Source organism: Lactuca saligna, chromosome 5 (assembly GCF_052625555.1).
Source record: "Lactuca saligna cultivar CGN05327 chromosome 5, ASM5262555v1, whole genome shotgun sequence".
Classification (NCBI taxonomy): Eukaryota; Viridiplantae; Streptophyta; class Magnoliopsida; order Asterales; family Asteraceae; genus Lactuca; species Lactuca saligna.
Genome location: NC_136421.1, coordinates 128,515,916 through 128,588,004, shown reverse-complemented (window position 1 = coordinate 128,588,004; position 72,089 = coordinate 128,515,916). Strand labels below are relative to the sequence as shown.

Below are 72,089 nucleotides of genomic sequence, written 5' to 3'. Positions count from 1 at the left end.
ATAAATATCTATCATACTTTTTATTTGTTAGTTTTTTGAAATGATTCTATATATTCTTTAATGTGATGACTGATGAGTGATGCTACTACTACAGGAGTAAGGTTGAAAGTGAAGTAGCAAACCAAGATGTACACTTTCCAGTGATGCGTCCCAAACTACCTGGGAGATTTTATTATCTTTTTGGAAACCCAATTGAAACACATGGTATGTGATGTGATGTTATGTTATGTTTATAAGGAAATTACTTACATTTTTTTCCAAATGGTCATTGGTTTGCAGGGAGACAGCAGGAGCTAAGGAATAGGGACAAGGCACATGAGTTGTATGTAGAGGTGAAGTCGGAGGTAGAAAGGTGTCTATCTTATCTAAAAGAGAAAAGACGGAATGATCCTTATCGGAGTATATTATCATGTTTGGTTTACCAGCTCACACATGACCCTGAATCTGAAATCCCAACATTTGAACCCTAAAATTCATTTACTTATCACAATTTATACAAATCATATTCATACGGGACTTGTACTACGTATGGTTTACAAGCTTACTATTTAAAAGAGATGCAAAAACATAATCATGCCCTCATCATAATCATTTATGATTATAACAACATATGTTTTTCTACTAATCATTCATTTTAATATTTTGTTGGTATTTTATTGTCTTTACATGTTATTGTTATGTTTGTAGATATTAATCAAAGAAAAAGGAATGCTAGAATTCTTTAGATTCTGCCTGCTCCTACTCGTTACACAAGCTCGTGAGCGATTTGATTCAAAGAGAAGGAAGGGGTTGTGACCAATTCAAGAAAATAGCTAATATAAGGATGAATTTTGCAAAAAAAAAAATTCATTTGAAGTGGTTTAATCATTGTTGAATATAATTATGTATAAATGTATCAAACTAGTCTTGGGATATTCTTTTATGAATATAAATATATAAATGTATAAACTCAATCTTTGAAAATTTTATTTTATGAATATAATTTCTAATGTGTTCATTTTTTTTTATTTTTTAGCACATTCATGTATGATTAGTAATTTATTTTTATTCATTTATAAATGTTATCTCTAAATTATGATTTATCATTTAGGATTACAAACATATATTTTTATAATTACAAATGTTTTATTCATATATGATTGAAATTATTTTGATGAATAATAAATTAGAAAAAAAAAGGATTTTTTATTTAACAAAAAAAATAATATAAATTATTTTTAATATCCATTAATAAAAGAAATAAAATTATCGGTTCATATTTTATTTTAGGTAGATAATCATTATCACTAAATTTTAGGAAATTAAGATTTGAATTTAATTTGATTTTATTTACAATAAATAAACAATTACTAATATACCCTTATAATATGATTGGTTCAGAAGTGTTCTCGCGTTCTCAACTTTTTAGGTGTTCTCATTTGATCCTTTGTCTCTCTCTCTCTCTCTCTCTCTCTCTCTCTCTCTATATATATATATATATATATATATATATATATATATATATATATATATATATATATATATAGATATATATATATATATATATGTTCAGGTTCATTTGAGATAATTCTAATTTTTTGTGAGACCGTGAGACCAAATCTAAAAATAATTTTAAAATGCAAAATAAATGGAAAAATCCAAAAATTCTTTTTTTAAATATTATTTCTGGAATTTGAATTAACTAAAAAAAATAAAAAATAAAAAATCCCGTTTTTTTTTTTAAATACGTGAAATATTCTAAATAAAATATTACACTGACATACTCTAAAAAATAATTTTAAAATGCAAAATAAATAGAAAAATCTAAAAATTCTTTTTTTAAATATTAATTTCGGAACTTGAATTAACTAATATATATATATATATATATATATATATATATATATATATATATATATATATATATATATTCGAAAAATACGTGAAATATTCTAAATAGAATATTACACGGTACATATTCTAAAAATAATTTTAAAATGCAAAATAAATGGAAAAATCAAAAAATTCTTTTTTTAAATATTATTTTCGAAACTTGAATTAGGTAAAAAAAATTAAAAAATTAAAAAATGCATCTTACGGTCTCACAAAATTAGATCGTCTCACATGAACCTAACCATATATATATATATATATATATATATATATATATATATATATATATATATATATATATATATATATATATATATATATATATATATATATATATATATATATGCATTCTTTTTTCGAAGTAAATTAATATTCCAATATATGCGTTTTATTTTTTTATGCATCAAACTTAAATTTTTTTAAGTTATGGACCAACAAATTAATTTATTTATAAATAAATTTCTATTCAATAAGAATTTGGGCTTACACAACTTCTTAAGTTTAACAAGTTATGGCCTAAGAATTCCAAGGGCCGAAGTAAATACATATATTCCATTAGAAACTAGAATTTACCTCACATTATTAATTACGAAAAATAAAAATAATATCATTAATAAGTATAAAATGTATTTATTATGGAAATTATTAATGTATCTCATATTTAATTATGGTGATAATCTTTATAATTAATGTATTTTATATTTAATTATAATAATATTTGTGATAATTAATGTTTTTTATACGTGCCTTAGACACATGTTAAAAAATCTTTTTTTTATTTTATAACTAAACGAATTTTCGCACGTTGTACAACGAAGATTAAAAATATATTGTTAAAATATTGAAAAATATATATTTAAAATGGTTATGTTATTTACATTAACTTTGAGATAATATTTTTACACTAATTTATATATATATATATATATATATATATATATATATATATATATATATATATATATATATATATAATTTCAATTATTTTGAATAATAATATTTATTGACACCAACCCACATTCCTCATTAATAGAATTAAATATAATTATCTATTTAGTATTATTTTTAACAATTATTATTATTGATTAATTATATTTTTATTTATGCGATCATTTTCTTATTTCAATAATGATGTTCATTTAAAATACAATTTATTTATAACTAAATGTAATTTATAATTTGATGTTATTATCATTTAAAATTGTTATTCATTAAACTTAAACCACTTATTATTAATAATAAGTTAAATAAGATTTTTAAGAAACATTTTATATTATTATTAAAATGTGAAACATACACTAAATAATAAAGTGATAAGATAGACAATTTGCATTTCAAAAGAGACTTTGATGAATAATATGACATATCCATGTAATTTGATTTTATTATTTATAATTATTGCTTATTAATTTTAAAACCACTTTTTATTATTAATAAGTGAAAGAAAATTTTAAAAAACACTTATTATTATAATTAAAATGTTAAACATATACTAAAATTAAAGTGATATGATAAAGAATTTGCATTTTAAAAAAGGCTTACATGGATAATATGACATATCCATGATTTTTAATTAATTATTATTTTGAAGAAACATGAGCATACAAATATGTATACAATAGTTAATTAAATATTATATATATATATATATATATATATATATATATATATATATATATATATATATATATATATATATATATATCACCTTCCATAACATATGATCGATAACATGAATCTAATTTAATTTACATTAAAATTTCAACCACAACATACAATGATATTTTTAAAAAAATACTTAAATAAAGAAAATACAAAAAGAATTAGTATATAACAAACTTACAAATTAAAAACTTCAATATCATAACATGGCACGGAAAATTGTTCAAAGCCCTCAAAACAACACAAAAAACTTTAAACTTGTTCTCTTTGTGAATTTTGTATATGTTGTGTTTGTATGTCTACTAAAAAAGATTGACATTTTTATACTAGAGTATTCATTAATTTTTTATTAATAATTAACATAATCTCCTTATTATATCAACTAGTATTGTAATTGAAACTAATAATTAACATAATCTCCTTATTATATCAACTAGTATTGCAATTGAAACTAATAATTGAACAACGTAATCTCCTTATTATATCTGCTAGTATTACAATGGAAACTAATAATTGAAAAACGTAATGCAAATAACTAATTATAAGTAAACTAAATGAATCATAAATAAACTAAACTGTTTATAAATTTTATTAAACTACTTCTAAAATAAACTAAACGGGTAAATTACACCAATCGTCCCTCGTGCATATGCCAAAAAGCGTGTTTAGTCCCTATTTTGAAAAATTAACTCGGACCGTCCCTGAGTTTGTTTTTTTTTGCACGCTTAGTCCCTATGGACATGAAATGACTATTTTACCCTTATTAATTTCTTTTTTCATTTTCTTTCATTTCTTTATCAATTTAAATTATAAAAAATACATAAAACAAATATCCCCATAAGCATCGCAGGAAATCGCCAACACCCACTTTCTATCACCCTTAAATCATAGTACACCCTTTCCCTTCTCCCCCGTTCTCACCTCCTTTGTAAACCTACATCGAATCAAATTACAATCACCACCTGCTACCACCTTCTATTACCCTCTCCATCTCGGATGACATCGTCTGGGTGACGATGGAGGCCCGGATCGATCTAAACTTCTGTTGAAAATCGATCAAAACATATGTTAGAAATCATCGATCTCAATACCCTATCTGATGGAAATCGATGGCAGCGTACAAATGAAGGAGATTGACAACCTCAATCGGTTTGAAACCCTAATCGATAGCGATGATCGTGTTCGTCAAACCTTATGTTCTTGGAGGTGAAGGAGGTCGGAGACGGATCTACACTCCAACAACCACCCAAAACCCTAGTCGTCGTAGGCTTTCTTCTTCAATTCCTCATTGGCGCTCCTCCTCATTCTTCCTTCTCTGGCAAACAAACCAATCCTTCTTCCTTCTCCTACTCACTCTTTTCCGATCATCGTTAACTCACCAACGGTATACACTTCGACACCCACCCAAAATCATCAACGTGTTGTAGGTCTCCTTTTTCCCTTTCATCGAGTCTGTGTATTTTGTGTTTTTATTTTCTCGAACAGTAATGTAGTGAAATGGTGGGGAAGGTTCGTCGGAGGGTGGTCGGTGACTGTATATATGTGTGTGTTTGTATGTTTCTCTTCGATCGGTAACAGTGAAATGTAAACGAGTTGGGGAAAGTGAAGGGGATAGGGGCATTTATTATTATTTTTTAATTGAAAATGATAATATAGATAATAAATTAATTGAAAAATAAAAAACACAAGGGTATAATGGTCATTTAAATTTTGGCAAGGACTAAGTTTACAATAAAATTGTTTTTCAGGGACTAAGCGTGCAAGAAAAAACAAACTCAGGGACGGTCCGAGTTAATTTTTCAAAATAGGGACTAAACACGCTTTTTGGCATATGCACGAGGGACGATTGATGTAATTTACCCTAAACTAAACTAATCAAGCATAACAAAGTATTTACGCGAGATATAAAACATGAAAACTTACAACATGTAATTATAGCATGTTATTCAAGCCGACATAAACTTTTTCACAATGATTGCGTCTACCGAATAATTTATTTAGTTGTTGGAGTTGCATAATGGTCCACTATTTGGACCATTTTATATTTTTAAAGGATCCTTAATAATTATTTTAACTTTTTTGTTAAAATAAACTAATTATTACAAAATAATTATTTTTTTATTAATTATCATTACATAATATTAAATCCTTCATGATTATTTTATATTTTACTTTAAATAAAATTAAGAGTAAATTACTGAAATCGTCTCTGTGGTTTGGTCAAAATTGCACGTTTGGTCCCTAACTTTTTTTTTGCACTCGGATCGTCCCTATGGTTTGATTTTGTTGGGTTTTTCGTTCATGTGGTTTGATTTTGTTGCATTTTTCGTCCCTTACATACATAAAGTGAGGGACCAAACATGCAATTTTTACCAAATCATAGGGACGAAAAACGCAACAAAATCAAACCATAGGGACGATATGAGTGCAAAAAAAAAAGTTAGAGACCAAACATGTAATTTTTACCAAACCACAGGGACTATTTCAGTAATTTACTCTAAAATTAATTATTACATAATAAAAGGGTTCAATATAAAGATTTGTTTATAGAATAAAAATATATCATTTTTATAAATAAATAAAAAAAAAGTATTAAAATAAAAATATATTTATTTATTTCAAATCTATATAATAAAATATTTTAAATAAAAAAATTAATTATTTTTTGTTTTTAAATAAAAGGGAATAATGAGATTTTTAGTGTGTAGATTTTCGTTTCAGATTTGTGTATGTTTGTGTACATAAATGAAACAATTGTCACTATAGATATATGTACCGTCACTACATTTTCTATTAATAATACTTGGTTTTCATTTAAATATTTAGAGCAAATTTCATATTTGCCCATCAAACTTTTCGTGTTTGTTCTAAAAGGTCCCCAAACTTTTTTTTTGCACATTAAAGAAATATACTTTCATTTAACTGTTTAATTACATCCCTTTACCGATTGTAAAAGGTTTATCCCCTATTTTCGTGACATGGACACCACCGTGGAATATTACTGTTGAAATATTGGTCCCCAAGAATTGCCAAGTCATTGCTAATGGTCCCCTTATAAAATCGTCTACCCCTAAATCCGTCTTCCCCACCACTTTGTTACCCTAATCCGTAACATTCATTCACATCATCGACTTCGTTTTTTTTCCCACCTATAAATTAAGAAGATGGCCTCAGAACAAAGCTTATCTTATGATGGTTTTAGAGCTTCGAAACTAGACTTACCAACTGATTACGAACTTCATGCCATGGAAACCTAAGTGCAGATTAAGGAAATGCGAGATGAGATGCGACAACAGCTTAGCGAGTTTAGGGAGAAGATACGTAACTTGAAAAGGAAAGTGACCATGATGGGTGTTGCTGGAGTTGCTGTGATGTCGTTGATTGGGTTTCGTGTTTGCGTCGAATGCAGTGGATGGGGATTTTGGTGGGTGTAGTTTAGTTCGTAGCTAGCAAGATAGCGATTGGTCTCTTTTGGGTTATCAGGGTTGTCGAAGGTTGTGTCTTTTTGTCTAATTTTGTCATCTGCTAGTATATATATGTATGTATTAGGTTATGTGTTGTTGGTTGTTTTGAACAATGGTGCCCATTGAGGATGTAATGGTCTTTAGAACCAAATTTTTAGGGGGTTTTTGTTAAGACAATAACCTCAGTTGTAATGGATGAATGAAATGAAATGTATTTCCTATTATAACCTTTGTTTTGCTTTGCATATGATGTTATGGTTTGTAATGAAATGTACCAAATGTAAAGGTCGTATGTTGCAAGACTTCAATTTCCGCTTGAAGTACATTGTTATAATGAAATGTACCAAATGTGAAGTTCCTATTATAACCTTATGTGGAAGTACATTGTTATAATTCAAATCCACTGTTATATGGAATTGCATTGGAAGTACAATTATTAAAAAAAAAAAAAAGATTCATGTTATGTTTTAAATTAAAGAAACTAACATTCATGTTACAAACAGAAAACAAACATCCATACATTCATTAATATCATAACTTGGTGTTTTAAAGACACGTTAACATACTAAACAAGACCATAACAACAAGATATTTTTAATTTAAGACCTTGCACCATAACTAACATACTCCAAAAACATCTTTAATCCAAGTCCATTGGTTTGCTTGATGTATCACCTTCACCGTTTTTGCCTGCAACCTGTTTTGCCAACTTTTTCTTTAGTATCCTCTCTGACTTTTTTCTTAATTTCAATGTATCTACTTTTTTACCATTCTTCTTAGTCACACCACTTGTTGACTCACATTCACCTTCTCCCATTTTGAAACCAAATCCACTTCCAGTATCACCTTCACCCTTTCCCTTCCCATTTTCCCTTGACCCTTCCTTTTCTTTAATGCAATAGATTCACCTTCACCTTCAGCCTTCCTCTTTTTCACCTGACTTTTTTGGGGCTTTGACACCGCATCACAGGTTGACTTATTGTGGCTTGATTTCTTACAAACACCACAGAACATCTTTATGCTTGTCTTTGATAATCTGTGTGATCCAGTAACCCCAATACTGTCCCTCTTTCTCTTAATAGTAGGTCTCTCTGGCATCTTCCTTTTCAATGGTGACAAAGGCGATATGTACTCTGTTGGGGGGCCACATTTCACTCCCATTCATGCTTCCAATTGTGTACTTTTAGGTGTTCATATATATGCAAGCACGATATAAAGGATCAACAAATGCGTCTACATCTCTATTTACATAACTAATGGCTGCCACTGAGTGTGCACAACCATACCCATTCATTTTCTAAATCCTACAAATACATGTTTTCTTTTCCAGATCAACTCCATAAGACTCTCCTAAGTTTCTTGTTTCAAATGTATTCAGGCCACTAGGAAGCACTTTCCAGTACCTACAAATAAACAAAGTTAACAAGGGTAATTAAAGTACCTTGACTAGATATTCAATTCAATTATGGTGAATAATATAGTACATTTGTTGGATCTTTAATTCATTTAGGGCAAGCCTTATGTTTGGACGTACATCAAAATGTCCCCATCCACTTCCTTTCTGCCTCAAACTAAACATCCTCTACATCACATATAGTCTAATATCCTCCAACATTGTAATAATTGGCTTCTTCCTAGCCTCCAATATAACATTGTTAAAGCTTTCAGACAACCCATTCTCAACTGCATCACACTGCCTTCCTATTTGAAAAAATGCTCTTGACCATGAGTTTGGATTCCTTCCCATCAGATGCACATAAGCAACAGGGCTAATCATTTGAATCTATTTCATTGTAGAATTGAAAAGAGGTTCAGTTGAGGCCTTTCAAGCCTTCCAAAATAGTTTCTCATATTAAGCCCCATGAAATTTCTTCTTGAAATTGGAAAGAACATGTCTGGCACATTGCCTATGTTCTATCTCTGGAAATAAATCTTTCACGGCTTCAATTATCCCCTGCAATTATATCATCATAATATTCAAAATTATATCACATTTGAAAGAAATTAGGTATGACATTATAAAGTAGAAACATACCTTATGTTGATCTGACATCAATATCCTACCAAACCCACCTTCAAGATGCAGATCTTCTTGCAAGTTTTCTAAGAACCATTTCCAAATGTCTTTATTTTCAACACAAACTACAACCCAAGCTATTGGGTATATATGATTGTTACCATCCCTACCAACAGCACATAATAACTGACCAATACACATTCCTTTTAGAAAACACCCATCGAAGTTTATTATCCCTTTATAGCCACTTCTCCAACCCTCTTTTAGTGCATGAAAACATATATATATATATATATATATTGCTAAAGTAAGTTTTCCCATCTTGCATAGAGTTCACAGACAACTTGACTGTTGACCCTGGATTAGACCTTTTTATCTATTCACCATAGGACCATAATTTTGCATAATTTTCCACTATGGTACCTTCAACAACAGACATTGCATGTTGCTTAGCTCTCCTACATTATCCCATACTGTAACGCCTGTGTTTCTGGGCTTGCCATTTTTAGCAATGTGATAGTCTAGGTTAACCTTTGTAACCCGTTTTGAAATAATAGAAGTGTATTATTTGAGTATTATGTGTTTTGTGCTTAATTGCTTAATTATGTGTTTTGATTAATTAAGGATAAAAACAAACGTCAAAATTGAAGTGTAAAATAAACTCGATATCTTTAGATAATGTTGTAGTAGTTGAAACAAAGGTTTCTGAAGATATAAACAATGCCGAAATCCGAGTTATAACGAGGAAGTTATGACCTGTCGAAGTTTCGCGACAGAACCGGCAACGCTGAATAACGTAAAAAGTGAAATTTACGTTAGAGCGATATTTAGCCTTAGTGATCTAAACGAGAATCGAAGATCTCGTTGTTAGTATCCAAGCGATAAAAAGTTAGGCGAGAACGGACGTCAAACGAAGAAGTTATGAATTTATAACGAAATTTTTTGTCCCGACCTATTAAAAATAAATAATAAAAATAAAGTCAAAATTAGCCGACGGAGTCTAAACGAAAGTTGTAGAGCGTAGTCTCACCTTCGCGTGGATATAAAGAACGTCGAAAACGGAGTTCGTATGAAGGAGATATGAATTTTCGAAGTTTATTAAATAATTAATAATTAAATTTAATTATTAAATACCGGCCTTATCCGAAGACGAGTCACCGGACTCATCCGGAGTACGCCCCGCGTACAGCCAGAGTGTCGACACTTCGGATTACGCATGCAGTGACGTATTTCGGAGCCCTGTACGCCCCGCGTACATGCGTACGCCCCGCGTACTCTGAGGCATCAGCCTCCTATAAATAGGATGCGAGGGGTCTGAGTATTCTTGCTCATTTCTTCTCCTCTTTGTGCCGAAACTCTGCGTTTTTACCCCCGAAGCCCCGGTAATATTCCCGAGTCCCGAAGCAAGTCCCGAGATCCCGAAGATCCCGAGAAGTGCGGTTTCCGAGCCTAAGCTCTGCCCGCGAGAAGTTCGATTTTTGTAGAGATCTTCCAGATCTGCTGAGAATTACGACTTCTACAAGCCGTAGTGTTGTCCGATCATCTTCTGATCAAGTGAGTGTATACTAGCTTTCATAAACACGATAATAATACAAGTATGGTTTGAGTGTATTAAGTTTATTGTTGTTTATATGTGTGAGTGTGTAGTTACTTTCTTCTAACGCATAATTATGAAGTATTTTATACGAAATACGTGTTATGTGTATAGTTTTGTTGTTATGTACGTGAATGTATATTCACTCTCTTTAATCACATAGATCTGATTTGTTTTCTATGAAATACGTGTTATGTAGGTATGCCTCATCTGTTACGTGAAATATGTATTGAATGAAAATGCTATACAGGTTTTAAACTATGTATAAAAATATTTTTTTTATCTACTAATATGTTGGGTAGAACATGGGTAGATAGTTGGTGTGTAATAAACAGATGAGAGGCCTCGATGTTGTTGTTGTTGTTGACCTAGTTATTCAGCGTAGTATGGATAACGACCACAGACTCCTTCTAGACAGTCTCGTGGAACGTTAGCGGGTTCATAACCTGTAGGTGTTGTGAACGATGTGTTCACTGGTGTACTCTATCCCCCTCATGGTTGCCTTAGGATATCTATTGTTGAGGAAACCCCTTATCAGTAATGTCCGTCCCGATGAAAATCCTGTTGGGTTTTTAGCCATAAGAACTTTCCTATGTGCGCATGCAAAACCCTATTGCTTGGATCTAGGCTTTCTAATAAACATGCTTTTGAATCCAATACTTCTAATGGCTAATTAGGTTAAACAACAATATTAAAACAGATCTAGAATCATACCTTTGAATCCCTTGTTGATCTTGTTTGTCTTGGAGCTTCTAGAGTCACAATTGTCACTCCTCTAATGGCTTACAAACACCAATAGCAAGCAAGATGATTTAGGAGAGAGGAGAGGGGATGAATTCGGCCAGAGTATCCTTGCTTAAGGTTGTGTGTCGAACTCCCACATCCATAGGGTCTATTTATACTATCAGACTCCTTAAGGGTTTCACCCTAAACCCTAATTGGATAATCTTCTCTTAAGGCTATCCAAATCCATTCCATAGATATCCCTATGGACGATTTTGAGCTATCCTAAAGCTCTTAGTATCCGTCCAAAGTCCATCCTAATGGATTTACAGTCTAAAGTCTAACTATCAAACAATTGACAGTTTATACCCTCTTATTTAATTAATCTCTTTAAGTCACCAAATTAATACCAATTAATTTATGACTTATATTAATCAAATAGCTAAATATTATTCCTTATAATATTTACTCTCTCTTAACAAATCATCCTTCAAGTTGCTATGGTGAAGGCAACCCAAAAGGACCATGCACCACCGAATATAGTTATAGCCTTAGACACTATTCCAACAAATCCTAGATTACGTCCCTTGAGATAGATGTTGTTTTAGGGACGTAAAGTGAGGATAACGGGAATGGGTAATCGGAATAGTGATTGGTTGGTGAAATTAAATATAATTTATTTATTGTGGGTTGAAAACCCTATATGCTCACCAGGCTCCCAAGCCTAACCCACTCAGTTTTATTTGTATTATAGGAAGTGGCGCAAGGGCGTAAGATGGATGAACCATCAAGTTGTTTTGTTTACAAGTCTATATATGTATATATTTGTTGAATGACTTGTAATGTTATTGTTTATGCTTAATGGTCTGTATCGGAACATGACACCCCGAGTTTTAATTATATAATGAAATTGCATCTCTTGATGAAATGCTTTGATAAATATTATTTTATCATTTTTTGTTTTGGGAACAAATTCCGCAACACTTTTAAATCAAAAGGATTTACTCTGAAATTATTATTAAAAGCATAAATGAAATCGGTCTTTTCTGGCCGTGATTTTGGGGATGTCACAGTTGGTATCAGAGCATTAGTTTAAGCGAACTAGGAATTTGTAGGATTTCTAAACTTAAACTTAGAATGCTAAGTGGAATTTGAGATGTGTGTCTGTTGGATTTTAGAGACAAGCACTAGTTTATTTTAGGAACGTTGCCTAAAATGCTTTTATGTGCTAAATGTTATATGTGGCCATATATGATATTATTTGTTCGGATCTACGGTTTGTAGCCAACCGGATCTGAAGGTATATGTGTTTAGGATTCTAAGCGTATGTATACGATATTAGAACCAGCATGTAATCGATTGGAGTAATAAGGTGAAATTATTCGGTGTGTAGATCAAAAATGGTGAGAACAAGGAGTGGCGTTGGAAACGCAGATGAAAACAGGAATCAACCGCCAGTTATTGAGCAAGCACCTATTGTAGCAGCAGCACCAGAACAGATCACCATGGCTGGAGTGCAAGCCATGATTCGGGCTATGTTAGCCGAACAAAGGGAGGAGATGCGACAAATGTTGCATAATAATAGGGACGAACCTATCATACCTATTGAGGAACCTGAATTGATTCCCAAGCAATCGGAGGAAGGGAACAATAGTCGCATTTTGAGTCAAGTTGGGACTCAAGAAGAATGAAGGAACAATCCGGAAAGGAGAAACAACAACGATGGGCGAATGTACAAGAATTTCTTGGGCGCCAAACCGCCAAGTCTTTCTGCGAGCCCAAAGCCTGTTGAAATAATGGATTGGATCTCCGAAATGAAGATGGTATTTGAAAGTTGTGACTGTAGCAACAAACAAAAGACTGTCTTTGCAGTCAGACAACTGAAGACTGGAGTATTAAGTTGGTGGAAGTTGTTGGCAGATACTATGCCACAAGGGAAAGCCTTGAAAATGTCATGGGAGGAGTTCTTGGAACAGTTAAGGGTGCAATATTGTTCAGAGATAGATCTGATTGATCTGAACAATGAGTTCCAAAACTTGAAGAAGGGGAGGATGAGCGTAGACGACTATGCTATGGCATTCACTGAGAAAATGAAATTATTTCCGTACCTAATGCCAACGGAACTCTCCAAGATTGAGAGGTTTGCTAATGGACTGCCTGGCGACTTTGGCCCGATAGTCAAGATGGCAACTACTCTGAAAACGGTTGTTCGTGCAGCTAAGAATGTGGAGGCCCAGCAGAAGGAAAAGGTATGGAAAGGATAGAAGTTGGTGAAAAGAGGAAGTTCGATGGAACTTCAGAGTCCAATAAGAAAAACAAGTTCTCGAAGTCTGGTTCGAGGGGGAGTGGAGGCGAAGCGAAATGGTGCGACAAATCTAAAAAGAAGCATCATGGAAAGTGTGAAGTAGTGACCACATGCTACAAGTGTGGAAAGCCAGGTCACTATGCCAATGAATGTACCCTCACTAAGAAAGTTTGTTATGGTTGTGGTGAGGAGGGACACATGTCGAGGGACTGCCCGAAGAAGAAGGAGGCAGCTAGACCCAACATTCCGCCAAAGCCAAAGGCGAGAGCATTCCAGATGACACTGGAAGCTGCTAAAGATGAAGTTGATGTCGCTTCAGGTACCTTTCTCGTTAACAATTTGCCTGCCCAAATTTTATTTGATTCTGGAGCCAACTACTCCTTTATATCGCATGAATTTGGTAGAAAACTAGCATTGCCTGTTGATAGACTAGATAATGCTTTATTAGTCGAAGTTGCTAGTGGCAAGTTTGTACCTGTTAGCCATCGTATGAAAAACATCTTAATCGACCTTAATGGGAATAAGTTTCACAAAGAATTATTGCCTATCGAACTTAACGGTTTCGACATCGTTTTGGGAATGGATTGGCTTAGTGTCAATGATGCCGAGATATTGTGCAAGAAGAAAATAGTTAAAGTGAACCCGCCTGGGAAGGAATCGTTTATGGTGTATGGGGACAAACGCCGAGTAAATTCTGGAATCATTTCTCTAATGAAAGCCAGAAAATGTTTGACCAAGGGGTGTAGATCATACTTAGCATTCGTGATCGATGCTAAGAAGGAAAAGAAGGTGATGCAAAATATTCCTGTTATGTGTGATTATCCGGAAGTATTTCCCGAAGATCTTCCTGGATTATCGCCTGATCGACAAGTGGAATTTCGTATTGAATTGTTACCAGGAACCACGCCAATAGCAAAAGCACCTTATCGATTAGCACCGACGGAGATGAAGGAACTGATGATGCAACTTCAGGAGTTATTGGACAAAGGTTTCATTAGACCTAGTTCATCACCCTGGGGAGCTCCGATGTTATTCGTGAAGAAGAAAGATGGAAGCATGAGGATGTGCATTGATTACCGAGAGCTGAATAAGGCAACAATAAAGAATAGATATCCATTGCCGAGGATTGATGACCTATTCGATCAGCTACAAGGTTCAAGTTATTTCTCAAAGATCGACTTGAGGTCAGGATATCATCAGCTGAAAGTAAGAGAGCAGGATATAGAGAAGACTGCGTTCAGAACTAGATATGGACACTATGAGTTCTTGGTTATGTCGTTTGGACTAACCAATGCTCCGGCAGCATTCATGGATTTAAGGAATAGGGTTTGCAATCAGTTCCTTGATAAATTTGTGATAGTGTTCATAGATGACATTCTGATTTACTCGAAAAGCCAGGAGGAGCATGGCAGACACTTGTGAGAAGTTTTAGAAGTCTTGAAGAAGGAGAAGTTGTATGCTAAGTTCTCCAAATGTGATTTTTGGATTCGTGAAGTCCAATTCTTGGGTCACGTGGTCAACCAAGAAGAGATAATGGTTGATCCAGCGAAGATCGAAGTTGTGATGAAGTGGGAACAACCGAAAAGTCCCACGGAGATCCGAAGCTTTTTAGGATTAGCCGGATATTACCGAAGGTTTATCCAAGGCTTTTCTTCGATTGCTACTCCATTGACAGCTTTGACCCACAAAGGAGCTACTTATGCTTGGAGTGAGAAGCATAAGAAGCATTCGAGAAGCTAAAGAAGAAACTATGCGAGGCACCGATACTTTCTCTACCCGATGGAGTTGAAGACTTCGCTGTTTATAGTGATGCGTCTGGGGTTGGATTGGGTTGTGTTTTAACCCAAAGAGAAAAGGTGATAGCATATGCGTCTCGACAACTAAAAGAGCATGAAAAGAACTACCCGACTCATGATTTGGAGTTGGCAGCGGTAGTATTCGCTCTGAACATATGGAGGCATTACCTTTATGGCACGAAGTGCAAACTTTTCACTGATCATAAGAGTCTCCAATATCTCTTCAATCATAAAGAGTTAAATATGAGGCAACGACGCTGGCTAGAGTTACTCAAGGACTACGACTGTGAGATACTTTACCATCCCGGTAAAGCTAATGTTGTTGTTGATGCTCTCTGTCGGAAAGTCAATCTTGAAAGGAAAAGGCCAAGAGCATTGAGAATTGAAGTTGTCTCGACTATTTTGGAAAGTATAAAGAAAGCTCAAAGCGAAGCTTCTGAGAAGAATGATCGGAAGGAGGAACGTTTGGGCAAAACGTTGGTGTTTGGGGTAAACAGTCATGGACTAAAGGTGTTCCAAGATCGGATTTAGATACCTAAGATAGGAGGAGTCAGAGATCTTCTGATGGAAGAAGCTCACAAGACCATGTACTCGATTCATCCCGGTAGCACTAAAATGTATAGGGACCTGAAACCCTACTACTGGTGGACGACGATGAAGCTTGATGTTGCAAGGTATGTGGCCGAGTGTGTGACTTGTGCGAGAGTCAAGACACAACATCAGAAACCGTATGGGAGTTTAGAACCTTTACCTGTGCCTATGGGTAAGTCGGAAGACATTGCTATGGATTTCGTCACTAAACTACCCAGAACGAAGAATGGTCACGACATGATTTGGATGGTTGTCGATCGATTCACTAAGAGTGCGCATTTCATAGCAGCCAGGGAGAAATGGTCTATGGAAAAGCTTGCGAATTCTTATGTGAAGGAAATTGTGAGACTTCACGGTGTTCCGCAAACCATTGTGTCGGATCGTGATAGCCGTTTCACATCACGATTTTGGAAAAGTCTACAAGAGGAATTGGGTACCAAGTTGTGTTTAAGTACAGCTTACCATCCGCAGACTGATGGTTAGAGTGAAAGAACGATACAAACACTTGAAGATATGCTGAGAGCATGTACCATGGAATTCCTAGGTAACTGGGATGAACATTTACCACTGGTAGAATTTTCCTATAACAATAGTTTTCACTCGAGCATTAAAATGGCACCTTACCAAGCTTTGTATGGACAAAAGTGTCGTACGCCGTCTTGTTGGCTTGAGGCTGGGGAAAAACAGTTTATGGGACCGGAGATGGTTCATCGAACTGCTGAAAAGTTGAAAATAATTAGGGAAAGAATGTTAGCGGCTCAGGATCGTCAAAAGAGCTATGCTGACAAAAAGCGAAGACCGATGACTTTTGAAGTTGGGGATTCGGTTTTACTTAAAGTCTCGTCGTGGAAGGGACTTATAAGATTTGGTAAAAGGGGAAAATTGAGTCCAAGGTTTATTGGACCGTTTAAACTTCTTCAGAGGATTGGGAACCAAGCTTACAAGCTCGAACTACCAGAAGAACTGAATGGAATTCATAACACTTTTCATGTGTGTTATTTACAGAAGTTCACTGGGGAAGTTCCCGACATGATTCCACTTTCAGAGTTGAGAATCGATGAGAACAAAAGGTTGATTGAAGAACTAGAGGCAATTGTTGACCGAAAGACTAAGAAGTTGCGATGCAAGATGGTCGAGTTAGTGCTTGTCCGATGGAAACACACGCATGGGCCGAATCTCACCTAGGAGACGGAGAGTGACATAACGGGTCGCTATCCGCATTTGTTTGTTGAGGTGTGATTCCGGGGACGGAATCATTCTACGGTGGGGAGAATTGTAACGCCTGTGTTTCTGGGCTTGCCATTTTTAGCAATGTGATACTCTAGGTTAACCTTTGTAACCCGTTTTGAAATAATAGAAGTGTATTATTTGAGTATTATGTGTTTTGTGCTTAATTGCTTAATTATGTGGTTTGATTAATTAAGGATAAAAACAAACATCAAAATTGAAGTGTAAAATAAACTCGATATCTTTAGATAATGTTGTAGTAGTTGAAACAAGGTTTCCGAAGATATAAACAATGCCGAAATCCAAGTTATAACGAGGAAGTTATGACTTGTCGAAGTTTCGCGACAGAACCGGCAACGCTGAATAACGTAAAAAGTGAAATTTACGTTAGAGCGATATTTAGCCTTAGTGATCTAAACGAGAATCGAAGATCTCGTTGTTAGTATCAAAGCGATAAAAAGTTAGGCGAGAACGGACGTCAAACGAAGAAGTTATGAATTTATAACGAAATTTTCTGTCCCGACCTATTAAAAATAGATAATAAAAATAAAGTCAAAATTAGCCGACGGAGTCTAAACGAAAGTTGTAGAGCGTAGTCTCACCTTCGCGTGGATATAAAGAACGTCGAAAACGGAGTTCGTATGAAGGAGATATGAATTTTCGAAGTTTATTAAATAATTAATAATTAAATTTAATTATTAAATACCGGCCTTATCCGAAGACGAGTCACCGGACTCATCCGGAGTACGCCCAGCGTACTCGAGTACGCCCCGCGTACAGCCAGAGTGTCGACACTTCGGATGACGCATGCAGTGACGCATTTCGGAGCCCTGTACGCCCCGCGTATTCCGAGGCATCAGCCTCCTATAAATAGGATGCGAGGGGTCCGAGTATTCTTGCTCATTTCTTCTCCTCTTTGTGCCGAAGCTCTGCGTTTTAACCCCCGAAGCCCCGGTAATATTCCCGAGTCCCGAAGCAAGTCCCGAGATCCCGAAGATCCCGAGAAGTGCGGTTTCCGAGCCGAAGCTCTGCCCGCGAGAAGTTCGATTTTTGTAGAGATCTTCCAGATCTGCTGAGAATTACGACTTCTGCAAGCCGTAGTGTTGTCCGATCATCTTCTGATCAAGTCAGTGTATACTAGCTTTCATAAACACGATAATAATACAAGTATGGTTTGAGTGTATTAAGTTTATTGTTGTTTATATGTGTGAGTGTGTAGTTACTTTCTTCTAACGCATAATTATGAAGTATTTTATACGAAATACGTGTTATGTGTATAGTTTTGTTGTTATGTACGTGAATGTATATTCACTCTCTTTAATCACATAGATCTGATTTGTTTTCTATGAAATACGTGTTATGTAGGTATGCCTCATCTGTTACGTGAAATATGTATTGAATGAAAATGCTATACAGGTTTTAAACTATGTATAAAAATATATATTTTTATCTACTAATATGTTGGGTAGAACATGGGTAGATAGTTGGTGTGTAATAAACAGATGAGAGGCCTCGATGTTGTTGTTGTTGATGACCTAGTTATTCAGCGGAGTATGGATAACGACCACAGACTCCTTCTAGACAGTCTCGTGGAACGCTAGCGGGTTCATAACCTGTAGGTGTTGTGAACGATGTGTTCACCGATGTACTCTATCCCCCCCATGGTTGCCTTAGGATATCTATTGTTGAGGAAACCCCTTAGCAGTAATGTCCGTCCCGATAAAAATCCGAGATTAGGTCCCTTGAGATTGATGTTGTTTTAGGGAAGTAAAGTGAGGATAACGGGAATGGGTAATCGGGATAGTGATTGGTTGGTGAAATTAAATATAATTTATTTATTGTGGGTTGAAAACCCTATATGCTCACCAGGCTCCCAAGCCTGACCCACTCAGTTTTATTTGTATTATAGGAAGTGGCGCAAGGGCGTAAGATGGATGAACCATCAAGTTGTTTTGTTTACAAGTCTCTCTCTCTCTCTCTCTCTCTCTCTCTCTCTATATATATATATATATATATATATATATATATATATATATATATATATATATATATATATATATATTTTGAATGACTTGTAATGTTATTGTTTATGCTTAATGGTCTGTATCGGAACATGACACCCCGAGTTTTAATTAATGAAATTGCATCTCTTGATGAAATGCTTTGATAAATATTATTTTATCATGTTTTGTTTTGGGAACAAATTCCGCAACACTTTTAAATCAAAAGGATTTACTCTGAAATTATTTTAAAAAGCATAAATGAAATCGGTCTTTTCTGGCCGTGATTTTGGGGATGTCACACATACTAACCTCTATGCCAAATTTAGTCTTTACTTCCTCTTTTAACATCCTAACATTGAATTTTTGATTCTCAAGCACTTCTCGGGGGAAATGACTACCAATCCATTTGTAATTAACAATTGACCCTAATTTAAAATTTCTTGCACAATTGTGGTCAATGATAAGGGACTTGATTTGGAAAGAGTGATCCTCACTCATCCATGATGCCCAAAGCCTAATTGTGCATTAACCATTACTACACTTAACCAATAACCTTTTACTGTAATTTTTTTCAAAGTACAATTGATATCCATTTGCTACAGTATAATTACAAATCATAAATTTTAATTGTTTAGGGTTCGTGAACCTCATACCTAGAATTGACAACTGCTTCTTCCAAGGTATGTTTTCATTAAACATCGGTTTTCCTTTCACATCTGGGACATTATCATCTTTATCATCTTTTGGATCACCTTCTGTGGCCTCCTCATTTCCATTACCCTGACTTACTCCTTCATAGGTTACTCCTTCCATATTGATTTCTTGTGGAATCTTAATTTCAGTATGGTCAATACCTTCTTCCCCTTCGATTGATATGTTTGACTTAACCGAACAATTATCCTCATTTTCATTTTCATATGCCTTCGTTACATGTAGAGTAGTACCAAAATGGTCCATGTAAACAGAAACTTGTACTCCACATTCATAAGCAATGTCTATAAATTCTTTATATTGACGTTCATTTGAAATCAAGGTTAAAACCTTCTGGGATTTGTAAATCGGGTTGACAGTAATAAACTTTCTCACACTTCTCTTGTGTGAATCGTTCAAGAAAACCCACAAACTCATTATATAACATGCCAGCAAAATCGACGTTCTCGAACACATGATGAACACCATCAGAATAGCAAAAAGGTTTGTTGATGAACACACCTTGGAAATAAACTTTGATTGATAGGAATATAGTCATCGATCTTTAGTTACTATGGTGGGACGACAAGGGTTTTCTTCAATGAGTGGGAGGGGATTGTATAACGCAAACAGTTTACTTTATAACAAATTAATACAAGTATAACACACGTGGCCATTTCATTAAATGACGTGTCACCAACATTTTCCCTCGTGACATGTATATTACCTATCAACCCGGTAGAAGGTAACATAAGGGTATTTTAAAATAGAGAAATGAAAGTATATTTCTTTAATATGCAAAAAAAATTAGTTCGGGGATCTTTTAAAATAAACACGAAAAGTTTGATGGGTTGATATGATATTTGCCCAAATATTTAATTTCATTTTATTTTTATTTCTTGGTTTATAAAAATATTAAAATATAGAAAATATTAAAATATATAAAACACGTTGACACGTATTATTATTTGATTATAAAAAAATAAAATATATAATAAATAAAAAGTTGATAGTAATTAAATGATAGGTATGAGTTTAAAAAAATAGCTTTTAGTAATCATAGTTATTGATATTATAAATATAAGGAAATTTATACCTATAAAATCATTAATGAGAGGGTCCCTTAAAAAAATCTAGGATCCAATTAATAGTATCTAAACTTATTCCAAATTTCCGCACTGCAGTTTGATTTGCTAGCTTCCTCAAATAATATGTTCGGACAAAAAATGAAGCGGCAGAACGAGAGCTACTTCCTTCCGCTCTCAACATTTTCCAATTAGGTAATATTCGAAACTTCAAGCTTTGTATTTGTTAGAATTTTATGCAAATCTAGAGAGAATTAGAGTTTAAAATGAGAAATATGCTTGGGTATTAAATTTTATTTAAATGGTGATTTTAAGGAGGGGAAAAACCAAATGTTGCAAAATAGACGCTAGCCTCAATTTATACCAGTTTGTTTCTTGGTTGGACCAGTGTGGACAGCTCCATTCTTCACACAAGACTGGTTTGTACTGGATGGACCGATTTGGAGTAAAAAAAATATTGGCCGGTATGCAAAAATATTGAACCTATTAGGACATGCCTATATGTGCACATCGATAGTGTATAGAATCATCAACATGTTATCGTAATATAGACTTATGAACATACCAACCCAAATTTGACCAAAGAACCCGCCAACCTTTGAATCCGTATAAATAAATTGGTTGATGGGCCGTATATGATTTATGTTACAAACCCATCAACCCATGACCCGCCAACCCGTGACCTGTATAATTAAATAGGTTGTATTTTGATTGGTATACACGCCAACCCAAACACGATACGATTATCAGACCTAATATATTATAATTTATTGTTTTTTTTTTTATTATAATCATAATATTATACAACAGCACAAAAACAAAATTTAGACTCTACATTTAACGGTATCTATTTTATTTTTTCTTGTGTTATAATATATTGATTTTATTCAATGTTATTTATTTAACACATTTTAAATAATAAATTGTTTAAAAAACAACAGACCATATGAAAAAACTATAAAAATTTTCACAAAAAAAGCAAATCCTTTAAACGTGGTTAAATTAATTGCTTTAGAAGAAAATGTTTTAAATGTACTTAAAGATAGGAGAATATTTAGATTAGCAGCATTAGTAGAAAGATAAAAGTGGGAAAACAAAAAAAATTATCTCATTTATCATTTCCTTTCATTTCAACAACTTCCCATTACTTTCTCAAATATTCATCTATCCATACATCACTTCATTCGGACAACACTTAATAAATAATTGAATTAAAAAAATTAAAAATAAAACGAAATCTTAACATATATATACATATCCACGCAAAACTAAAGATAGCAATCAAAAAATTAAACAACTGAACATAACCAATTCTACAAGATAAAATAACAACTATCATACCGAAAAACTACTAGGAGTAAAATAGAAAAACATTTACCAAAATAAAAGACACAAAAAAAAAAAAAAACATCTACTTAAAGATCCATGCTTTGCTTCCAAGGGCAAATATGTCATAAAGATAAAACTTCACCCCAATCTTCAAAAACCCAAATTGAGCAAATCGGTGTTATACATTGGAGCCAGTATCACAACAAAGATCTGCATTCATAAAACAAAAGACTTCTAGTTTATGTCCCTAATAAAGAAATATCCAATGGTGTTTGACTAAAGAAGCAAACCAAAGAGTAAATTACATGAATGGTCCTTATGGTCTGGGGTAATTTGCGCGTTTGGTCTATAACTTATTTTTTTTAACTCGGAAGTCCCTATTGTTTGTTTTTGTTACACCTTGGTCCCTGTCTTACCTATACAAACAGTAGGAACCTTCCGAGTTAAAAGAATAAGTTTGAGACCAAACACATAAATTACCCAAAATCATAGGGACCATTCATGTAATTTACTCCAAAGCCAAAAGGAAACAACCATACAGTCCAGATTACACGCTTAACCCATTAAGTCAAAAAGAAACATCACCTAAGAGTTATTTAAGTTCGTGTTCTCAAATAAGACTAATGGCATAAAAGCCCTTAAGTTTAGCAGAAATGTTCAGTTTTACCCTGTTACATATTTTTTGTTCATTAAAGCCATAAGTTTGTAACTTTTTTTCAATTTTACCCTTTTGCATATTTCTAGTTCATTAAAGCCCTTAAGTTTTGCAGAAATGTTCGGTTTTACCCTCTTTTCTGGTTTATTAAAGCCCTTAAGTTTGATAGTAATGTTCGATTTTACCCCATAAAACTACAAAAAGGGTAAACTTGAAAATAAAGTTGCAAATATAAACTAATTTTGTCATATCATGCATATAAATCCTTAAGAATCACAAAGGCTAATCCCAATATGTTGCATGTGTGTATAAATTTGCATCACTATGACACTATTAATCAATATTGATTACATACCTTTAAAGTTAATAACCACCATATGCAACACCAATTCCACCACCAACACCACCACAATGACCGACCTGATTCGCAGGGAAAACACCTCCCTGCCCCTGCCCCTGCCCCTGCCCGATCCCAGAAGGGGCAGTTCGGTCAGCACCAGAACCAAACCCATTCTTTTCAATCTCCAAAAGTCTAACCTTTGTACTTGATGAAAACCTAATCTTTTCAACTTTCACAACACTCGATTTCACACGTTGCTCATCACCCCAACTCTCTTCCTTCACTTTCAACTTAAAACAATACTCATTATGAAGAACACCACGAACAGTTTCAGTAAACTTATCATTATCTTGCTCTTCATATCTCATATCATGCAAATCTTTAGCAGAATACCCCATAATCTCCTCACCAATTTCTTGAAAAGCAGTCACCCATGTTGACCCAGTATGATCTTGGATTTCTAGTTGCAAAATATATCTGTATTCACATTCATCAACAACCTTATCACATTTCAAACACTTCCATTTCCCATCTCCATTATCCACAACTTTTTTGCTGCATTTTCTTTCACCTGTCATTAATGGACATGCAGTGTAGTAAAAGTTTTCAAGTTTCATATGCCAGATTGTGGCATTGATTGTTATGTAATCAGGTTTTTCAGAAGTCCCGAGTTTTTCATCTTTGATTTGAGAGATAGTTTTGAATGAATCTGGATGTGTGGTGGAATTAGAGAGAGAATTGAGTGACATGGATACAGATGGGGTGTTTTTTCCAACACTTTCAAACCATGTTTTGAGTTTTTTAGCTTCTGGGAAATCAGGGTTTATGCTGAGCTGGCTTGATACTATACTTGTTAATGTTTTTCCATTGAAATCACATGCTCTAGCTGATTTCACAGCAAGGATAGGGAATTCACCTGAATCAGACATTTCTTGAAGTGTTTGACCTTCTTTGTTACAAAAGTCACCCCATAAAGTCAACTCAATGCTTCTTGTAGACATGTCTTTGAGAAAAATTGTTCTTTTTTGAGCTTCCATTCCGTTTTTTCTTGTGATTGATGATATGGGGTTGACATTGGTTACAACACCAATGATATCTAGAACTGTGTTGTTTTCCATTTCTTCAACTTCACTGATTAAACGGAAGTGAAACTGCTGATGTGGAATTGAGGTGTCATCATCAAAGCATTGCTGAGCTGTTGAGGTGTGGTCGAGGGTGATTTCAAAGTCGTTTTTGAGATGATTGAAGGCTTTTTGAGCAGGTTTTAGGGTTCCTTTTGAGAGATAGTAAACTTTTCCTACTTCAATTTGGTTGTAGAAAGTGTCAGCTACTGTATTGAAACAGGTGGCTCGGATTTCTCCTCCATCAGAATCAAGAAGATCAAAGGAGAAAACTTTTCCATCTCCTTTTGCATTGTTGTAGCGTCTGAGTTCACTTTTTGAAGTTACTCTGGCTTTAATTGTCCATCTACCTTGATAGGGATTTAGAGCTGCAATTGGTATGATTCTTGGAGGAGCTTCGTTTTTAGCCATGGGTCCTCTGTTGGCATACATTGGTGGTGGTTGAACTGGCGGCATACGGTTGTTTGCAGCAGGGGGTTGTGGAGGGCCATAAGAAGGTAAGCTTGTATTGGAATGTGGGCGAATAACAGGTCCAGGAGGTGGAGCTTGGTTGGAAAATCGGGTGTCATTGACAGTTGTTGGTGGTTGATTGGAAGAAGATTGTGTAGGTGGTGAAGGTCTTGTCATTGAAGGAGTATCTCCACCAGGGAGTTTTAGAGGGAATGGCTTTGGATCACCAATGGTATCACATTTTTCCATAATCACGTTGAGATTGATGATGATGATAATACTGCACAAAAGAAGTTGAAGAGATATGAGTATAACTGTGAAAGAATTATACAATAGTTGTGAGAGATAGGCAAGAACTTGTATGCACATGGGAAATGCAAAGATGATGCAAATAGAAGGTTTAATCATTAATGTATATCATTTGCTTCAAGAAGAAACCAAATCGTATGATCTGAATTGTGAATCGCTGAGGACTTAATCCATATCGCAAAAGAATGATTGATTGCAGTTTCCTAACAATAAAATCATGAAATTGACATGCAGTATATGACAACTTGGTCAGAGGAACAAGGAAAAGAAAGACACGTTTATCATAAAACCCTAACAATAATTGAAAAAAAAAAAATCTTAAATCCATGGAATCAATTATATTTGCACAAAGTTCTTCGAACACAGATAAATCAGAAATGAGAATAGATGTAACACTTACGGGCGTTCACGGATCGTATTACAAACAAACTCAGTCAACTGAACAATGGAACCCTTCTGCAACTGTTGAGAGATGACTAACTCATTGCGCTGAGTAGCAAGCATCCCTTGCTGATGAAAAGAACCATCAGATAGCTGTACCCTGTATCTATCCCCATTGTTTTCTCCACCACCCCCAGTCGGATTTTGCGTCCGAATCAACCGAATATCCGTCACCTGAAGCACCGGTTTCAGATCCTTAGATTCCCCAGTCGTTAGAATCGATATTGCGCCGGAGGTAAGATTTACCGCCATAATCTTTGATCGGATGAAATGAAGCGTGATTGCAGAGATTTGGGGTTTTGAAAACCCTAAAGAGTGAAGATAAAAGCGAGGGAAAATAGAAATGGAAAACTTTTTAGCGAGCGCCAACAGGTGTTTCAATGTTACATTTTGCTATCTCTATTATCAAATATTACCAAAATAGACCCTCGCACGTGTAATATTTAAACCTATAACACGTGTACTCCAATTTGACCCACGTGGAACTTCGATTAAGTTTTGTTACTCATATGTGGTTTTTTTTTCCATGAAGATAATTAGAAATTTTTCAATATGCTTGAAATTATATTGAAATCTAAATTATATTTTGGTGTGAGATTTTTGAAATCTAATCCATGAAGATAACAAAAATTTTCTCTCTATTTCATGTCAACGGTTTCAAAAATTCAAAATGACTTTCAAATTTTTGCGAATATATTTTGATCAATGAAAAGGGAATATAACTTATCAAGGTAATTAATTTTTCGGTATGTTCTAATCTGAGTAATTATCTTTTTTTGTATATATGTAGGTAACAAACTTTTTGGGAGTGTTCACATATGATCATTATGACCTGTTATAGCAGGTTAAATCCTAAATGTGAACGATTTCAACAAGTTTGTTACCTAGATGTGTACAAAAAAAAAATAGTTACCCAAAAGTAAAAATTAAATTACATGAATGGTCCCTGTAGTTTGGGGGAATTTGTGGTTTTGGTGTCTAAGTTATTTTTTTAAACTTAAATGGTTCCTATTATTTATTTTTGTTGCGCGTTTGGTCCCCATATTACCTAAAAATACTATTGTGCCCTTATTAATTTATTTTTTTAATTAATTTTCTTATCTATGTTTGTTTTTTACATATTTATAAAAATTAATATACCACACATATTTGTATCTCCTCGGATGATCCCTACTATTTATTTTTTAATTAATTTAATTTTTTAACTCGGATGGTCCCTAATATTTAATTTTGTTACGAACTTGGTCTCTGTCTTACCTAAAAAGACTATTGTGCCCTTATTAATTTTTTTTAATTAATTTTCTTGTTTATGTACTTATGCTTTATATGTTTAAGAAAAAATAGTAGATCTCACATATTTATATCTCCTCACCATCCCATCTTTCATCATTCTCAACTTCTATTTATTTTTCATCTTTAGTGATATCGACGTCTTCATCAACACTTCTTTTTTCGGTCCTTCAACTCCATTGAAACAACACCACAACCCACTAAATATGAAGAGATAGTAGGTTATGGTGTTGGTTCTCTAGAGTTGAAGTACCAAAAAAAAGAAGGACGGTGAAGACGTTGATGTTACTAATGATGGAAAAGAAATAGAAGATGGGGAGGATCATAGATGAGATGGTGAATGGTAAGGCTCAAATTAAATTTCTCAAATGTGGTTTCAGGTTTATGGTATTAATTTTTTTATAAAAAATAAATACATAAATAAGAAAATTAATTTAAAAAATTAATAAGGGAAAAATAGTATTTTTAGATAAGACAGAGACCAAACGCGTAACAAAAATAAACAGTAAGGATCATCCAAGTTTTAAAAAAAAATAAAAAAAATAAAAAAATAAAAGAAAATAAATAAATAAACAGTAGAGATCATCCGAGGAGATACAAATATGTGTAGTCTATTAATTTTTTTAAATATGTATAAAATAAATACATAGATAAGAAAATTAATTAAAAAAATAAATTAATAAGGGCACAATAGTATTTTTAGGTAAGACGGGGACCAAACGCGCAACAAAAATAAATATTAGGGACCATTTAAGTTAAAAAAATAAATTAGGGACAAAAACCACAAATTCCCCCAAACCACAGGGACCATTCATGTAATTTAATTTTTAATTTTCATTTTGTTCATATTTGGGTAACTATTTTTTTTGTACACATCTAGGTAACAAACTTGTTGAAAGAGTTCACATCTAGAATTTAACCTGCTATAGCAGGTTATAATGGTCATATGTGAACATTTCCAAAAAGTTTGTTACCTACATATGTATAAAAAAAAGATAGTTACCCAGATGTAAACATACCGAAAAGTTAATTACCTTGATAAGTCATATTCCCCAATGAAAATTGTAAGTTTACACTTTACATTCATTTCTTTTTGTTAAATATCCCAAAGTTCACTTCAAATCTGTTTCTTGAAAAGCCAATCCAAGGTTCTTATCCTTCAAATCAAATTTAAGCCAGATTCGTTGTATTTTTTTTTTTTTGAAGTGGCATATAAGAATTTCATCGTTTATTGACATAAAATTCATTATTTATATGGTGTTATTATATATTATATAATTATATTAAATGAGGATTCCCAATTGAACAGTAACTTAACCTTATTGGACCACTATTATTTTTTTACCTATCACTAGTGGTTTTTTTTTTCCTTTTTTCTTTTCCACGTGTCCTTCTCTTTCTCCACCGACTTCTTAACCCGACACAGTGTACTCCACCATTGATATTCCCCAATAATATCACTCCACCGTATATTGGCTATACATGTCGTTTCCTTCTACATTCCAGGTATCTTCCACTGCCTTCATCTGTATACATTCATCTATATACATCATCCATCCTTTGACATCTGCAAAAGCCCTAAATCGTCGTCTACGTCTACGTCTCCATCTCCAATCTCCTCTGTAAATCATTCGACCACCGTTGAGCCACCAGGTCTGCCATCGACACAACTTAAAGTAATTTTTTTTTGCCTTTTTTGTTAATTCTTACATTTTTTCTACATTTTGGGTCAGATAGGGTTTCTTCGAAGGTCGATTGAACTTCGTTTCTTCATTAATATGATATGAAGATCAACAGAGAACAAGTAGTAGTTCTAGAATAAAAGTGAAATTTGTGTATATCAGTTTGGAGCTCAATCCAAATTTACTTTGAAATTTCTTTGGCATATTTATTTTTCTGTGCGTTATCCAATTTAGGGACTCTCTGATGTCTGCATCGGCCTTTGAACGATTTTTGTGCTAAGCCAAAAATGGAGCCTATGAAGGAAGAACAAAATACCTTAATGAACTACCTTAATGAACTGGATACAATACATAAACTCATATCAATGCTCATTTTGGGAGGGTAATACCTGCATTTGAACAATTTTCTATTTTTTCATATTATTGCATCTGCATAGAAATTTATCAGTAGATGATTTTATAAATCATTTGGATTATGTTGTTAAATATAAAGTATTGTCAGCTGTGTGACCATGAACAAGCATTTCCCCCAAAGTATCATGTTCAAATATTTTAACATAATATTTAAGTGTGTAACTCATTAAATTGTCTTGCATATACTATTTATGTTGCAGGTTATGGATTTTATGTACATTGATCAGGTAGTGGAGGTTCCATACAGTCCATAAAGATTCATATGAGCATGTAATAATGACGAAAATACCCCTATAAATGACGGTGATGGTTCAAGTAGTTGTCAGCAAGGGCAGGGAAATCAAAGGTAAACTGAAACTTAATTACAATTTTAATTGATCTCTATTTAATTTGAATTGATTTTAATTTTTACATTTTGTGGTTGATTTTTTTTATTAATGTATGATTTCACATATGTTGACAATGTTGCACATACTCATATATGTTCTGAAAGAGCTCCAGCTTCAGATGGATGTGCATGAAAGAGAGTTGTAGGAGATGTAAATTTAAATAAACCTTTTCAATTTTACTTGAGACAATATATGGATTTTTTATTATTTTTTAATTTTTCAGGCTTACTTTATAACAAATATGAGACGAATAAAGTTTTGGGGGTTCATGTCACTTATTCTTGTAAGGCTTGGGTATGAAAGGTATATTCTTCATTTTTGGTTTGTTTTCATGGTAAAATTTAAAAAAAAAAAAAAAGGCAAAATTCATCTCAAGGCATGGCGTCAAAGTACTCATAGTCAGGCGATTGCATTCACAACATTTTACGACTATAATTTGGTTTCAAGAAGAGCCCAACAAGCAGGTATGCACATCAGATTATGAGTCTTTCATGAAACACCTCATTATTGACTTTTACTTCTAGCTTTTAAGATTTGGATTTGATGATTAGATTGAAGAACATATTAGCCTGAATATGCATGAAGCTCTATCACTTTTCAAGAACCGATGGTTACTCATTGGATTTGTTTATTGTTTATGGTTGGCCATATGAGGTATTTCACTATATTTATATATATTAAATATGATAAAAAAAAATCTTTACTTGGTCAACCACCTTTCTTTTTTAGGGCCATTTTATATGATTAGCATTTGGAGGGCATTTATGTCTTTTGCCATTGTGAACAAAGAATTAGAAAGTTGGTTATGAGAATATATATGTGTTTCTACAAGTAAGTGTGTGGTGCCAAAAAAGGAAGATCATGAACAATGAAATAGGAAAGGGTAAAACAAAACTTTATTTGTCAACTTTACCTTTTATGTTATACAACACCACATTGGATGTAACTGTATAATATAAAAAATATATAAAAAAAATTAAACCATTGCGTATATAATCCCTGATCAGGTGATGTGTCAATGGTGTCTACCCCAATCATTGATAATGCTGAAAATGTTTTAAAGCCATCTTTTATTGATGTGTAAGCAATTTTCCCATAGTTGATTTTTTGATTTTCTTTCTGATCTTCACTGTAATTGTTTCCTACCAATAGGACCATTTTTGCAACATATTCATAAAGGGATCATTTTTGTCATGTTTTCCTTGTTACAGGGACTATATTTTAAACAGTTTCCTGCTATAAGGATCTTTTATGTAATAATTTTTTGTCAAAGGGACTATTTCTTCTACAATGTTTTCTCTGCCTACATGACCATTTTTAATCAAATTAAGATATACATGTAAGTATGCTACATCTAAACATATTTAATTTTCTTTTACATTCACTGTATATATATTGAATAGATAGTCAAACAAAAAAATTATTCACTTTTAAAAGAAATTGTTTGATAAGACCGGGCAGATCCTAAGACTAGCACTTTTGACTACATAGTTGTTTGTATTTTTATATTTTTTAGCAATTGGTAGTGAACAAGAAAACAGAATAAAACATCAAATCAGGTGTCATCTACAACCCTAATATTTAATTTTTTTTCTTTGGATTTTTTTGTTTCCAACACTTAATTTGTGTATTTTTGTTTATAGTTCCGGTCATCATGGAAGTGATTTAAGGGGAAGCCCACTATATCCTTCACATCCTAAAGGTTTGTAAGTTATGTATCTTTTTTCATGTGTGCATAATATTAGTTGTTAATTGTTATACAACAATTTGTAACTGAATATTGAAAAAATTACAATTTCAGGGAAGTCGAAGGACTCCAGTTCACCGGAAACCACTTTACGCAAAAGTTTCCTAGAGGTTGTTTGTTTTTTCTTTTTCTTCACTAACTCTCTATGGATAAAGTACTAAACAGATAGATGATGTATGTCTGGAATAAGTACTATATAAATGAATTTTTTTTTTACTAATGAGCAATCTGACTAAAAGATTGACCATTTTACCTTTCTATCTGGAAGTGATTGTTGATGGTAGTATTGGAGTGTGTCATTGGGACATTAATCCTCAAAATTTATTGCATCATATCTACCAAACTATTCTACATAGTAATAGTAACTAACAATCTTAATGATCATTAAGCTTTTACAATGAAATACCTTCCAAACCCCGCAAGGCGGGGGGTTCCTTCCCTAGTTTTGTTTTAATCCTGATTTTTTTATGTGTCATTACATTTTTTAAAATGTTTTATATTTTTGACATTTAGCGGTCATTGACAAGTTATGTTGACATGTTATTTTGGTTGACGTGGATACATTTAATTAGTGTGCATTTAGCTTCCGCAAATACATCTCGTTTGCATTTAGGCCAGCATTTTTTTAATCCCTAATTATCATTATTTTTTATGATTTATTTGCAGTCGCCAACAAGTATTTTAAAAAGTAATTGCGTGAAATGAAAAGGGAAAAACTCTAAAGGCAATAGTCGAACTCGCAACTTCTCCCTGAAGATGTTGGAAATAATATCTAAAGTCATCAACTATTGATATATTTCTAATAATAGCAAGGTATTTTGTGTTCGGTGACAACAAAACAAGTTAAGCACTTTAGACAAATATCAAAACACAAACTTCAATAAATTCACAAAACTTCTGAAAAACATAAATCAAAAGAACATGATATTTAACATGGTTTGGTCAAGATGAGCTACGTCCACAGGCGAATGAGAGAGAGAGAGAGTGAGAGGATTTTATTAACTTTCTGGAACAATTACAAGCACTCAAAATTGTATCTCGCTTTGAGCTCTCACATAAATCTAGCAATTTACAATGATAGTGTATAAGTTTACTTATACTTGAGGGATCAAACCTAAAATCCTAATGGGCCAAGCCCATTGGCCCATAGGCCCATAAATGGTGAAAACCAATCATAATCCGTCATGCAACATCTTCTGGAACATTCTTGAGCATTATCTTCTAAGCATACTTGGATCAACATGGCACAACATAGGAATCAATATGGCGCATCATGTACCAAGATGGTCCACGATGGCGCAACAACTTCTTCATGGTGAAAAGATGGCGCAACAGGGATATAAATGGTACAAGAGCATCAAGTATGACGCACAAACATCAATCTTGGAGCAACAACATCACCATGGAGCAACAGGCACATGCATGACACAACAAGGCCATGCATGGCACTACAAGAAGCATCATGGCACAAGAAGAGAACAAAATGTCGCAAGAGCATCCCTCTTAGCCCATCCCTTTATCAAATGGCGCAACAAGGCCCCCTTGTTACTCAGTATCCCTACCAAGTTCTCTAAACCTCTTCCAAGTGCTCCAAACCCCCTTGTATATGATTCGTTCCTTTGTCACATGCTCCACGAACCTCAAGAGCTCCATTGAGTTCCAAGTGCTCCAAAAGCTCCATGTTGGACAAGACTTCATACCCTAACAATCTCCCACTTAAAGGCTTGAACAACTTCATACGTCATTCAAATTTTACCATTCCTCAAAGTACTCCCTCCCTCCCTCCCTCCCTCCCTTTTTCTATACCAATCCTTTCTCTTCAAACTTTTAAAAGGCCAATTGAAGCCATGCAAAGCTTCAACTTCTCAGTGGTAACCACATTGGTGAATATATCAGTTGGATTCTTCGTTTCAAGGATTTTCTTCAAGTTTAGAGTTCATTCATTGATTAACTCTCGAATGAAATGGTACATCATCTAAATGTGTTTTCGTTCTGCTATGAAACACTGGATTCTTTGCTAAGTGAATTGCACTTTGGTTGTCACAATGCAATATACAATCCTCCTGCTGCATTCCAAGTTTTGACAAGAAACTCTTCAACCATATGAGCTCTTTGGCAGCTTCTGCAAGTGCCATGTATTCTGCTTCTATAGTTGAAAGAGCAACACTCTTTTGTAATCTTGACATCTAGTTGATTTTTGTACCTCCAATTATGAACACATAACCCATTGTACTCTTTCCTGAATCTGCACATCCAACTAAGTTAGCATCACCAAATTGTTCTACAACTACTTCTTTTCTTCTTAAACACAAGGAACACTTAGTTGTTCCTTTTAAGTAGTGTAGCAGCCGTATCACTCCTTTCCAATGTTGTTTTCTTGGATTTGACATGAATCTGCTCACAACACCCATTATTAGAAAAGTATCTATATATAAGAAATTTACAACATGTGTCATTGCATGTTTAATAAAACATTATCAGTCTTACTATGACTAAGATCACTAACTCTAATATTATAAGATAGGTTTAAAGAGGTTTCTTTGATTCGTAATGAGAATGATTTTTAAATTTTGATTGCTTACCACCCTCACCACCTCTTTGTGTTTTAAGTGGACTTACTAAAATGTTTTAATAGGATAATGTTCAAGTTAAAAGTATTAACTTAAGGTATTAAAACAAAATACTGTTTTATAAGTAAAAACATAAGTCATATGCTACTCATGAAAAACAAAACATTTTATTTATAATTTGTTCATGGAGCGTGTGCGGTTTGTTGACACATCAATCTGAGAGTAGTTGAAAATGATGTTGCATTCATGAATCTCAAGATTAACTTGAGTCAGGGGATCATGCATTTTTGCATGGTTGATTCACCATCTAATCTACTATAACACCTATTTTCCAGAATGGTTTCGTTTAGGTTATTAAGGAGTCAAAAACTTGGTTTTTCGGGAAAACCAAGCATCATGACGTGCCAAGCCTATATGAAAAATGTGTATCCAAGTTGTGTTCACGATGTGACACATAGGTGGTTATGATGTGAAGTAGGCTGCTGCCTAATCCTATGATCTTTTAGGGTTTCCTTTGTATTTAAGCCTCACTAAGTCGATTTTAGGGTTCATTATCAAGCTCCATCACCATAAAATCTCAAAAACCCCTAATCCTAACCCTAATCCCTCTTGGTGGTTATTGTCCTTTTTGGTGCATTTTGTAGCTTGAGGAAGGAGGAGGAGGAGGAGAATAAGAAGGTATTCTGGTAATGGATCTAGCAAGGAAACCTTATCATCATTATGTTCTCCTTCTGGAACCTTGTAAGTCTCCAAGATTCAACATTTATGCTTCTAGGTTACTAGATCTAAGTCCTTATCCCTTTATCTTCAAGTTTGAGTAAGTTGAAGTGATGACATTCCATAAAGTTGGCAGCTTTATGGATCCTTGAAGCCTTTTGAGTGTATTTTGGTTCAAATTTGAGATTTGGTTGTGAGTTTGGATCATTGCATGAGTTTGAAGTCATTTTCTTAGCCTTTGACCTAGAATGGATTAAGGACATGCATGGGGCATGAATGTCCATAAAGTTCAAATTTTTATGGACCTTTAGAGTCCCCTTAATCTTTTGGAAAATTTGGGGTTAGAGACTCAATGGATTAAGGACTCAAATCATTAAGTGGATGTTTCATATTGAAGTCACGACGTGATGGAGGAAGGGTTACATGACTATTTTATCTTATTGTGCTCACGACAAGACTAAGGGATGTTCACGTCATGATGCTTGTTGAGTGGGTTGTTTGTGTCCAAATTTGTTGAGTTGGAGCAAGTTGAGTTGGTATTGGGCCTAGCGAGTTCTCATGACGTGACCAATGGTTGGTCATGACGAGAGGATCAATGGTTGATGTTATTGGACGTTGACTTGTTGACATGGGTTGAATTTTGGTCAAGATTGTTGGATTTAGTGTGTAGACTAAGGTTGGAACTTATATGTTTCGATAGGAGTATTGTAGCATTTGTTGAGGGGAATTGAGTTGTGGTTTAGCTGATCTCGTGGGTCAGGTGAGTCTTCTCACTATACTATGTAGGATGCTAGTTGTCTTTGTGACTCTTGCATCGTATGTTGGGTGGGGCCTATTTTATATGTTGGTTTGGGCCCATTTTGTATGTTAGTAGGGCTCATCTGTATGTTAGGTGGGGCTTAATATGAAGGGTGGGGACCAATATGAAGGGTAGGGTCTAATATAATGGTTGGGTAACCGTATGGGTATCAGGAAGTTAGGAAGTGACTGTGAGGGTTCCTTGATCATTTTGGATGGACGTTGTCATGACGTGGTGGCATGGTGATCATGACACCCAGGGTTTGGATGGTTCTCTCACTCTCTATCTGTCTGAGGATGATAAGTTGTACTCATATCCAACTTAGTTCTGAGAGCCTTCTGCAGGGAATGCCAAAATCTAGAAGTGAACCTGCTATCTCGATCGGAGAAAATGGATACAGGCACACCGTGCAGTCGAACTATCTCTTGGATGTAGATTCGTGTGAGTCTTTCCATCTTGAAAGTTTCTTTGATTGGCAGGAAGTGAGCAGATTTCGTCAATCGGTCAATTATTACCCAGATGGTGTCTTACCCACTCGGAGATTTGGGTAATTTGGTAATGAAATCCATGGTAATTCTCTCCTACTTCCACTCAGGTATCTCCGGCTGATGAAGCAGACCTGAGGGCTTCTGATATTCGACCTTCACCTTGGCACAAGTCAGACACTTGCCCATGAAGATAGCGATCTCGACTTTCATGTTTGGCCACCAATATAGTCTCTTGAGATCAAGGTACATCTTATCCGATCCTGGGTGAACGAAGTATTTAGTCTTGTGAGCTTCGTTCATGATGACCCCTTTGTAACCACCGAACTTTGGGGTCCATATCCGATCCATGAAATAGTAGACTCCGTCTCCCTTGATCTCTAAGTTCTTTTCCATTCCAACTCAAGGCTTCCTCCACCACGTTCACTGGTTTCAGGGCTTCCAACTGAGCTTCTCTAATTTGTGCATATAAGTGGGAATGGATGGTCATGGTAAGTGCTTTCACACTGCAACCTAAGTACTATTTTCGGCTGAGGGCATCTGCTACCACATTGGCCTTACTGGGATGATAGCTTATTTCACACTCATAATCGCTGAGTAGCTCTACCCATCGCCGTTGTCTCATGTTTAAGTCTTTCTGGTCAAAAATGTGTTGTAGGCTTTTATGGTCAGTGAAGATCGTGCACTTCGTTCCGTAAAGGTAATGTCTCCAAATATTCAATGCGAAGACCACTGCTCCCAACTCCAGGTCGTGAGTTGTATAATTGACTTCGTGTGCTTTCAACTATCTCAAGGCATAAGCAATAACCTTTCCTTGTTGTATAAGCACACAGCCTAAGCCCTGGATGGATGCATCGCAGTACACAACGAAGTCCTCTGTCCCTTTGGGCAAAGATAGGATAGGTAAACTGCACAAGGCTCACTTTAATGTTTGGAAGGTAGTGTCTTACTTTTCACTCCAACAAAAGGGTACACCTTTCTGATTCAGAGTGGTTAGGGGTTTGGCAATTATGGAGAAATTCTGGATGAATCTATGATAATAGCCAGCAAGACCCAAGAATTGATGGATTTCCGTGGGTGTCTTCGGTGCTGACCAATTCTCTATCGCTTTGATTTTGGACAGGTCCACATGTATGCCCTTCTCACTCACCACGTGACCTCGGAAGGTTACTTTTCGAATCCAGAATTCACACTTGGAGAATTTAGCATATAGCTTTTCTGTTCTTAGAGTTTCCAACACTAATCTCAAGTGTTGTTTGTGATCTTCCTCGCTTCTGGAATAGACAAGTATATCGTCTATAAACACGATAACGAACTTGTCCAACAAAAGGACAACACACGTGGTTCATCTGGTCCATGAACACTGCCGGTGCGTTGGTTAGACCGAAGGGCATTACTACAAATTCGTAGTGGCCATATCAAGTTCGGAATGCTGTTTTAGGAACATCACCCTCATGGACTCGTAGCTAATGGTACCCTGATCTGAGGTCTATCTTGGAGAAATAGTTGGTTCCTTGAATTTGGTCGAAGAGGTCGTCGATCTAATGAAGAGGATAACGGTTTGTGATGGTGAGTTTGTTCAGCTCTCGGTAGTCAATGCATATTCGAAAGGATCCATCCTTCTTTTTCACAAATAAGACCGGGGCTCCCCAAGGTGAGGAACTTGGCCTGATGAATCCTTTGCTGAGCAGTTCATTGAGTTGGCTGGATAACTCTTGCATTTCTGCTGGCGCTAGGCGGTATGGGGACTTAGCTACGGGGGTAGCTCCAGGGATCAAGTCGATGCGAAACTCGACTTAACGCTCAGGAGGAATTCCCGAAAGCTCTTCGGGAAAGACATCATGAAAGTTGCAGACTTCGGGGATGCTCTCGAGGGCTTTAACCTCCTATTTCTCATTTACAACATGGGCTAGGAATGCACGACACTCCTTTCACAGAAGCTTTTGGGCTTTGATGCATGAAATAATGCGAAGGTTTGAACTGAGTTTATCACCATAGATAACAAGTGATTCTCCAAAGGGAAGATTGAGACAGATAGATTTTTCGAAACAAAGTATATCAACATGATTGGGGCTCAACCAATCCATGCCAATGATGACATCGAAGCTCTTTATGGAAATTGACATAAGGTCGATGGAAAAGGAATGATCGTTTAGGGTAAGGGTACAGTCGCAGATTATATCGTTAGTGCTCTCTTTCTTACCATTAGCCATTTCGACAGTAAATGTTTCAGTTAAAGATTGAGGTTTATGTTTGAGAAGATATTTGAATGCATGACTGGCAAAACTTCTCTTTGCACCAGAATCAAAAAGAATGCATGCATAAGAGTTGTCGAGGAGGAACGTACCCGTGACAACGGTAGGATCAACAACTGCCTCCTCTTGCCCCATTGCTAGAACTCTCCCAGTGTTGCTAGTTGTTGTTGCTTTGGGGCAATTTCTCTTGTAGTGTCGGACCTTGCCACAACCATAGCAGGCCTGACCGACACCTGCTCCAGATGCCTGATTGGTTGGTTGGGCTGGCGTTCTGCAGTTTTGGGTAATGTGACCCTTCTTGCCACAATTGTTGCAGAGCATATCACGACATGGGCCGGGAATACAGTGATGATAATTGCACTTGCTGCACCAAGGGTGGGTACCAGTATATCCACTAGTAGGTGACTGAGTTGCAGGAGCAGCAGCAGGAGTTGTGGCAGCGTGGACTGCTACGATATGTTCTTTCTTGAAAGACTCCTGCGAAAGCTGGCCCTTTCGCTGCTTCCAGAATTTTCTTTTCTCACCACTTTCTTTCGCTGGTTCGGGAGAAACAGTTACTTTATCCAGATCAACCCTGTAATCCATGAGAGTCTGTGCCAGGAACTTGGCTCTGTCAAAAGTGATCGGTCTGGCAGCCAAGACATTCCTTTGAGTTGGGGGCGTCAATCCCCAAATGTATCTCTCTATCTTCTTCTTTTCCGAGGTGACCATTCCCGGGAAAAGAAGTGCTAGGTCTTCAAACCTAGAAGTGTAGGCAGCAATATCAGAACCCTTCATCTTTAGGTTCCAGAGTTCGTGCTCCAGTTTCTGCATTTCGCCCCGCGGGCAGTACTCAACGAGCATGATCTCTTTCAAGCTCTCCCAATCCATAGCATTTGCTACTGACAGCGTTAGGGATTTGACCCGACTATTCCACCAGGTCAATGCTCTGTTAATGAAAGTGCAGGCGAAAATTTCACATTGTTAGCTTCAGATCAAGAACAAATCTCGAAGATAGACTCAATCTTCTCGAACCATCGAGTCAAGGCAATAACACCTGTAGTGCTGTCGAAAGATGTGGGTTTTGTGTTCATGAAGTCTTTATATGAGCACTTCTTCGGATGCCCTTGACTCCCATCATGATTTTGGGAATGAATACCACTCCTGGAACTACCAAAACCACCAGGATTTATTTTTGACAAAGCGGAAGTCACTGCGGCAGTAACAGCTGCCTGGAACATAGGGGGATCAAATTGGGGAGGTGGTGGTGGTGTTGGATCCATCGAGGAATTTTTGTTCTTTTTGTTGGGTCTTTTCTTTGGAGCCATCTTGTTCTATATCAGGAAGAAGAAGATGATAAGTACTTTTGACTTTAGAACCAAGAGATATGAAAAAAGATGTATCTCTATATGATAAATAAAGTGTTCTACTAAGCGATGAATAGGAAGGAGTTACTAAAGCAAGTAAACTATCGTTAGGAAAGAATGAGTAGCAACACTTGGAATGAATTTCTACAATGTATCCTACTTTGACATAAAATACTCCTATAGTATTTTATGTTGAAGGTTTCGTTCTATCAATTTCTATTGGTAGGAATATTTGGTAAGTTTTAGGCCTGTTGCAGCACCATAGTCACTCCCAAGCACATGTTGGTCATGTCTCAAATGAATATAGTTGATCAGCCTATATTGATCCTAGAAATGATTACATAACTGCCCAGGTTTAACCACAGTGTTTAACATCCAAATACTTCTGTTTGGTTCTTTTCACGATACGGTTTCTGGTATGTAGGTATACTTGTATACTTGGAGTAAAAATACTTATATTTTTAAAGTATACTTTTAGTTCAGAGCACTTCGGCCCCTTAGTGTTTATAGTTATATACCATGTAAGGTTCGGTCTAATTAGTTCACTATAAACAATAGCTCTAATACCAATCGGTCACACCCCCGAACCGTTAGAAAACAACAATGGAAATGTCCGGGGGCGGCGACGTTATACGTAGTATCACAACAATCGTATCATAGCAATCAAAGTAAACACAACAATTGCATTACAATATGAATATTTACATATGTTTGAAAATATAGTTTGTACATAACATTATATAACAAAAGATAAATACGAGACTCCAAAAAGGCTCCGTCTTCTGCAAAAGCTGACTAGGTACCTCTCTATCATTGTCCTGAGAATACAAGCAATTTTGAAAACGTATCAGCATAAAACTGGTGAGTTCATAAGCATGTTTTTGTATTCAAAACTAGCCACTGAGTTTGTATAAATAGTTTCTTTCCATTCTAAGTAAATACCATTTGTATCGAAAACCGTTGTTACCAAGTTCTGAAATATGTACGCATGCTTACCAAGAATATCCAATATTTTCTAACATGTTTGTTGGTTTCTGTATAAAAAGTATGTTCTATTTGAAACCCTGGCTACCACTAATACGTAAATTTAAGTTCTGTTCGAAAACCCTGGAATACCATCCAGTAAGTAGATAGGTAGTTTTATTACTTAAAATAAAACTATGGAAGAAAGAAATCCCGTAAACAAGGGTTAGTTTATAATTATTGTGAGTCGTATAACCATACTAATTTGACCTGTGACCTTCATGACGTTCTTCAGGTGTCGTACGATTACAAAATTTGTCACCATAGGCGTGCCCACCTAACTGTAGCTAAAAATTCAGGTGTGGGATTGTCGGTTCCGAAAAGATCTATTCACAAATTCCACGCTCTCCCTCCAGGAGACTCTGGTTATATTACCGGTGAGGATTTATTGGTACTCCGAGGGGCATAATGAAGATAGTCTCACAATCCTGTATTAACTAGTTTACGTGTTGTTTGGTTGTTCTCGAGTTCAAAATCGTTTGTAACGGTGTAGAGTATAAATAATTATACATAAAATAATTATTTAGCATGATACTCTAGTTTTGTATTCGTAGTAATGGATAAACTAAATCTAACATAGTTTATATGGTTGACTTTGCATGAAGTTCAAATCTGTAAGACTGGTAGTGAAATCCCAAACTATACCTATTATAGTTTGAGTGGTTCGTTACGTTCATGTGTGGTTTTGAAAACTAAGAAATTATGATTAGAAAACATCCCTTATGCTCCGTATATTACAAAAGGGATTATTGTATCTAAACGTTTGATAGTAAACCATTGTAATTGCAATAGTTTTTAAGTTATGAAAACCTTTATGTTTAGCTTATATTCCCCCCGAAACATGAAAAAATCAGAAAAGTGTATGGGTATGAGCTCACAATTTATCGTAGGATCCAAATGTCCATTTGGTTTTGAGTGTCGAGTGTCAACCGATGTTTTGTACGCGAGTGGACCCTATTAACATATATTGCACATATATGTATTAGATTGAGTATTCCATGACAAATCATGATGGAAAACCACCCTAAAGACTTGGAATCACTAGAATTAAGTGTTCTATGCTCCATACTTAGTGATCTTTGCAAGTTTAAGGCCAAATATGAGCATTAGAGTGGGTGTATGGCCATAAAGGCAAGTGTGCAGCCAAACTGTGTGTGCGGCTGCACATAGGGGTGTGTGGCTGTACAGGGGGTGTGTGCAGCCGTATACAGGAGTATGCGGCCGTACACTCCTCATTTGTGCCCGAAATGTTGATTTTTGAGGTATTCAAGTGCTAAAACAAAGTCTACTAGTAAATGGAGGCCAAACTCTTCACCTTGGAGAGTTTTAGTGTGTGTGCAGCCACCTTATGAAGGTGTGCGGCTGCACTCCTTCAAAGGATGAAGAAGACAAAGAACATGCAGAGTTTCAGGCTTAGATTTAGGTGTTTTACCTGAATAACAATCTAGATGATGGATTTCTTCACGTTTTTGAGGCCCTTAGAGTGTTCTTGGATGAGATTTTTAGAGAGAGAAAGTAGTGTGCAGCCAAAGAAGAAAAAGTGAATGAAAGGGGGTCCTCTCCTATATATAGGGTTGAGTGTGTGGCTGGGGGTGTGTGTGCGGCTGGCTGGCCGCACACTCGGGTGTGCGGCCGCACACACCTTCTTTGGTCTGGTTGGCTCGATTTTGTGATGATACACACATTCTAACCCTTCTTAAGATTAAAATCTAGGTTATACTAAGCCTAAAACACTCATATGGACCCACAATTTCGATAAAAGATTATAAATCCGAGTTTAATATTGATTTACGGATCGATTGTACAGGATAAAAGTTTCGGGTTATCACACATACCATTAAGAATATGACCACGACATATGTAATCATCATTTTCCCACTTTTATCTCCTTCTTGTTGCCTCTAAAGGTTCATCTTCAATAGATTTAGGTAAGACTGGCATGGGTGTAATCAGAAGATACACCACTTTTAAAGTGGTAAGGAGAAACTGCATCTTCTTCTGCCGTCTATGAAATTCTTCCCCTTCAAACTTGTTCAATTTGTCAAACTTGCTTGTAATATCGTTCACAGAATCACCACTTTCCATGATCACAAAATACTTTAATCTTTTTTAGAAATTTTGGTATAAAAAGGCTTGGAAATTCTGAGAATTATGTTAAACACTTTCAGATTAAAGTATTTGGATGGTACTCCTAATATTTGATAGGATAAGACTCAGAAAATTGAGAAAACAGAAGAGAGACTGTTCAAGATGTTATGAAGATGAAGTGTACCAACCAAAATATTTTGAATATGATCATATAAACAGAAAAACTTTCTGTCTTAAAACTGCCACATGACAGTTTTACATCCTAAAACTGTCCAAAACGTCAAAAACTTTCTTAAATCTGGGTCTAAAATATGGACCCCGCTCCCAGGGGCGCTACTCCCGGACCCCCGTCTGTTCAGAGGATGGGCCCCTAAATAGTAGTATACTTTCAACAAAGAGAAAATTAAACAAATATGCACTCCGCACCATACCGATTTATTCAATAATTGTCAAAGTGACATTAATCAACAAATTAACCCCATTACACTTAAATAACATTAGTGATATAAAATCACCATAAAAAGATCCATAAGCTAAATACATCATAGTTTAGAAATAGCCAGTTTTCAATTGTAGTTGAATCTGCTCAATAGTTGATCATAAACTAATAAAACACATAGAGATGCATTCATGTATGATTATCAAGTTTGGGCTTGACTAGTCTTCCTCCATATAGTTTGACTATAAAGATTAAATGAGTTTCTAAGGAGAAAACATACACGAATGAAAATCTTTCCAAGATTTAAGCCAACATCTCAAAGTAAGAATCTTCTTTCTTTTAAGATAATTACACATTATGGATTAATTATAAATCAAGAAGACTCTTGTGTTTTCTACAAAGGTAGTAGGAGCACTATAACATTCTTAGTCTTATATGTAGTCAACATACTAATTCTTGGAATAAGGATCAATATAGATAGATCATGGAAACTTAAAGGATTAAGTAAAATTGCATTAATTGTCAATGATATTAAAGAGCTTAAGATAAAGGACTTTCAGAGAGTTATCTTGTTAAATACCACATGACATGATTTTGAGCACTCCTCAAAATCCCAGTACAATGTTTTGAACTAGATTATATGATTTTATTCCATATACTGCTGGAATTGGACTGATCATATATGTCACGATTATGCATGAAGGCCAAATAAAGTGTATGCTTAAAGAATGTCGAATGATACAAGTATAAACCGAGAATAAGTCATGGTTTGACTTAAAGGAACATTCTAAAGTACTTGCGAGAACTAGAGGAATATTCCTAATCTGCGGAGTATTTGAAAGGAAATTATATTTAAGTTGTTTCACATATGATAAACTTGCAAATAAATTAAGATGATTCTCAATCGGTCGTGTTCTCATTATGAATGAAGAGAAATTACATGGATAGTAGTTCCATGCACATTTTATTTAGAGTTACACATCAGATTTAGAGTACACTGTTGTTCGGGGAACCAGATACAAAGATGCTTAATGTATAGTTCATTATGACTATTAGTAATCCCATTACGCAAGTATTGGTATCTAAGTCATATTTAAGCATCTAATTCATTCTCAATAGTTTTCTTTATATATGAGTTACATATATATATATATATATATATATATATATATGTATATAGATGAAAATGTTTGTTAATATAAATAGATGTATTTGATTGAAACTTAGTATTTGGATATTAGAATAATACAAGCAACATATATATTGTTATAAGTTGAGATATTGGATATGAATCTCTCATTAAATAACTGTTGTGTTATGTATTAGCATTTTTAAATCCTTGAATAATAGATTATTCTAAATATCCATAGTCGTTCATAGTTATGGGAATATCTATGAGGTAAGATTAATATGAGTGGTTTGGTTTATTCTCACGAAGATAAAATAAGAAGAGTTGCTACCAAATTTGTAGGTACATGATTAGGAGAATAAGTACTGGACCTGACCCCATCAAAATCACTTTATGGATTGTAGTCATGAGTTTTGTTTTGATCAAGGTTGTATTTTTGTATTCTTAGACCTAAGATACATATTTGGGACTTGAAGTGTAGGAATTGTTGTGCTTTGACATGGTTTAACGTTATTCCGTAAAATACAGTCATAAGGGCTATCATTGGGTATGACATGAACTACATTGATGGGTGTATATAGTCAAGATATGGTTTATCCCTCTTATTCGTTGAGATTTAGACATCTTAGCGCTTACTCAAAGTTGAACACTAGATGAGATTGATCACGATCCATATCTCATGTTCAACATGATGTCTGAGACAAAAGAATAATTAATACCACACCTTTAATACAATTATAGTTTAGAGCTCCTGGAATTGGCTGTTAACGAGATGGCACCCTTCATATATTGTTAGGGGCAGTAGCCCATTCTAGAAATCAATTAATATCTATGTCAGCTTGTAATGAATATGAGTTAAGCACTTAAAGGCTTAAGATAATCAAGAATATAAGAAGGAACTAGCATTCCAAGTGCCTTACTCTTGATAGTGGATATACATAGAAACTCATATTCTTTTATTTTGCTATCTTTATTAACACCCCAAAAGAAAGTGGGTTCAAAAGCTTCAAATGTTGTCATTCATTGTTTTTAATTCATTCTAAGCTCTATAAATGGACCCTTGATGATTTGGTTTTGTTATAAACTAAAAATAAACTTTTATTTTTATAAGACTTCTATTCTGGTTTTTGTAAAAAACAAAATTATATTTTGTATCAAAACCCATTGGAACCTACTTCAGTGTGTTTGTGTGTGTGTATGTGGGTATATATATATATATATATATATATATATATATATATATATATATATATATCATGGCATAAAATGGTGTTAGTATAAGTATATAAATGTTTCGATATTGTCATTTATATTTATACTCGTTAATGGATCATAAAAAGAAATATTGTAATTGTTCATCACAATATGTACTTTATTTCTCACACTCACCTAAGCTACTATTTCCGTACACATTTAGATTGCTAAATTTGGTTGATTTCACTTAAGTTGAAATCTAATTTTTATTCAAAATGTAGCCATTATGCTTCCTGGTTTTTGTTAGGAACTTTTTGAGGTATTACACTTAGGTTATTAAACTTTAAAAATAAAGTTTCCAAACACACCTTTTGTAGAAATGGTAACAACTCTAGGATTTCTATGTGAATTTCATATTCATCAAACTAAGAACACAAACTTAGTATAAAGATCTGAAATAACCGTTAATCTTTGTGAGTTGAGAACGTTATGTATAGATCTATATGGGTTGACGCCCCCGCCTGTGGTTTCTAGCTACAACCATTACCTGTTGAGACAAAATGGGTGATAACTTCTTATTCTTATTATTTTCCTTATTTACAACGTTGATGAAGCATTGGTGAGTCTACAACACAAAACTGTGTGGTGCTTCTCAGAGGAAAGTTTACGTCATGTAGCTCATTTATAAACTTGACATAGCCCCAGAACCAACTATAAAAATAGAAATAGATTTTGGAATAGTACTGTATGTAGTATAAGATTATATTCTTAGTCCATGGTAAAGTGTTACTGTTTTATTTAAAATAAACACTTAAGAGTATACAACACGAAATCATGTTGAGTTCAACTTATATTTCATAAGTTAATCAACATCCATACTTGTATAGGATTACAAGTACAATTACACTTTAGTTATGTTGACATTTTCATAGTTAATTCTCACTTTGAATTATAAAAGTATCATTTTAATATAACTTGATAGTCATTCAATTTTATATAAAGTTTTACTTTGAAAAATATATACAGAGTCAAAACTTGTGGAACTCACGAATTTTTTTTGCAAATGTATTTTTAAACGTGTGTATTCTTAAGGAGTTAAAAGCTGAAGAGATGACATCTGTACTTTGGAATATCTTTTTGTTCACATTTACGATGATCTTTTTATTCATGCATCTTGTTTATTGATTTAGGATTTGATTGAAGTAATTTAAGTACTTTATTATTCACAAAGTTGAATGTTGTACTTTTGTAACCAGATTCACAAATATTTGTAATATACCATTTTAGTTATTGTAATGTTTAGTATATGTTTGTTGACTGTGATCCAACGATGGTGTCACAACCCGACATTTCCATCGCCGATTGGGGTATGACGTCGAGTTATCATAAAATGTGGGTCAGGGATGAGGATGTGCAAAAGATGGCCTTCAAGACTAGTTGTGGTCATTACAAGTTTGTGGTGATGCCTTTTGCGTTCACCAACACACCGACAATGTTCATGGATCTCATACCCCAGGTGTCAAGCCAATGTTGGACCGGTCGGTGATTATATTTATCGATAATATCTTGGTCTATTATAAGGCCAAGGTGTAGCATGAGGAGCATATGAGATAGGTTCTTAAGACTTTGATAATGGAGAGACTTTTTGTAAAGTTCTCCAAATGTAAGTTCTGGTTGCATGAGGTGCAGTTCTTAGGACCTTGAGGCAGAGACTATGCGAGGCTCTGATACGGACCCTTCCCGAGGGTGTGGGTGATTTTGTGGTTTATCACGATGTTTCTATCGTGGGTTTGGGGGCAGTGCTTATGTAAATGGGTCACATAATCACTTGTGCTTCGAGGCAGTTGAAGCCTCATGAGGGGAATTATCCTACTCATGACTGTTAGTTGGGGGCTGAGGTTATCTCTCTCAAGATTTGACGACATTACTTGTATGGGGTACAGTGTACAATCTACATGGATAACAAGATTTTGAGATATTTGATGGATCATCCGAACCTGAATATGAGGTTGTGCAGATGATTAGATGCAATGAAGGATTATAATTATGATATTCTGTATCATCATGGGAAGGCCAACATAATAGTCGACACCTTGAGTTGTAAGGTGACCAGTGCTCCTATCAGATACGTATATGCGAGGATGATTATCACTTCACCATTATTGGATTTGATCAAGGAAGTGTAGGTTATGGGATTATTGGAAAAGAAATGGATGAAAGAAAAGATCAGGGGTCAAATTCCTTCATTTGTCCGAGATAGTTAGGTCTTGTTTAGTCAGTACGGTAAAGTATAGGTTCATGTTTCTGGTGGGGTTAGGCATACTTTGTTGGAGGAAGAAAAAAATTTAAAAATTTCAATCCATCCAGGCGCTACAAAGATTTATGGGACCTAATACATAGTTATTGGTGGCCCTATATGAAGATGGAGGTAGCTTGGTATGTGGAGCGATGCTTGAATTGCTAGAAGGTCACGTCCGAACATCAGATACCTCACGACAAGGTGTAGTCGTTAGACATTCCCATGTGGAAATGGGAGGAGATGACCATGGATTTCATTACAAAGTTGCCTTGGATGACACATGGGGTCGATTCGATTTGGGTTACTGTTGATAGGTTAAGTAAGAGCTCCCACTTCATCTTGATTCAAGAGAGTTTATCATTTGGGAAGCTAGCCAAGCTTTACATAAATGAAGTGGTTGCACATCATGGGGTTCCATTTTTAGTGGTTTTCGATCGTAATGCCCGTTTTACTTCTCGATTCTAGAGGAATTTTCACGAGGAGTTGGATACTCGATTCATTTTTAGTACCGCTTACCGCTTGCAAAATGATGGTTAGAGCGATTGGACCTTTCAGACACATGAGGACATGCTGCGTGCATGTGTTGGACTTTGGTGGGAGTTAGGATACTTATCTTCTTTTAGCAGAGTTCTCTTACAACAAGAGTTACCATTCCAACATTGGTATGCCTCCCTTTAAGTTGGTATATAAGAGTAGATATCAAACTCTGATTTTTTGGGGTGAGGTTAGTTAGTGAGTGATGTGGAGAACTGAAGTGGTGCTCAAGACCATGGATTTTATTCAGTATGTGCAAGATAGGCTGCAAATCGCGGATAGCAGAAAAAGAGTTATGATAATCGACGTCGTTCCGACCTTGAGTTTCAGGTGGGAGATCTTGTGCTTCTGAAGGTGTCACCTTGAAAATGTGTCATCCAATTTCGGTAGTGGGGCATGTTGGGCCCCAAATTTATTAGATCTTTTAAATATATCGATATGGTGGGCAAGGTTGTGTACCATTTGGATCTTCTTGTCGAGCTTAGACAGATTCACAACACATTTCATGTCTCTCAGCCGTGGAAGTGTTTTTCTGATGATTCCGTAGTAGTTTCCTTGGATGAGATTCAGGTTGCTGAGCACCTGAACTATGTGGAGAGATTGGTTGTTGTTTTAGATAGGAAGACAAATTGTTAACTTTAAGAAAATTGGTTGTCCATGACATGGTGAAAGGGATCAACATGAAGTGACATTTCTATATGAAACATGTGTTCCATTTAGACACCACGGAGTGGTCATGCAATGCCCACGACATGGTGACGTCGGATGTGTAAAGCCCTAGTTTTCGGGCTCAATGCCATATTTAAAGGAAGTGATGGCTAGGGTTTCGTCTACTCTCAACCTCCATCCCCTCCAAAAGTATTCTTGATCAACTATAGGCTCTCTGCAAGCTTTGAGCTCATTTTGGTGTTTTTGGTGTACTCTAAAGGAAGAATAATAATATTACAATGCAAGGATCAAGAAAGCAACTCCTTTCCACCTTTGGTATTACTCTTTGGACCATTTGAAAGACTTCAAGACTTAATTTTTTTGGTTCGTTCTTAGTAGATCTTGGATTCTATGCATATTTGGGTTGATAATTGTGATTTGAGTAGATCAATGAGATAAAGTTTGCAACTTTATGATTCATCAAGGTCCCTTGAGCTTAATACCTTATGGATCTAGAAATTGGTTGAGTTTTTAGAGTCATGCATATGGTTTAAGTCATTTTTCTCATATAGCGACCTAGTTGGATGAAGGACATGTGTGAGTCTTGCATGTCCATAAAAGTTCGGATTTTGATGGACCATTAAGTCCCCAAGAAGTATCCTAGAAAGTTAGAACTGAAGGATTAACATATTGAGAGCTTAATCCAATAAGTTTTCTTTATGTAGTTGCCACAACGTGGTGGTTGGTCTAGTCGGAACTGTTTTACTGTGAAGCCACCACGACGTGGAGGTTAGTTGGGGTTGACTTTGGCTATTGAATTTTAGACCTATTTGACTTTAGTAATATTGATATTTTTAGAAGGTAGACTAATGGTTTACCTTGTATGATTGATTAGGATGGTGTAACACCCGCTCTTCGACTGTGTGAGCTTGTTAGCTATCGACTAATTTGTTAGGCAACCCCAAATTATTATTCTTAAATGTTTGGAGTCGTCAATAAACAACTCCTTTCCACCTTTGGTATTACAAATCCTATCTTCACTAACGGAATGCGTCACTATATGTTATTTTCTTAAATGTTTGGAGTCGTCAATAAACAAATATCTAGTTATTTATATGTCCCAATATTATCATAAGTAATTATAACTTGTAAGTGATAACCCCGTTTAACTAAACAGAGTTATATTACTTTTCAACCACTTCACCCGGGTAAAAAGTTTTGACCCCGTTAAACTTTAGCATCGGGTAGCCATGTACCGGGTGCAATACCCGAGACATATATAAGCAAATGAACACTACTTTTAAGCCTTTTACCACTCCTTCACTCTCTCTCACTACTTTCTCTCTCTAGAGCCGAACCCGACTCCAAAACCGCGAATTCAGGCTTCAAAACGTAAGGGTTTCTTCCCTACCTTGTCCAAATCATAGTTCATAACATTTTGAGGCCAAAAATCATAAGATTTAGGGGATTAAATGGAGTTTATGGCCTAGGAAGCCCCTTAGGCCGTAAACACCTAAAATCTTGCCCAAAAACCTCATTTTTCCTTCCTTTAAGCTTATATATTAATTAAGGGATATACCTAGGAGATTTTAGACATGAAATCATAAGAAATTGAAGCCTAAAAAGGAGTTTACGGCCCAAGCTTATGCTTAGGCCGTAAACACCCAAAAACCCTTGATAAATGTCCCAAAAACTCATCTAGGGCATAGAGTAAATTAGCTATGAAACTTGGAAATGTCTTTGGCCACTAAACAACACAATTTAGGGACAAAAGAGGAGTTTACGGCCAAGAATAGTCTTGGGTCGTAAACACCCAAAAATGTTGCCAAAAAGTCCCTAAAACCCCACCTAAGGTCATCTAGTATTTATCTAAGGTGAAGGGAAGTGTGTTGTACCATTAAGCATCTCATTTTGAAGCCAAAAGAAGAGTTTACGGCCAAGACTATACTTGGGCCGTAAACTCCCCAATTTTTATGCCAAAATGCCCCAAAACTCCACATAAGGCCTTCATAAATTTATCTAAGATGTAGGAGTGTGTTTTGGACCATTTAAACATACATTTTGAAGAACAAAATGGAGTTTACGGCCTAAGCACAAGCCTTGGCCGTAAACTCCCCAAAATGTCCCTAAATGAGGGTTTAAACCCTCCAAATTAGTTCAAGACACTTGTTAGGAAATTAGGGAAGTGATTAAAGGCCTTAACTTGCAATTTTAGAGGACCACATGAGTTTACGGTCAAGCCTAGGGGCTTACGGACGTAAACTACCAAGGAGTGGCCTTTGGGCCGTAAACTCCAAGGGAGTGAACTCATGGACTTCCCCGTAAACCCCTCTTGGCCTTGTACCACTCCCGGGAACTCCTTCTAGGCCCTAAAACCCCGAATTGATGTTAGAAGGCCTAAATACTTAAATGGAAAGCATAAAATGATTAATTTCTTGTAAAATACATATTTCATATGACATTAGGATCCTAAAAGGTGCACAAGTCATTATTTGGAACAAAACGCTCAACCGACACTTTTACCCGATTTACCCGGTTCACCCGATTTACGCGAATTCAGGTGAGCATACCCCTTTAATGAACCTTTCAAATGTTTTATATGCTTTAGGGGGGGGGGGGATACAAGTTGATTATACATGTCTATGAAAAGTTATACAAGACAATTATTCATGTTACAGAATTAATCACATGTGATTCACTACCCGTAGTTCAAATCACATGTGATTTATCACTATGCCGTATAAATAAATTATTTGTTTTCAAAACTATTTTGGATAAACAAACAATTTTTTAAATGTTCTTTTGGACAATACTTGGACAATACTTTTATTTAACAAATCTTCTTATAAAATGTAACCACACTGATATATTTATATAAGTAAGATTTGAAGGACATAGGACCGATAGCTCGCCTTATTTCCTGTTCTTGTTTGATTGTGGGCTTAGGGTAGTGGTTATCCGTCCGACTGTCGTTGATTTCTTAGTTATATATCTTGTATATTAGTATGGATTACGAGTATTTCTTATTTCATTAGATGCCTAAATCACTAAGCTGACAAGAATCATACACACTAAGTTAACTATAATAGGTATAGTTAAGGCCTCTATTACTCGCTTTAACTACTACTCTACACCACTATAATACTCTCTATTATGAAACTATACACTAATAAGAGAATACAATACGAGTTATACAAAAGACTACTACACTATAATACAAAAAGAAAGTACTAATCATGAGATAACACATTAACCCACTATGAGATACTCTATTTGCTACGCACTACGCCCAAAAGTTTTCCGATAGGAAGACGATGCTTATGTATAGATCTATACGGGGCAGACGCTATTACATCCCGACTGTTAACTTCAGTCCGAGCCGCACATGTCCAGGGATGCCTCTACTCCACTACACTGTGCATGACCGGGAAGGTCATGGGGTCCGCTATTACTCACACTATTGGTAACATACAAGAAATACACTATAACCGCACTAAAATACTAAACAAAGGTAAAGTTAATATCCCGAAGTAAACAAGTATCTAGTACTAAAGGAAGTTGCACCACTATTATTTACTTCAAGTATAACTTACCATATTACATTATTTATTGGTGAGTCACTATTATTCTTCCACGATAAATGGTTTTCAAAGATGAAAATGACATATTTCTTAAAGGTTTTCACTTATTATACATTTATGGAAAATATAGGATTTTCTAGGTTTTACTACTACTTATGACTGTAAATTTCAGCCTTTCATACTATCGGTTCTAATGCTTTTTATATAAGAACTCACACTAAACTCTTATGAACTCACCAGCTTTATGCTGATATTCTTTTCAAAATAACTTGTATCCTCAGGTCAAAGATAGACAGGTACGAATGCAACATTTTTGGAGAAGATGGAGCATGCAAGAACCATCTCTTATTTTTGGTTTACTTTTGGTGTTTGTTGAACATTACAAAATACACTTGTAAATACACTCACTATGTAAATGAAATGGTTGTATGTTTCTTGCTTTTACTATTATGCAATTGTGATGATACCGTACACTACGTCCTCCACCCCGAAACGTATTCCGCCGTTATCGGTTTTGGGGGTGTGACAGATGATGAGATAGAATGATACATTAGGCCATGTGGTAGATATATCATGACCTAAGTTATAAACCAAAGGTTTAGGTCCTATTTGATTTGGGTCTGACCGGGTCCGGTCAGACCTTTTGTCTGACCCAGTCCGATCCAACCCGTTTGATTTGCATATTTTTCCATCTGACCGAGACCTTAAAAAAATAGTTGCTGACTGATAAACTTCCCAAGCTTACCCCTCATCAATCTCACCCGGTCTTGAGCCAAATCGGTCCTCTTCTCAGTGATGAAAATCATCATCCTTGTCACCATCGCCATCGCTTCCTTCTTCCATCGATGCCATCACTTCCTTTTTCTATCGAGAAAATAGGAATGCTTCTTCCTCTGTCAATCGATCTGGGATTGTTCTTTAATTTTGGATTATATGCCATGAATTAAAATCGACCATCTACTTTATGTTTTCTTATTCTGATTTTGTTGGTTTGTTCTATCTAAATCAATGAATATTGGAATTTATGCATTTAAATATCATTCAATTGATTTGCTTGTACATCGATTTAGATTGAACCTGGAGTCATGACATCATGATTGGTCATTCCACCATTAAAGCCTGTGTGAAACCCTTCGTCAAGAGTATGATGCCTCAGTCTGCATCAAATTCATGTTGTTTTGATCTCACTTGGATGTATGAAACCAAATTATGTTGTGAAAACAAACTCCTACCAGTCTCTTCCTAAAACCAAATCAAGTTCATGTTGTTTCCATATCTCACTTGGATGAGTTATAACTTATGACAATACAAGACTTTACAATCTTAATTTATGTTGTGTAATTGTTCTTTAGTTTGTTATGAATTGAATTTTTATCAAAGAAAGTTATTGGTTCAACAAGAGCTAGACCACGCTCCGATGTAGTGTGACTATTGTAGAAATAATATTGGATCTTATTATTCTATTTTTTTATTCTTTAAATTCAAGTTGTAATCACTTTATTTTAGGGATTGATGTTTTTGCTTTATGTTTTTTTATTCAGATTACATGTAATTGTATTCATATGAGTTTATCATTTGTTTTTCTTTTAATACTTGATGTTTTTGCTCCAAGTGTTATGGCTAATGTTTGTTGCATGTCTCATAAGTAACATATAATTATTAAACTTCAAATTAATGGCTGATTATCAATCTTTTAAATTGATTGATGAATGTAAATCTGGTAAATGAATGAATTGTTTGCATTGTTGAATGACAATTTGTATTACAATTTGTATGTTTCTATAATTCTTTAGCAACTTTATCCATTACTGTATAGAGCAATAAGGTAAAATTGTCATTTTTTTATCAGGCAACACATTCAGTCAGATGTACAATTAAACACAATGGTTTTTTACTCAATCAGGATTTCTTACCCAGACAAACATTTTTCAGTCAACACTTTCTGAGTCAGTAATTATCAAACGGGACCTTACTTTTCAAAGGAGCAGCGCTTTTTGAATATTTCATCACCCATTAAATTTTAAACGAATAACATATATAAAGTGTTGAATTCTCTTTGAAATACTATGCATATCCGGTTACTAATACATAAAATGTTTTATAGGGACATCATCAACTACCGTCAACAAAAATTTATAAATTTTCCACATTGCATTCAAATTAATCATGACAACAAGAATTAGAGAATTAATACGCAAAAGAGTGAATATATAAAATATTGCTTTACACAACAAAGGTATACTTCCTTACACTTAAGTGGAGGTTGTTACCAAAAGCTTCTAGACCAACCCTATTTTTAAGGTTGATGGCTCAAGCTCCGTTGTAGACATAAGTAGGGAATTTAAATGTTCTTTTAAGAGTAGATTATATATATATATATATATATATATATATATATATATATATATATATATATATATATATATATATATATATATATATGTCAGTTCCAAAAAAACCCTGAAGTTGTTGCAAAAATACATTGTTTAACAACGTTTACTTGAAATAGTGTCCAAGTATGTATGAGCAAGTTTCAATCAAGCCACCTTTAATTGAACACCGGTTTCTTGGTGAACTCCCAAGATCCTGCATAATCATCCGGAACAGGAAGATCAAGTTCTGAGCAAATAAATTGGATTATTTCCGCGACCAAAGGCCCGAAAGACAACTTGTTTAGGGTCACCGCAATCGAAAATCGGTTATTTATGTCACAATATCCCGTCGAACCACCTAAGCCTGCATGACCAAACCCAATCATCGAACCATCAATGTTGTTAATCCTATGAAATCCTAGCCCGAATTTTCCATTCGGTAATATTAAATCTTTATTAACTCCGTTTCCCAAGAACAAATCATGAAGTTTTGATTTTTGAGTGCTAAAGATTTTACTATCTATTTCATCATTTGTGTCATCGCTTTCAAGCACTTCAATGTTAAGATCAGATCCACGATTAGGATTAGTGGTGTGACTGTGAGTAATGGGGTGATGAGGGTGGCTTCCAAGTGGTGGGAGGGAGGAGGATTGGCTGGGAGGAACCACACCCCCGTCCACAAGGGTGGCATAGTAGCGGGCTAATGCACGGGCAGAGAAGTGTCCGTTAGACGCAGGTAGTATGGCACAACGGACATTGAGAGTGTTTGATGAGGTAATAAGGACATCAAGTATGTTGGGTGTGAAGGACGAAGGCACATGAGACATGAACTCAGGGGTTGCTGTTAAAGCGACAAACATACTAAATTCAGTTTTATCGTACGTAAGTGTCGCCAGACGGGATTCCACACCTGTATTCCACATAAAAACAAAAATTCCTTATAAACTATCTGACACGGCAATTTACAAAGTAACATTTATACTTTTGTCATTCATCGATTAAACCACTTAGTTATTTTATTTATATTGATTAAACTATTCTACTTTTGTAAAACCGCATTGATTTCCGTAGTTGCTTGCTTTCTCTTATAAACAAAATACAAAAAATCATAACACCACCATTTAACAGTTATTATTTTTATCAATTTAGTTACAATCATCACAAAGATGCACTTATAGCATGGTGAAAGCATGTTGTGATTTTACGTACTTTAACGTTTTTCAAAATCTGGCAACTAGGGAAAATAAGTTCTTTTACCGGTCAAAAAAGTATACTGGAATTAGTTACTAAAAAAATAGTGGAGTGTCTAATTTGATAAAAAAGTGTACAAAGTCGTTCTATACTTTGATTTTTTATAAATCTCACCAGGAGGAATCCCTATGTAAAACTCGCCTTCCACGTTAAGTGGGCGAACAAAAGCTTCCTCAAGAATATCTTGAAACTTCTTCCCCGATGCATGCTGCACATAATGTAAACGTCAATGATGAAAATAATGAAATAAAAATGAAGATATGTCACCATTGCTTTCATGTTCAAGGCAAAAACAACACAAAGAGACATCAAGGACTAGAGCCAATTTGTAATAGAATAGGTTACACCACATTTAATGCGCATTGGACTGACAACTGAGAAGTGAGATCAATGAGATAAAAATTCTAACTTTTTGTACCACCTAAAAAAGATAGAACAAGGTGAAACACAAACTTTTGAGTAAATAAATCTCTTGTTGATGCAAAAGATGAAAATGGTCTCCTCATCATTGAAAATATATAGATCTTGAAAAAAGGAAGATGTGTGTAATGTTACCTCAATGATCGCACCACATAGCCAACCATACGACAGATAATGATATATTTGTTTACAACCGGGTTCACTCTCTGGTTCAACTGTCGCAATGCGTTTTACACATTCATCCCAATCACAGAATAATATAGGATCATCTTCAACAATCACAGAAAGAGCATCGTGTAGACCAGATGTATGATTAAGTATATGATGAACCTTTATCTGATCTTTTCCATTTGTGCCAAACTCTGGCCAAATGTTTGCAACATTTTCGTCAAACTTTAGTTTCCTATGATGAGAATCCACATATGTTAATGTTTACTTGAGTGTCATGATAGCTCCTTCTAATTTTAAGGGTATTAAAACTATAAAATTGACGAAAATACCCTTTATCAGCCAGCCAATGTATCATTCCAGCCGTGACGCCTTTAGTTACAGAGAAAACCGGAAATAATGTATCATTCTGAACTGGACGAGGGTCATCTTTTCCCATTACTCCAGCTGACGTATCAATTATCACTTTCCCATCTTTGTATGCAGAAACCTAAGAAACATAAAGATCAGATAAGACTTTGTGTTACAACTCACAGGTAAACCGAAGACTGAAGATGATTACAAGGGTATTAACATCTTTTGCATGAACGAGAGAACGAAAGCACCTTTCCTTTATAATAAGCCAATTATATGAGGGAAGAGGTATGCACCTGAATTCCAAGTATTCTATGATCAGCGTTCCCTAATTCAACCAAGAAATGTCGCAGCTTGGCTTCTACATCAGAATGGATTGGACTATCATATAACCATTTTGCATTGGAGGATGGTCCGTTATTCATGTTGCTGAAACATAATTATAGCTAGTAAACAACGCTATGATATGACCAAATACGATTAAAGAAAGAATCAGTAGCGACTGGTTATATTGAAACAAAATCATAATCATATATACCTTTGGAGTAGGTGTCGCAATATTTGGATAATTAAGCTTATGCGAATGCTAATCTATGAATCTATGATGAAATCCTGAAACAATGTCGATTGTCAAGTAGATTTAAATACTCATCTTGAGTATTATTGTAGTATAGTGGTGGAAATTGAAAAAGAAATAAACTAACTAACGGGATTAAAGCATTTTCAATAATGACATTAGGTTGTTTCCCCATCTCCAATAGCAAAGATTCGGTTTAGTCTTTTTAGTATATTAAACAATGACAAAAACGCTATTTTTGAAGATTGTTTATTGATATGTAGGATTAATTGTAGAATAATAGGCAGGCAGCCTCCAAATTAGACATACTGTGCTTTCATATTGCTTTACATAATATATACTAGTTGGTAGTTGAGACTATGTGACTGGTTGTTTTGGCAATACCTGTTTTGATCTGTTTGCCATTAGATATTGAGAGTATAACGGTAGATAGAGCTTGATAAACAACAAACAAAAAACTTAATCAGGATTAAGAGGACAAATTTTCTTTAACACTGGTATTTAGCTCTCTATTATACATCGTTACAAACCCCTTTTCGCGATGTCCATAAAGCTTAATAATGGAGCTTAGTCTTCCATGCATATAAAATTGTCTAAGGTCGAAGGACATGATGCCTTTATCGGGAATACTTTTTTAGTTATTACCAATTTGTTGCGTTTCTTCCATGAATTACATGATGTTTTAAATATGTTAATAAGTGTAATATTTGTTAAATCCAAAAAACTATTGAAATTTAATACTTAGACACAGCCAACTGGTAGATAGGAATTTTGATATTCTACGGGTAAGGGCATGTGAATTCAGCATTCTCTCTATTGGTATTTTTTTTCATTGTGACCTATGTAATAATACTTATATAATTAAAGTGTGGCCGGATCTTGATAAATTATTGTTGGTTACTAATGTTGAATAATGATCGATGCCATCGTGGATGAAAAACGGGGTTAAGGTTGTAATTAATTACGTACATAGTCTAGACCCTTGGTTGAAGTTTACAAATCTAGGGTAATGCATTATTTATGTTGCATAGGAGTGGAGATGGCTAATAATAACAAGTTGGATGCATCGACTTGGTCATTTTTTGAATTTACTTTTTTAAGTGAGCATAAAAAAAATCTCTAAATTTTGACATCATCATTTATGAAAAGGTCAAGATTTCTTGTTAAATAGAAAAGATAAGTTAATGTGTGAATGTAAATCCCTCCTTAAACTAATATGTGATGGTAAAAACCCTAAATTAGTAAAACTCTACCGCCTTAACTTAGTGAGCATCCAAGTTTACAAGTCACGATTGTTATTAGGTGGTGTGGTGTCATCTTTATTATATTTTTCTGTCATATAGACATTACTTTATTACCACTTCATTTTTACCACCAAATCAAAGTTTCTTGCCACACATTAGGTGTAAAATGCCGTTGGTAAAGGTAATAGTGGCGACAAATCGGCGCTAAAAGGCCGCCGCTAATGCTTCATTGCTATTGATCGAAAAGTCGACGCTAATAAGAATCGTCACCATTCATGCTCATGTCGCTGTTAATGCTGTTGTCGTCGCTAAAGGTGTCGTCAATAATAAGTTTTGTTTGTTTATTAAAAAAACGCACCTTCCATATGCATAAACCGCCACGAAATATTAAAAACGGATACGATACATTAAATGAAGAAAAACTAATAGAAACATTAAAAAATTAACAACATGACATAAATTGATATAAACATTAAGTATAAATTATGTTATAATTCCAACAAAACATTAAAAAAAACTTTGAAACATCTCAAAGTAAAAATAAAATTTTTCAATTTTAAAATCACCAATTTCACATAGTATTTGTTTCAAAATCCATCATAGTAAAATGTATTATAATCATCAGAGTAAAATAACAATTATTAATGTGGAAACATCATCAGAGAGAATGATGTGCAGTTATGTCGGGCCCTTCCCTTTGGAACTGAAAATACATTAAAATGTTCAAACTATAAAACCGTAAACATAAAACTTAGTGACTTCCCCAAAGTGATATTAATAAATATTAAAAAAGTAATGAAGGTGTGGAGTACATACTTGTTTATGTTTGATCAAATTTCAAAGTACACTGTCATTTAAGGGCGAAAGCCTTGAACGTACATGGGTCCGGGAGGCAGTGCCCCTGGGAGCTGGGTCCAAGGGGTGGCAGCCCCTGGCGGGGTCCAAGGACTAGATCCTTTGGCTGGGTTTTTCACAGAATTGACAAATGGTTTGACCTTTTTCAAAATATCCGTTTTTATGGTTTTATGACAGTTTGAAACTGTTATATGACAACTTTCATACAAAGATCTTAAAGTCGGTTTGGTCTCATTTTTTGGTATATACGAAAATACATCAAAACACTCTCTGTTCATGTCTCTCTGAGTCTTATCTGATTAAAGAATATTGGAAGTACCACCCAAAATACTTTAATCTGAAAGTGTTTAACACAATTTTTAGAATTTCCTAGCTTTTCTATTCCCCAATTCCTAACACACCATACATACATTGCTATGGGCTACCGTATCACACCCCCAAACCGGAATGACAAAAACGCTCGGGGGCGGATGACGTCATGTATAGTATCATGACAATTATATAATAGTAATCAAAGCAAACACAACCATTACATTGATAAAGTAAAGTATTTACATCTGTTCGATGCATAATATGTATGACATCAAAAGTGTATAAAAAAGTATAAAAGACCCGACTCTAAAAGCTCCAACTTCTCAAAACCTGCGGGTGTACCTGTCTACCGGTTCCCTGAGAATACAAGTGGTTTTGAAATTGTATCCACATTTATGTCGGTGAGTTCATAAGTATGTTTCTGAACTGAAAAGTTTGTTCTTGTTCCTTGAGAATGTTATAGTGTACTTCCAGAAAATCCAATATTTTCTTTAGTGAATAAAATGTAGTCTTACGCCTTAAGACCAAAATGTATGTCTGTTACTATATTCTATAATAGTATATGTAGTCTTATTAATGAATAAAACCATATCATGTATGTTTCCCTTACCTGTATGGCGTACTAGTGTACTTTATACTAGGAAAGTAGTGTATCGTAGTAGTGTTTATCACAAAACATTTGTATGAAAACCTGGATATCACTATTAGTATGGTATAGTAGTGTACTGTATGAAAATCTTTTGTATGTATGCACGTATACCACCATCTATAATGTATAGTAGTGTACTGTATGAAAACCTTTTGTATGTATGCTTGGATACCACCAGCTGTAATGTATAGTATTGTACTGTATGAAAGCCTTTTGTATGTATGCCTGGATACCACTAGCTTTAATGTATAGTGGTCTTCTATATGAAAACCTTTTGTATGCATGTCTAGATACCACAAACTATCATGTATAGTAGTGTATTGTATGAAAACCTTTTGTATGTATTCCTGGATACCACCAGCTGTAATGTATAGTAGTGTACTGTATTAAAATATTTTGTATGTATGCCTGGATACCACCAGCTGTAATGTATAGTAGTGTACTGTAGTTTTATTAATTAAAATAAAACCATTGAAGTAGTGTTAATCTCGTAAGCAAATGTTTTAGTTAATATTGTTGTGAGTTTCATATAACCATGCTAAACTGACTAGTGGCCTCTATGACGTTCTACAAGAGTCGGAATGTGATGACGTTCGTCACCCCAAGCCTGCCGACCTAACTGTAGCTAACAATTTAGGTGTGGGGTTGTCAATCCCAGATAGATCTATACACAAAGTCATGCTCTCCTTCCAGGAGAATCTTGCTATAATTTGTAGGACTTAGACCTGTACCCAGATGGGTACAATTGAAGTAGTGCGCTACAACCCTGTATTTACTAGTTTACGTGTAGTGTACTTTATAGTGCAAAATAAGTATACTTAAATAATTATTAAGTAGTGTATTCTTGAATCCATGTAATAGAGTAGTATTCCATAAACTATACTAGTTATAGTTTATATTCTTGTTTCTGAATAGTGTTCTTGAATTTGTAAAATAGTGTAGTATTTCCCGAACTATATGTATTATAGTTTAAATGTATGTTCTGTGGATCCATCATTTCCATCCTATAGTCATAAGGCAAGGTTTAGTACAAACAAAAGTCAAAACAAGTTTTCCTTTATGGATTGAACTTTTATATTTTTATTTATAATTTCTGGCCTTCTAGCAGCTAAAGGGCCTACCAGTAATTCCATGTTGTTATTAGCTCACCTATATTGACCAATGTACTTTCACTGACCAACATGCCTTTTCTTTTGTAGTTAAATGAAAGCATAAAACTCATAAGCATTGCCAACTCAAAAAAGAAGTGCATATATATAAGAGTGTATCAATAAAACATAACATGTTATCATCCTCAGGCTGTGTGCTAGTGATAACTAAAAGGTTTATTGTCAATTGACTCTTGAATTATTAAATACCATATGAATCCCACTGACTTCTTGACATATGAGTTTTTTCTCAATGAACATTCCTTGACAAGCTAGAAGAAATATTCAAAAGTTCGTGTGGATTCTCGACAAGAAAACCCTTCATAGAATAGATCTCAATTTATCCTTTGTTTCTCTATTAGCGAAAACATCACAAATTCAATTACACTAATATGTTCTTGGAGGATTAATTGTGATATAATTCCACAATTATTAAGATGATCATAAGACATGATACTAAACTACTCTCCTTTCTTTTCATATTGGAGAATCTTTTATCTCTCTGCCTAATAGATTTTTTTTATTTGTTCTGGTACTCTTTGAACCTTTTCAAAGATATCAGAATTATGCTTAGTCTTATAAACAAAATCATATTTACTTAAACATCAATAAATCATGACAAATAGAGTTATCATCCCTTGTGGTGGATCTAAAAAGTCCATATCAACATGTACTAGATCCATTACTCATTCAGTTGCCTCAAAAAAGCATGTAAACAATGAATTAAGTTATAATTTTCCAATGAACAAGAATCTCATAGATTATACAATATGACTTGTACAACAAGTATCTATCCAGTTGGTGATGAGATTTATCTTCACCTGGTCAAATAATACCACAAATGATATTACAAGAATTAATCCATAATTAATATTGATATTATTAGAAACATAACTAACAATATTCATTAATTGCATTGCAAGGAAATATGGCGAGGAAACTATGTAAACCAAAATTTGGCTTTGTTCAAATAAAATGAAAATTGAAACTTGTCCTTATAATGTATGAAATGAAAATTGTATTTCTAAACTTCACCAAAGAGTAATAGTAATCTACTAAATTATCCTAACTCCCTAGTAGCAACTCCAAATTCTAATGATCGAACTATGCAACCAAAGTCCATCTTTCACGATTAGTTTTAGCTCACTTCACTTAAGTTTTCTTCATCCTTTTAGATTCTGAGATACGATCAAAATTTTCTCATCACAGTATCTATCAAGAGTCTAAGAATAGGAACTTATGGATTGATATGATGATGTACCTAAAGTAGAGCCACACGAATTGGTACTACTATATCTATGATCTTCCAAGTATTTCGGGTAGCTTCGCTTCCAATGTACATTTAATTAGTAGTAGATACAAATGGACTCACTGGGTGAACATGTGGAATGATCTCAAAATGAGCCTTTCTCTTTACCATACGATTAGTGCTTGGTCTATTTACGGTAGTGATGTCTAGGCTGGATTTAGTGAAGTGTTTAAATTTGGTTTCCAAATAGTATACCCTGTATACCAAATGGAATGTACCTCTGATATGATCCTACCTGTTCATTCCGTGTTTGGTAGATCTTGAGTACACTTTAGGATTATTGAGGAATATAGACCCTTAGGACAATAGCTCCATGAAGTATGAAATTAGATTAAGAATTAGCATTATGTACATCTAGGTCTTTTTGAAAAGCTGTAAGGTGAAGCTCTGCCTGATTCACCAATCACCAGACAATTTGTCAGGTTAGTGCATAGTTTTTATCAAGATCATAATAAATGTATTATTTATACGAAACGTTAAGTTCTTGCCTATATTATCTGTGCTATATGATATTTGTTTAAGTAGGATAATATTATTGGATTAGAAACTGTATCAGAATTCGATTGCCCTTAGTTACAAGTCTTTCCTTAGGTTTAAGAATAAGACTTGTAAAGGTTGGTTAGTTCAAATTAAGCTTAACATCGAATATGTCTCATGACTGGGTAGAATGTTTAAGATCAGAACATAATGTTTCTCTTATTTCTTGGATGGCCAGAAATGGTGGGTCTAGATTAGACAACTGGTAAGTATGTATGGGTCATCGACCAGAGTAAATGACAACACCTGATTATTCGATGCAGTCCAGTGAATTACGTTGCTTGTATTGACTTACAACTAATGGATGTAGATAAAACAGGATACCGTATTTCTCAAATCTCTAAACATTGGTTGCCTTATATGACTTACACTATCCATGGACGCCCTTAGCTATGTAGTCAAATAGTTGCTTAAACAGTTCATCAGGTTGGGTGATTCCTCCACATAATCTTTGCTATAGGATCTGTGAGGATTGGCTTGGTTGAGTAGTTGGTATTATTTTAGATTTTATATAATTTATACTATAATGTTGTTTGTAGGAATGATATTACTAATTATCATTAAACTGTTATGGGCTTGAAAATCCTATGTATCTCACCAGGTTTTCCCAAACCTGACTCAATCATTTTTATGCATCACAAGTAGTGGAACCAAGAATGCAGTATTCTAGTTTGGTGTAAGGTCATACCTTATGATCTGATGAGTGAAACACTTTACATGCTGACTGCTAGTGCCATCGCCAACATCAACACCAACACCAACGTGTCAAGCCTTATCAGTATCAACATGTAGTTTGTGATCTATTATAATATTTGTATATTAGGTAATTATATAGATATGTATAGAATAGATAGCAGATCTAATATCTTGGTGATAAGGATCAGTTCTTAGGATATATTAGATACAATCCCTTGATTGAAGGGATATACTACTATATTTTAGTATATATTCAACATTATGATGAAACCCTAATGCAACCTTTTCCTTGTGACTGTCTTTCTGATAACCCATTTTATTGTTGAAAACAACTTCTTTCTTGGTGAAAGACATCTTTGTGATTGTTTCATGTTCTTTATTTTGGTTTAGTTAGTTAGTTTGTTCTTTTTTGAATATACTTGTTGTGTATCCGATCAATACAAACCTTTGATTGGTATCAGAATAGGTTTTGATATACTCAAGTAATCATGTTGACTTCCTATTATCTCAAATCGACTGCTTGCAACAAGATCCCTCCATTTGATAAACTCAACTTCACTGCATGGAAATCAAAAGCCATGGATGCTCTCGAGATCATAGACTTTGACATACTTGACATCATCAACAAAGGTCCTATTGCCATTATGCATCAATCATCCAATGATGGTGCATCTAATAGTAAGCTAAATATGAAATATGCGCTGGGATACAACAAAAAAAGAGAAACGGGTGCTAAATCTTGATGTAAAGGAGAGAGCTGCTGTTGGAAACTCACTCCCTTATTTTGTCTCTCATTTGGTTCAAAACTACTCAACTGTATAAGAGATGATCATTTTCTTTTGAAAAAGAAACCTCTCAGGTGATGAAGTTTCAAAAGGTAAGTGTCTCATGGCCTAGATTGCTGAATCTCACAATAATACATCAAATGACAATGTTGGTATTCTTGACGCTGATCCTTCTCAAATTGCTATAGACCTTAAGTCAGAATGGCACTCAAACTCAGCATATCAGGTAAAAAATTTTGTTAAATATTCTTCCATTGAAAATACTGAAGAGGTTGACACGATTTTTCACTTAAATTTTGATTTATTTATTTCAAATGAAGAAAGATCTTCTTTCAAAGTTGAGTTAAGAAATCTCAAAGAAAAATTATCCTTCTTAGCAAAATCTCTTTCTCTATAAAAAAGGAAACAATTATATTTCTCTGACAAATAATTTTCTTGATTTTGAAAAAGAAAAAGTTGTTAATCATGCCAGATCTGTTTAGCTTATTTTAAAAATTAGGCTTCTTCTCACTATAATATCACGAGAGTTATTAACGCTCAGATTCCGGATAAGTGCAAGAAATTTTTTGGAGGTGATATAGAAGGTGTTGTTTTCATAATTAAAAAGGTTGAGACGAAACAAACCTTCCATAACATTAATTGTTTATAGACATACTTTAAAATTATATTTTTAAGTACATATTTTATAAATCAAACTTTAATTGATATTCATTGCATTACTAACTCTAATGGTAACACCATATGTGTATCTCATCTATCTGCTCTTGATCCTTCTTGCCAATCTGCTCATCGTGAGTATGTTGTGCCCTCCACTAAGATTTTGATGAAATTTTCTATATCTAATGGTGAAGTTCATTTGGTATACGAAATTCTTAGCATTTTTCATAAGTGTTCCATTAATAACTTTGAACCTGGAGATCAATCAAAGTATTGTATTCCAGATGACTCTTTAATGTCTCCTGATCCTTATGTGTAATGCTCTATTCTGAATTGCTTCCCATTTGGGTGTAGGTGATGCAATTTAGATGATATGGGTGTTCGGTTCGTATTTTGGAGCTAAGGGGTATTTTGCTAAAGTGCCAGCTCGAGCTTTTATGGAAAAAATTGATTTTCATTCGGGATATTTTAAGGCAAGTATGGGTTGATAAAATCGTCGAGCTCCTCGTTGCCTCTTCATGGATATAAGGATCATTAGAATTGAGATTATAATGAAGGAGTTATGGCCTTTTGGAAGGTTTCAATGTTTATGGCAGAACCCTAGTACACGGGGCATACATAGGGAGTATGCGAGATGTACTGATGCGAAGGAAAGTATGCTAGTTCTAATTTGGTTTACTTTGGGTGTATGAAGGAGAAGGATCATGATCTTGTGAGGAGTGCGCGGGGCGTAATCCAGATTCATGTAAACCCTATTTTAGGGCTTTGGACCCTATTTAGGCTCATTTTCTCTTCACCATACCTTAATACCTTTAACCACCACCCATTTTTAACCCTAGAATTCAACCCTAAGTGCAATTTGGTGATTTTGAGCTTGGTATATGCTTAATGGGTGCGTGGAGAAAAAGAAGAAGAGAATCATTTGGAGGTGTGGTTTGAGCTTCTAGATCCAAGAGCGTCCTTCCATTTCCAATCTTCCAAAGGTGAAAAGCTTTGACCTTGATGATCTTTGTGATTGGATTTACTTTATGGAGTTCATTGGCATTGCTAAGTCCCTTGATGAAAATGTGAGCTTTTGATCTACTACAAAAGTAGTGGATGTTATATCTAAGCTTCAATAAATTCCTTTGTTCATAAAAGTGGAAACTTTATGTAATATTTTGGTCCATGCCTGTATTAAGCTCTTATTTAGTTCCTTCTTCAAGTTTTGAGTCCCATTAAGTCGTGTTTGTTAGTAAAGTGGGAAACTTTATTGGTTAGGACTTTGGCTTGGGACCAGATCTATGTTTTGGACATCTTGACTTAACCTATTAAGAGTAAAACATGGGTTTTTGGTCTCCTGAATAGTACGTTTGGCATACGAGGAGGTACACTCAATGTAATGTGAGGATCGTGCATCAGGCTGTTGTTTGTTGTGCTTTGCGGTAATGAACACGAGGCGTACGTCTCTAGTGCGCTGGGTGTACTCCCTAGAGGGGTTTTTTGAGATTTTGAGGTTTGGACAATTGTTCGGTTTTCATAATTTGGGCTTTGTTGGGCCATTAGGCTTCTTTTTGGGCTTCTAGGTTGTACCTTTTGGGCTGCTTTGGCTTTTAGACCCATAAAGGGTTTCGGTGGCCCAATTTGGAAAATTGGTCCATATTTGGGCCTTAAGTGTTTATATGGAAGTTGGGCCTTTGGATTATTTGTTTCAGCTTAGGCCTTGGCCCAAGCATACAGAAGGATAAAAAGGTCTTTTAACCTAGTTTGGACTCTTAGTGTGAGTCGAGACCAAATTATTAATTTAATGTTATTTTTGGGTAATTGATAGCACGAGATTGTTTGTGGATCTAAAGTCAGAGAGTATCTATGGGTTTCAGCTGTATGAGGTGAGTCACTTCTCGGTATTATGGGTCGAAGGCACCAAGGCCGACTAATTATCTGGTTATGCAGTATGCTAGTCGTTGCGTGATACATTTTGTGATTGGGTTGAAACACACCCAAGGACGGGGCCTAATATGGCATGACGGGTTGAAATATAACCTAGGGCAGGGCTCACTGTGATATGTTCAGGTTGAAATATACCCTATGGTGGGGCCCATTATGATATGTTTGGGTTGAAATATAACCTAGGGAGAGGCCCCAAAGTGGGGCCCATATTTGCTTTTTGGGTTGGAATGAACCCTAGGGCTGGTCCCATTTGTATGATTGGTATGTGGTATTTTGGGGAACTCACTAAGCTTGGTGCTTATGGTTTTCAGTTCATGTTTCAGGTACTTCTATTTTCAAAAGGAAGAGCTCAAGATGATTGTAGAGCACACACTACCTCGTTCCACATTTTCTTGATTTGCTTTGATATGATGTGATGATTGATACATTTGTTTCATTTGGATTTTTATGATGATGTTTCTTGAATGTTGGTTTTATTAATTTGAAAATGAAAGTTTTAGGTCTTATTTTTGGGACATTACAAGTTGGTATCTACCCTTGGTTTGAGGGATTTGGGCATATTCTCGAGTGTGACTGAACTCAAACCGAGGAGTTAGTAATTTTACTAAAAAAGAAAACGTGTTTTAAAAAGATTTTTGTAAAAGGAATGGAATTAGTAAAAGGATTTTTGTAAAGACAAAGGGGTGTGGTCCGTGCAATCGGCCGAGCTCAAGTAAGTGATTATCAAGAATACCCATACATGTTTTTTATAATTATATGCTATAGGAATTGCATGCTAGGATGAGGCTAGGGATGTTTTCAAGAATTGCATCATAGATTGGCCTGATATGTGATGCCTTGGAACGTAGGAAACATTGGATGCTATGAGATATTGGGGATATATATTGGTATCAATAATTTCTAAGTGTATGCTTCGAAAATTGTATACGGTTAGGATCATATAGATGTATAATGATTGATTTGGCCTTATTTCCTGTTCCTTGTTTGGTTGTGGTCCTAGGGTAGATTCTTTTATTCGACATTCTATTTGATCATGTTCTGTGTATAATTTGCATGCATAAGGCAACCGACAGTGAGAGTGGATGTCCCTAGCATGAGTTGTAGTATGTGGGTTGGAATGTTCTTTGGACTTTTCTATTGATTGGAGTGCTACTGCACGAATGTTTCTTGCTTTGTGCTTGGTGGAACGTTTTGGTGATGGGAGTTAGCTACTAAGTGAATATGCTAAGTCACATGTTATAAATGTTGAATTATCTCAGAGTGATGGATTTTACCCTATTACACAACTCTTGTTTGAGTCCAACCGTTATAGAGATGAGCCTGTTACTCAAAGGATTATCTAATCTTTGTTGCATGTGCTTGTAATCATGAGGTGGGTAACTAGCATTATGGAGAGTTCTTCCGCAAATGATGGTAGAGTGAGGCCGGGAACCTAGGAAAGCCTAAGGAATGTTTTAGTGGGTTTTGTTGTGTTTGTTAGAGATTTCTTGTAGTATTGGTTTGAGAAGGTGAGTTGGAGGATTTAGGATGATTCTTGAGGAAAGTATGGATAGGTGTGGAAGGTAGTATTGAGCCTGTACTATTGAAAGCACAAGATCTATACTTGAATCAGGGAGAGTCCTAGAGAATGTAGGAAGCCTATGGGATGAGGATTCTTGAGTATGTACTGATCTTTTGCATGCTGTTTTCAGTAAGGTGTTGAGAAATTGGGAAAGAGGTTCAGGTTCAGAATTAGGCTCAGGTACAAGTGTTGAGCCGATCGATGAGCGCATGCGGGAGTTCATCTCCTCGGAGATTACTCGCAATATTTTGGAATCGTCACCTGTGATCTTTCGTTCAGTTAAGGAAGGGATTTTGGAGCTCTTGGAAGGTTTCCTCGGGGCCTTTTAGGCTAAGATTATAGCAGGGTAGTTGTGGGTTCATTTGGAGCCCAAGGTTGTGGATCCCTTGAATCCTTGAGGAAAGACGATCCTATTGTTAGTTCTTGTCATTTGGGATCGGAGGTGGGTTATGAACCATGTATTTAGGAGGGTCAACCTCATGATTGGATTGCCACAGGCATCTAGCGAGCCATACACGATGAGATACCCGACATTATTAAGCGCGTTAAGGATATATTGGTCGCTAGGTTCTAGGGTCGGACCATGGTTGTGCAGGTGGCTAAGGGGATGGTAGGGGTAACCCAAGAAAATGAGATTGGTTCGGATTGGCAGCTAGGAAAGAGGAAGCAAAATCATGGTCTACCTCGGAGATGGGAGCCATAGGACGTTACCATAGCTAGTGTTAGAAACCCGAAGGGCCGTGGTGATTTCACGAAGGATAAATGGGCCCATGAGGATGTACGTATTAGTTCAAAGTGTGGCAGGTGCTTTTATGGGTATGTCATCTTTTGCTTTGATTTGGGTAAGAATTATCTCTGATTTGGCTCTTAGTTATTTTCTGGGTTGTATCATCAAGAATTGTTATATGCCATTTTGCATGCTAAGACCGTTGGTGGGTCATATCTTTCTGAGCAGGTTTTAGTTTGTTTGGTGGTTATTCCAATGTGTTGGTGGGTTCAATTCAAGGGTATTGTGTGGAAGGATTATGGTTAGATTAGCTGCTTAGTCGTCTAATGAAGTCAGAGTTCAATCGTGTTAGCATCTGTTCCAGTATGATCAACAATTGTCCATGGAAGAGCCTTCGGGTTCAACCACTGCCGTTGCTAGGGAAGGGGCGGTGGTAAGAATATGGGGGTAGCAGTCGCATGAGTTGCTAGGCCTTTTGAAGTGAAGAGGGATTTTATAATCACAAAGATTATAGATGATTAGAATTCAGAGATTCATTTGAGGATGGGAAGTTGGGATGAAGATTCGCCAGTTCCAAGCAAGGGTTATGTAATAAGTCACCAACATAAAGGACTTAAAGAATTGGAGTAGTGTCATGGTAGGTGGCTATGAGTATCGGACTTGTAAAGATTTCAAAGAGTATTCCTCTAGATTCCAAGAGTTGGGCGATCAACAGGTCTGACATGTAAGCGAACGCTAGTATCGGTAAGCGCAGATCATAGTAGGTCCATGTATATGAAGATAGATGGGTTGGGAATCCATCAAGTCTCGTGGGATATGAGAGCTTCGACGAGTCCAATTAGGAGAGTATCGATCAAAATTTTTGGATGTTGGATCGGGTGTGAAACTTGATGGGTTTTGAGCATTCTAACACTTCCTAAGTGTACATGCAACCCTAATAACCTTGAATCTATGTTTTCTCTATATACATGCAAATTTCTTTTTCAAGGTTATTTCCTAACTAGCATGGCATGGGGAATATATGAAAAATAAAACTAGTAGAAATACATACCTTGTTTTTGCTTGGATTCCTTCAAGACTTTGTGATCCTAGCACTCTAAATTTTGTGCCTCAAATGCTTCACACAACGCCACAAAACTTAGAATAACTTGAGAGAATACTTCTTACACTTAAAAATCGGTTATGCCCTCTCTAGTAACACTAGGTTCCGATTTAGCTAGCCAAAGGGTCCCTTTTGTAGTGGTGTCATAATTAGGGTTTCATCATGAAGACCCATAATTGTTATGACTCTTCATTCTCATGACCCATGGGTTTGTAACTCCCATGGACTATCCATGGAGCTCCACGCGGTTACATCCATAACCCATAAACAATGGATCATTAATCCACCATAAAAGAATTGATTATTGTCATAATCAACCCTATATATTTAATTAGTCTCACTTTGATCACCAAATTAATACTAGATTAATACTTGATCAATACTAATCAAATAATACTTATTATTAATATATTAGAACTTGTAATATATTAATAATCATAAGTGTCTTATTCCCTCATTTAGTCTATCCAAGTATTGCAATGCCATGCAACCCAAATGGACCATGCCGGGTCGGGTCAAGTTCATACCAAATAAAGTTATGGACTTAGACACTATACCCAACAATATGCCACTTGGATATGTATAATAACTATATTTGCAAATATGACTTCAAAATCCAACTAGTAATCGTAGCTCTTTCAAAGTCTCTCGGAAGTGAGATGATGATGATACGCCATTTAAGATAAGTGATCATATAATACTCTACTCTCATGATATCAGCCGGACAAACACATGGAACATGGTCTTACTTATTGTCCAATATTTTGTTTCTCGATCTCTGATTTGTTTCGACGTAGAACTAAATTGAACACATCAATTAGGTTCTGACCAGGCCTGGTACATAGGTCAAAACCAAATCATCGAGGGGCCCATATATCGCTTCTATTTCTAGAAGGAACAGATAAACTTCATCTGATATGCTTGTACTAACTACTTGTTGAATTATTCACAAAGGCACGTTTTATAACATCGAGTTACCAATGCGTTTTCGTACAATCAATGAATAACCAACTCATAGTCAACAACTCATATCTCTAGGTTTGAAGATTTATATGATATTACCGTCTCACGATCACTCGAGATAAATTCTATGAAGTGATGCAAGTGAGCGTGGGTTGAATCCAATACTTAGC

General features: G+C 35.1%; 2 protein-coding genes across 2 annotated transcripts; both read right to left on the bottom strand.

Moving 5' to 3' along the window:
* Nucleotides 1-22,249: 22,249 nt before the first annotated feature.
* LOC144998364 (replication protein A 70 kDa DNA-binding subunit A-like) lies at nucleotides 22,250-26,000 on the bottom strand. Its single transcript, XM_078958146.1, has 3 exons — nucleotides 25,634-26,000; nucleotides 23,369-25,204; nucleotides 22,250-22,568 (listed from the first exon to the last, which is right to left on the bottom strand). The coding sequence occupies exons 1-2, from the start codon at nucleotides 25,924-25,926 to the stop codon at nucleotides 23,377-23,379; spliced, it is 2,121 nt and encodes a 706-aa protein (XP_078814272.1). The 5' UTR covers nucleotides 25,927-26,000; the 3' UTR covers nucleotides 22,250-22,568; nucleotides 23,369-23,376.
* Nucleotides 26,001-54,744: 28,744 nt separating this feature from the next.
* Nucleotides 54,745-57,521, bottom strand: LOC144997347 (uncharacterized). The gene is made up of 6 exons (XM_078957228.1): nucleotides 57,407-57,521; nucleotides 57,165-57,297; nucleotides 56,847-57,004; nucleotides 56,482-56,749; nucleotides 56,041-56,134; nucleotides 54,745-55,585 (listed from the first exon to the last, which is right to left on the bottom strand). Exons 2-6 carry the CDS (start codon nucleotides 57,291-57,293, stop codon nucleotides 54,852-54,854), a joined length of 1,383 nt encoding a protein of 460 aa, XP_078813354.1. The 5' UTR covers nucleotides 57,294-57,297; nucleotides 57,407-57,521; the 3' UTR covers nucleotides 54,745-54,851.
* Nucleotides 57,522-72,089: the final 14,568 nt, after the last annotated feature.

Bases quoted from the DNA above. Each gene is read 5' to 3' on its own strand.
- LOC144998364 (XM_078958146.1), bottom strand. From the start codon at position 25,926: ATGGCGGTAAATCTTACCTCCGGCGCAATATCGATTCTAACGACTGGG. The intron at 25,205-25,633 runs GTAAGTGTTACA...TCTTTTGTGCAG, and splicing joins AATACGATCCGTGAACGCCC to TATTATCATCATCATCAATC.
- LOC144997347 (XM_078957228.1), bottom strand. From the start codon at position 57,293: ATGAATAACGGACCATCCTCCAATGCAAAATGGTTATATGATAGTCCA. The intron at 57,005-57,164 runs GTGCATACCTCT...TATGTTTCTTAG, and splicing joins ATAGAATACTTGGAATTCAG to GTTTCTGCATACAAAGATGG. The intron at 56,135-56,481 runs GTAACATTACAC...CATTATGTGCAG, and splicing joins TATGTGGTGCGATCATTGAG to CATGCATCGGGGAAGAAGTT.